The 66,421-nt window shown below is 36.5% G+C and overlaps 5 protein-coding genes across 5 annotated transcripts; 1 reads left to right on the plus strand and 4 right to left on the minus strand.

Moving 5' to 3' along the window:
• Positions 1 to 13,653: 13,653 nt before the first annotated feature.
• LOC116113980 (basic blue protein-like) lies at positions 13,654 to 14,388 on the minus strand. Its single transcript, XM_031400131.1, has 2 exons — positions 14,161 to 14,388; positions 13,654 to 14,027 (listed from the first exon to the last, which is right to left on the minus strand). The coding sequence occupies exons 1-2, from the start codon at positions 14,336 to 14,338 to the stop codon at positions 13,828 to 13,830; spliced, it is 378 nt and encodes a 125-aa protein (XP_031255991.1). The 5' UTR covers positions 14,339 to 14,388; the 3' UTR covers positions 13,654 to 13,827.
• Positions 14,389 to 36,570: 22,182 nt separating this feature from the next.
• LOC116113961 (DExH-box ATP-dependent RNA helicase DExH1-like) lies at positions 36,571 to 43,701 on the plus strand. Its single transcript, XM_031400112.1, has 11 exons — positions 36,571 to 36,594; positions 37,855 to 38,058; positions 38,213 to 38,368; positions 39,243 to 39,335; positions 39,701 to 39,915; positions 41,165 to 41,324; positions 41,447 to 41,720; positions 41,804 to 41,996; positions 42,125 to 42,311; positions 42,570 to 42,938; positions 43,281 to 43,701. The coding sequence occupies exons 1-11, from the start codon at positions 36,571 to 36,573 to the stop codon at positions 43,410 to 43,412; spliced, it is 2,007 nt and encodes a 668-aa protein (XP_031255972.1). The 3' UTR covers positions 43,413 to 43,701.
• Positions 43,702 to 43,998: 297 nt separating this feature from the next.
• Positions 43,999 to 45,411, minus strand: LOC116113964 (L-type lectin-domain containing receptor kinase IX.1-like). The gene has a single exon (XM_031400113.1). It carries the CDS (start codon positions 45,409 to 45,411, stop codon positions 43,999 to 44,001), a length of 1,413 nt encoding a protein of 470 aa, XP_031255973.1.
• Positions 45,412 to 45,432: 21 nt separating this feature from the next.
• Positions 45,433 to 45,882, minus strand: LOC116113965 (agglutinin-2-like). Its single transcript, XM_031400114.1, has one exon. The coding sequence runs from the start codon at positions 45,880 to 45,882 to the stop codon at positions 45,433 to 45,435; it is 450 nt and encodes a 149-aa protein (XP_031255974.1).
• Positions 45,883 to 57,074: 11,192 nt separating this feature from the next.
• Positions 57,075 to 60,065, minus strand: LOC116113972 (protein CHROMOSOME TRANSMISSION FIDELITY 7). The gene is made up of 6 exons (XM_031400120.1): positions 59,803 to 60,065; positions 58,898 to 59,183; positions 58,713 to 58,808; positions 58,515 to 58,583; positions 57,819 to 58,168; positions 57,075 to 57,408 (listed from the first exon to the last, which is right to left on the minus strand). Exons 1-6 carry the CDS (start codon positions 59,979 to 59,981, stop codon positions 57,267 to 57,269), a joined length of 1,122 nt encoding a protein of 373 aa, XP_031255980.1. The 5' UTR covers positions 59,982 to 60,065; the 3' UTR covers positions 57,075 to 57,266.
• Positions 60,066 to 66,421: the final 6,356 nt, after the last annotated feature.

Consider the following 66,421-nt stretch of genomic DNA (forward strand, 5'->3'; position numbering starts at 1 on the left):
CGATATATTGGGGGTCAAAATATCTTTTTGGCCTTTGTTTGTCTATAAAAAAGTGTTTCAAGTCTTATTGGAAAAAATAATTTTTTTGTTATTGTTTGTGTTGTGAAGTACTTCAAGTTGATGGTAAGCTTATATTTTTTAGTCAATGAGTTATTTTGAAGAGACTTTGTGCTTTATATATTTGTCTCTAAATCTGTTTAGTCCTATTGTGTTATATTTTGTTTAAAATTTTATTAAAACATTTAGATAAAAGAGAAGATCTCATCACCTTCCCGCAAAATTGCACAAATCATTCATCTTTCAACAAAAATCATTAAATTAATCAAGGAGTCTCCAATCCACTTATTTATTGACCACTATTAAAAATAAACAATCAATTAACCCTTTTTTTCTTCCTTATTCATTATTTATTAAAAAAATAATTATATAGTTGATTAGAACTTACTCAAGGCAATCCTAGTAATTTATCACTCTTATTTGTTAGAGTTGTTGACCACTTCAACAATAAGGGGCCATGTAGACGCAGTCAGGAGTCTCACAATAGGATTGGGCCTATTCCATGAAGAGCCACGGTAGGATTTCTCTAAGTAATTAATTATTTATTGGGTTTGGGCTTAAGAAAAGAGATCTTGCAATACTAGGTTTTAGTCCTTAAAACTAGTATATAAATTTAGTTTTATCTTGTATGAGTGTGATAACAAATCATAGGGTAAAAATCTGAGATTTTCTTAAAATATGTAGAGAAAACTGCTTCAATTGATTTTCTTTTTTACACTCGTTAAATCTAAGTTTGCAAACAGCCAAATGCAATGTTGTGGTTATCAATGAAACAAAACGTTAACCAGTAGAATAATATATCTCCTAGAACAAGACAACAATTCTATTGTGAATCATTAAAACTATATAATATATAAAAAAAAAAAAAATGAAAAAAAAGATCATGACACTGGCAACGAAATAGGACATGACCACACACCGAACAAACTTCGTCCCCTGTAGCTAGGATTTTTATTTCTTTAAGAGTTGTACAATTTTTATTTATTTATTTTTTTTTTTTTTTTAAATATTTTTTTTTTTTTTTTAATTTTAACAATAATTGTTGATAACAAATATTATGTGTATGATATTCTAATCTAATTTTATCTATGCAACATTAATTTAATTATCTTGCAAATGAAATCAGTTGGATTGAATTTCAACAATTCAAAGTATTTTATAAATTATGTTATTTTTAAATTATAACAAATAATAATAAAAATAATAAATAAATAAATGTAATTTTTATCATTTTATGAACTAGGAGGTGAGACAGTTTTGGAAACTTATAAATTGATGGAGAGGCCATTCATATTATAAAGGAATTCTAAATGTGTTGCTATTCATGTAGAAAGGGTGTGGAGAATCAGGTTCAACCATTGGTTTCACAAGCTTCTTTAAGTCAATCCAATGTAGTTAGTTAGTAGGATCATTTTCTAATAAGAGGTAAATAACTGGGTTATTATTCAAACAAATTTAAATATTTGTTTAAAGTCATATGAATATTTAAAATCATAGAAAAAAGAAATCATTGAATTGAAAAAATCAATCAAACAATTAACTTCATTTAATTTTTTTTTTCCCTAGTTTGTTTGTTCGTCTTATGTTGTATTATGAAAGATTTAAAAATATTAAATTCAAACAAAGATTATGAAATTTATTAGCCATCAATTTTGCATTGGTTGACATCAAGTCGAGAGGTGATATTCTTTAATTTTGGAGAGTAAAAGTGGATAAAAACATAAACCTACATTTATTGAAATAAAAGGAAATTTTTGGAATCAATGGGGTATATTTAGAAGTTAAATTAGTATTTAAATAATAAAAAATGGGGTCATATTAGATAATAAGTTGGGGGTTAATATCATTGCTCTTATATTTTTAACCTTTACTCAATACCAAAAATACCCACTAGGCTTAATTAGTTTTCTTTTTTTTCTTTACACTTTTTTTCCCAAGTTCTAATTTAGAACCGGAAGCATGAAGAACTGGTTTGGTTATCCTTCTAAAATTGGTTTAATTCAGTTTTTTAATTTAAATAAAAAAAAAAAAAAAACACGAAATTGATTGAGATCAATTCGGTGGGCTCAAGCCGATTCCAATTGATAGTTGCCCATCCCCATAATTTGGGATGCGAAATCGGAGATATATCTTGGGATGAGTTGCATTATTCCTCAAGTAATTTACTATTTATATTGAGCGAAGTTGTTCTTATTAACAAAAAAAAAAAAATTATGAATTATTTAATAGCTTTTAAAAATATAAAAATGATTTGAGAAGTGATTTTTAGCCCCACCTATTTTATTAGTATCCTTTGTTGCTAAATACACCTCTATATATATATAGAGAGAGAAGAATGGTAATATTCCATTGGTTTAGGGTAATGTCATCTTATCATTGTGTCAGTTTTATATACTTATCATCGTAATCTTTAGACATTGACTTCTAAAACTAAATGGGATTTTATTATAAAGTAAACTCTTATAGAGAAACAAACAAATAATTGCATTATTTATTACATCCGTGCAGGTTGAAGTATGATATTTATTAATTATATATTATATACAGATGTCTTGTTAATGTTTATAATATTGAAGATCAAACTGGTAATCAAATATAATTGTGATAAGACCAAATGTTATATACAATATTCTATAGTCAGCTTGTATATTTTTCTCAATAAGATCAATTCAATTGTTACATTTATAATGACACTGCAAAATTTCAAGAGGATTTTATCGATTAAATGGTAAACAAATAAAACAAAATGGATCTTGGAATTCGGAGAAGACTTTGAGCATAAGTTGACAAAATAAAGATAAAACAAAATTTATCTTACACAAAAACTATGTTTAATTGACTCCAAGAAATTTGAAGAGAAGGCTGCATTCGAATTAACAATGTTAACAAAGTCAGATGAAACCAGGTCACTATGAATCAAAAGAAGGGCAGAAAGAGGGATTTCCACCCAGTACGAATTTCTTCATCAACACAAATAACCTCTGTTAAATTCAGATCCATTATGACCTAATTATATGAACCTGTGGAGTTCTATAGTCTATAAATCTCATAATTGCTTAATTATATATTTTTTCTCAATTAAAACAATTAGATTGTCACTTCTATAATAACACTGTAAAATCAAAAGAACATCTTATGAATATGGAGAAGACTTTGAGCATATGTTGAGAAAACAGAGATGGAAACAGAATTTATGTTACATAAAATTATGTTGAATTGATTTCGAGAAATTTGAAGAGAAGGCTGCATGTCGAACATTTCAAACGCGTTTTCTTTTTCCACATTTACATATATGTAATCAGACAAACATGTCAAATGTGTTTTCATTTTTCACTTTTCCAAATCATTTATAACATTAAAAAAAAAAAAAAAAAAAGAGAGAGAGAAAAAGAAAAAGAAAATAGATACACAAAATTCATAAAATAATACACCCTAAGTTATTCTACCTAAAAGAGTGTTGTGACTAATTTCCTAACGATCAAATTTGCACCACGCATCCTCAAGTTGTGTCAAGGATTGATAGCCTGGATCCTCCCACTTGTCGTTTCATTAGCGATTGTCTTCTCTGAAGGTGATTACTGTCAAAAGTATGGGTTAAGCTGTCATTGGCATGGCCCATGTTGTCACAAACATTGAAATTACTGACTTAGATCCTAATTAAGGGGATTATGGATGCAAGCCACCCCATAACACCTACCCTTAACCACTGTCAGAGGGGTCAAGCATAAAAGAAGCCCACGACCTCCGTTCCAAGAGGATTTCAGTATTAGTAAAGTTCAAGAGAAAAATACACTACCTTGTTTTAGAGAGAGTTTAAGAGAGAGTAAGTCGCGAGAACTTAATGTCCTTCATCTCATGAACTCCCCTTTGTGACCTCATTCAACCCTGTAACACCCCTCGACAATAGCAAAACAGTGGATGTAGGTTTGGTTTCTATACCGCCGAACCACTATAAAATCTCTTTTGTTCTTTACTCTATTATGTCGTTTTGGCAACCTTGCTAGTTATCAGTAACCATGCATACATCTTACTTGGTCCCTTTTGAGGTCAGCAGGCTATCTCTATTTGATATGAATTATTGCATCAACATTTTGGCGCTAGAAGGAGAGGCCTCCCCCTTGAACATTCTGTGTAAAGGAAAGACATCTCCATAACCACTGGTTGCAAGCTCCACGCGAAAACAATATTGGTCCTCACCAGAACTTCCAAAAGCTAGGTCGTTGGCCATGAAGAGGTCGGTCATCAAGAAGTCTAGCAAAGAGTTCCATCCAGTCGCCCATTAGTGACCTTGCACTCACCAGTTCTCCAAACAGCAAAACCATTTGGAGCGGTTACTTCCAATCCAAATGACGCCCAAATGATGGACACGTTAAAGTCATTGACCACTGCAATACAAGCCCTATAGCGAAATGCACCTAGGGCATGAAACGCGCAGCTGAGAATTTGACCACTATTGAACACTCATAGCCAACCGACCCCAAGGTGGGAGCTCGAAACTATAGGTTTCGAGTTCACCTCGTTTAGGCCAAAAAGCGTATAGTACCTCCAAGCGCGACCCAAGAGCGAAATACGAGAGCGAGATGCTCGCGGGTGAAACTCCCCTGACAGACGGCCAGGGAAAGAGTCAGTGCCGAGATAAGCGGGCCACCATGAGGCTATACACCTAGACGACAACTGACTTAGATCCTAATTAAGGGGATTATGCATGCAAGCCACCCCATAACACCTACCCTCAGCCACTGTTAGAGAGGACAAGTATAAAAGGAGACCATGACCTCCATTCCAAGAGGATTCCAGTATTAGTAAAGTTCAAAAAAAAAATATACTAACTTGTTTTAGAGAGAGTTTAAGAGAGAGTAGGTCATGAGAACCGAATGTCCTTCATTTATCTCTTGAACTCCCCTTTATGACCTCATTCAACCTTGTAGCACCCCTTGATAATAGCATAACAGTGGATGTAGGTTTGGTTTCTATACCGTCGAACCACTATAAAATCTCTTTTGTTCTTTACTTTATTACGTTGTTTTGGCGACCTTGCTGGTTATCACTAACCACATGTACATCTTACTCGATCCCTTTCGAGGCCGACAAGCTATCTCTAGTTGGTATGAATTATCACATCAACATTTTGACGCTAGAAGGAGGGACTTCCCCCTTGAACATTCTGTGTAGAGGAAAGACCTCTCCATAACAACCAGTTGCAAGCTCCACGTGAAAACAATATTAGTCCTTACCAAAACTTCCAGAAGCTAGGCTGCTAGCCATGAAGAGGTCGGTCATCAAGAAGTCCAATAAGGAGTTTTGTCCAGTCGCCCGTCAGTGACCCTACACTTACTAGTTCTGCAGACAGCAAAACCATTTGGAACGGGTACTTCCAATCCAAATGACACCCAAATGATGGACACGCTAAAGTCATTTACCACCTAAATACGGGCCCTATAGTGAAACGGGCATGAAAGGTGCAACTAGGAATTTGACCACTATTGAACACTCAGAGCCAATTGACCCAAAGTTGGGAGCTTGAAACTGTGGGTTTCGAGTTCACCTCATCCAGGCCAGAAAGCGTGTAGCGGCCCAGGTACCCAGGAGGGAAACACGAGAGCGAGATGCTCACGGGCGAAACACCCCTAGTAGGCTGCTAGGGAAAGAGTCGATGTCAAGACAAGCGGGCTACCACGAGGCTATACACTTATATGACAACTAGCCCCTACAAGCAAGCTCAAACAAACGTTGTAGAATAACTAGCTAGGACAACAATAACACCTACTACCCTAGTAGCTACGATTTGACAACTTGAATAAGTGTGCATCGTAGGCTCATTTATCCGAACGTGAGGCAGGCGAATCATCAAGATCACTCGATCAAACCATCAAATCGTCAAGCACAAGTGTAAAACCCTCGAGTCAACAATCAGCTTGACCAAATGCAAAGAAGGCTTGATAATATGAGAAATTAGCGAGACAACTCATTGGAATAGTCGACTCCCCATTTTTCGAAGAAGTGTGAAATGCTCCTCTGCCTATGAACTTTAAAGTGCTAGACGTAAAGTTCGACGGTAAAGGTTACCCTCAAGATCATCTCGATGCTTTCAATGACCAGATAGAGCTACATTAGGTCTCAAAACACAAGAAATGTTATTGCTTTGTGGTCACTCTAGTCGATGATGTGAAAAAATGGTACAAATTAACGCTTACAGCGAACTCAATTCATTCGTGGCGACAATTTGCGGTGCTCTACCTCCAACAATTCTAGGCAATGAGATGGTTCATCATGCCTTTGAGTTATATGAGTAACATTCGACAAGAGAAAGGTGAAACCTTGACCTCATTTCTTACACAATTCCAAAACGAGCAAAGCAAGGTAGCGGACGCATCCGAAGAATCGATTCAGGCACTCTTAATTATCAACATAAGGCCTCAAACTGATCTCTAGAAAGACCTGCAAGCCGAAGATCATGTGACCTTGACATAATTTTTCCAAATGGCCGTCAAATACCAACGAGTAGAAAACTCTATAGCCATTTGAACTCTGGAGCACAAACCTACACCTCTCCTCGACAAGACAATGAAGAACCCAGAGACCGAATAAGGTTCAAACAAGAACACAGAAATAGATATGGACACAACTTTTCTAAAAGGCACCACCTTGAGCCCATAAGGAAGCGGGAAATATGCCTTCGCTTTGGCTGGTACATTCGCTTGGTAGCCCTGCTCGCATAAAAATTTGCAATATCAAGCAAAGCAAGGCGCCTGCCTAAACTTGAGAAATTGAAAGCGGACTTGAGAATGAGAAGAAACCCTCACAAGTATTGTTGCTTCCATAAAGATGTTGGCCACGACACGGATGAATGTCGAGCCTTGAAGGATGCTATCGAAGAACTCATCAGGCGAGGCCACTTAAAGGAGTATGTCAAAGAAAAGAAAACCAACCGTGAGGACTGGTGCGAACCATGACCACCGCCTCGCCTCCCTCCCGTAAGCTAAGTTCGATGTATCCACGGTGGACTAGAAGTAATAGGAGAATCGAACAACGCTCGAGCTTGATATGCCCGAGACACAATAACTAGATCCGTGCCATGAATCCTCAGCCTCGAGAACAAGCTCGTAAAGTGATCAAGGGTAGAAGATCAAATAATCGACTTCACAAGGAAGCAGCCGAGATAGATCAACACCCCTATTGCGATGCATTAGTCCTCAGAGCACGAACTGATAATAATGACGTTTTTCGAATAATGGTGGACAATTGAAGCGTGGTCAACCTCATCTACCTTGAGGCTTTCCACTAAATGGGATTTAGAGAGCGTGACTTAAGACCTTCATCAGCACCACTTTATGGATTTATTGGAGACCACATAATCCCAAGAGGGATAATAATGTTGCTTGTCGTCATGAGCAAAGAATAGCACGCCATGCAACTAATGGTAGACTTCTTGATAATCAATGGGTTGTTCGTATACAACGCGATATTAGGAAGACCGCTCTTTAAAGAGTTAAAAGTTGTCACCTTTGTTTCCTATCAAGCCGTCAAATTCCCTACCGCGACACGAATCAAGATTGTTCGAAGTTCCTAAGCCGACTCCAAAGAGTGCTACAATAAAACAATCACCGCAGCCTAGAAGAAGAGACAATCGTCGACCATGGCTATCATGAAGAATGAAACACAGCTAGGGGGCCCGGGATGTAATCGACCCTCGCATCCATAAGGAAGACCAACCAACAAGTTTTACAGAGGATTTGTCGAGATTGCCATCAATAAGCAGGACCTAACCCGGGTTCTCAAAATTAGAAAGAACCTCGGCAATGTATTGTCACAATAGTTGATTGCGTTCCTGAAAGGCAACCTGGACATCTTTGCATGGGTCCATGCTGACATGGTGGGCACCAATACCAAAGTTTTTTGCCACAAGCTAATCATCAACCCAGAAGCTCGACCAATCCGACAAAAGTAGATGTCAATGGATGTTGAGCAATCGTGAGCACTAAAGGAAGAAGTCGATAGACTCCTCAACAACAACTTCATCAAGGATCTAGGTAAAATAGGCTCGCTAACCTGATTCTCATGAAAAATCAAATGACAAATGGCGAACCTACGTTGATTTCACCAACCTCAATGGAGAATAATATTTAATATTTTAATTATTCCAATGAATTTTTAAATCCTTATAGGCTGTTTTAATTGAATATTTCTCTATTTTTCTGCCTAAACTCACAATTCAAAAAATTATTTAATCCATCAAACCTCTAAAAGTAAAGTCTACATATAAAACTACATTCAAACAAAACCCTAGCAAAACACAATTGTGACAAACGGCTTATTTTGCAACTACCTTTTACCTATTCCACTTTACTTCAATAAAAAAAATAAATTGGATTGCCTCTTAGCTAACTGTCTCCTCAATAATATTAAAAACTAGAGTCTAATTATTTATTCACAAACCCTAATTGTTTATGGGTTTTTTTTTTTTTTTTTTCCTTTTTCTAGTCCCAGTGTCCTCAAAATCACATTTGAAAATTCAAAATGATCAAATTGAGATTAGGGTGTGACATAAATGGAAGCTTCTAGGTCAATTTTGAGGCTTCATTAATAATTAATTGTTTTTGTATGATCTTTCTTGAAGAAACATGATCAAATTTACAAATAAATTATGTTCATGGAACTGTCAAAATATTGGTGAACAAAAGCATCCAAACAAATAATATTGATCACCTAAGACAATAATTTATAATTTATCTTAGATTATGAGGAAAGTTAGACTTTGTTGATCTCTTATATTTTTCTATAAAAAGATGCTTTTTAAGGGTTTATAATTGTCATATCTTTAAAATTTTAAAGTATCTAAAAAAGTTTTTTTTTTTTTTCACTAAGAAATTTTTTTTTTTTTTTTTAATCTTCAAAATAGAGGATATTGTCATTAAAAAGACATTAAACAAAATAATAATAATAATAAATTTTATTTCTGTCAATGAACACATAGAAAGTACCCATTAATTGATAAAAAAAGCTCAGCTGAAAATACATTTTGCGTCTTTTTTTTTTAAACAAAATTTTTATAAGTGTCGTCTAAAAGATAATACGATGTTGTATTTGGAGGAAAATATATATTTATCTAAAATTAGGTTGGGCTAAAAGATATGTAAAATCTCAATGGTTTTAATATTCTCAAAAAACACCGTTTGTTTTTTTTATTATTGCTTATACAGTAAATGTTTCTAATTATCATCTCATTGGCTAAGTTACAAATTAATAGTCATCTTTTTGTCTAATATTTTGTTTCCTATTTAAATGATAAGTAACAAATTAATTATAAATATTTTTCCTATTTATTCTATATGATATCTACTTGACCACTAGTCGGCAAAAACTTTTCTTAAATCTTCTAAAATATTTATAATTTTACTTTGTCGTGAACTTGACAACATGTTCTCCTCATGAGATTTGGTCAAATTGTTTGCATAAGCTTAGAGTTATATTTTTATTGTGTCAAAGATTAATTATGTGCTTATATGTATGGAAGCTTCTGTTGAAGTCAAACACACTGACAATAAGTTAATAAAATCTCAAACAAATATAATTTTTTATTATTAAAATTTAATTTTTAAATCTTATAGTAACTATTTAATTAAGATAATTGAAGTAAATAAATGCATTTTATAAAACTAAATTGGATTTTATTATAAAGTAAATTCTTATGGAGAAACAAACAAATAATCTACGGTGTTTAATCAACCTTTAACATGACATATCTATGTAACTTATCATTTTATACACAATACATAAGAGATATTTTCGCAATAGTAATTTTATTTCCATTTCTAATAGGGGTCTCGTCTTTCTATTACACTAATAGGATTCACGTCCTTATAATAATTATATTCCTTTTAAAATTAATTTTCTTCAAAATACACCCCTTTTTTGTTTCAGTCTCTCAAATCATTTTTCTGTTATCCTATTTGGATTTAAAAACAAAATGTGTTTGTTTACTTATTGAGATCATTATTTTGAAAATCAATCCGAATGAAATAAGATTATTTTTATTGAAAATGAAAAGTGTGTGAGACTTGTTTTCTATTATCCTATTCTAATATTTTTTTCAACTCTATTCAATTAAAAACAATTACATTTTACAATAAAAGTTTATAAATTAACCAAAACACCCCCATCCACTCAAGCCATTGTCGGTCACCGCTGCCACCGATGGCTACCATCGCCGAAACGACGCATGACCGGTCAGATCTGGCAGATCATGTGTTGATCTTGCTATTTCTAACCAGGTCCATCATGGATTTGGCTGGAGACGACCAGATCTATCTAGTCATTGACAACGACCAGAGTTTGACCGCTAACGACGGCCAGAGATCTGGCCATTAACGACGACCAACTTTTGGCCTTCAAATAAGTTGACGGCTTTATTATTTGGGGTGTTTTTGTTAATTTTTAAAGTTTTATTCTGGGGGATGTTTAGCTAAATTAATAAATGTAGGGGATTAAAAATAATCCAAATATTTTCAGAAAATGTTTTCAAAAAATGTATGAAACAATTATGTAACATTTTATCAAATTCTGATATAATTTTCAACTATTATACCAAACGTATTGTTAGAATTCTACTCAATTTCATTTAATCCCGTCATATCTTATTTAGATAGTTTTTTAAAATAACATTTTTTTAAATAATCTGCCAAACTGTATTCCCTATAATTTTACAACTGAACATCGAAGAAAATAAGCGGCAATATCTCAAGAAGCATAAGTTGACAAAATAAAGATCAAATAGAATATATCTTAAATAAAACTATGTTTAATTGACTCCAACAAATTTGAAGAGAAGGCTGCACTCGAAACCGGCCTATATTAATTAAATTCCTTTTGCTTCCATCATATCTTTCGATCATCGTTTACCAGTCCACATTTTTATCGTCTTTTTAAGGTCACATCCAACTCTTTTCAACGCAATTCTCGAAAATGAGTTTTTTCCCTGTTTTACAAGTGATGTTTCTACATTTTCTGATGGCTAGGTTGGCGATGGCTGCAGCACCCAACTTAACCACAGACCAAGCCGCACTTCTTCAACTCAAAGCTCACATAACTTTCGACCCAAACAGTTTCTTTCTACACAACTGGTCCTCCACTGAGTCCCCAATAAATATTTAAAATAAATAATGTATTAAAGTAAATAATTTTATAAAAAGAAACTTAAAAAAAATGGATGTTGGCGATGGCCGATGGCATGTTCACCGGCACGTAACGCTAATTTTGGCCGCATAAGGTGGAGATATATTCAACCTCATATGACGGATACCCGCATCAATTACCCGTGATTCCACGAATATCATATAGATTACCTTGTGTCGATCATTCTAACGTTGTCAATGCTGACAGACATACCACTAGCTTTGGTTCCAGGCAACCGCCACCAACTAAAGTCTGACCTCCACCGTTGTCCATTTTCCTTTTCCTTTTTTAAAATTTTTATTAAACTAATAATTTGATGAATTAATTTAAATTAATTTTATATATTTTATTGTTTATATGAATATATTTGTCCTTATATGTGTAAAATATTCAAACTGATTATCTTATAATGATTAGGTTATATCATATTCTCCTTGAAAATTAGTTTATCAAACGTTTTTGTTATGAAATGATTAAATTCTACGAGAACCCCAAACATGCACCAAGTTAAAACATGAAAATTAGATTAATATTTTCTATTTTTTTTTATGAGTTATTTTCTCTATATATAAGGTAAATTATGGGTACAACATATGGGCTTGGTTATTGGATAATACTACGTTAACAAACGAATCTTACAAACTTTCTCTTACAAACCCGACGTGACACTGAGTTGGCATTACCACATCAACTCACAGCTTTGACTATACATGAATAGTCGTTCCTTAAGGATAAATAGTCGTTCATCGTCTAAGGAACGATCATTCCTTAGGGATGAACGACCATTCATGATATAAGGAACGACAATTCCTTAGAGATGAATAGTCGTTCATCGTATAAGGAACGATCATTCTATGAAGAAGGAACTATTCCATAGGAAGGATGGCCATTCCATCATAAAATGGTCGTTCCTCCAGGTGGAATGGTCATTCCATAGGACAGAATGACCGTTCCTTGGAGTTGGAATGGCCATTCCATGAGGAATGGTCGTTTCTCATCCAAAAGCGACTATTCCTCATCCAAGGAACGGTCGTTCCATCCAAAAACAACTATTCATCATCCAAGGAACGATCATTCTTCCATTCATAATGGTTGTTCCCTATGAAGGAACGACTATTTCTTAGTTCTGCCAACTCAGGTATCACGCGGAGTTTGTGAGATAAAGTTTATGAGATGTGTTTGTTAGCCTATGATTATTCTTAGTTATTTTACTATGCTTGTATTTTTGTGGAGTTTGTGCACAGAATTTTAAGGGATTCTTGGCATGAAAGATTCTAATATCTAACTAAAGTTTCAGTGTTAAGTTCAACAAAATTTAATTTCTTTTTAGTTACTTATTAGCATAAACATTTTACCCTCCTTAATTATTAGACTTGATCTTGTTATTTTGTTAAACAATAAAATACCTTTTTAAACAAAAATATATTTTAAAAATTAACCTCTCCTACCAATCTGATTTATTGAGAGGGACACTTTTTTAAAATTTATCAAGATATTAAGATAAGGTTTGGAACATTTATTTACCAAGCAATAACCGTTAAAATAAATATTATTATGAAAAACATGTAGGCTTATTCATTTCATGATCCTTATGTTTAGTGTGGAAATGGTATCCTTACTGGGAATCCATGCTGAGTCTAATTAATTAACATATATCTTATTAATTTAGTCTAATCTTAGTATGTTAAGTTCTATCTAATCTTAATGGTTTAGAGTAAGTAATGTTTTATCCCTTTTTATTTAGATTTGATCTTGTTTAATTTGATATAATACTAAGTTTTCAAACAAAAATATAATAAATAATATTGAGATTAAAAAAGTTACTGGTTTCAACAAAGCATGACATATATTGAGTTATTGTCGTTTTTTTATTGGATAGGCATTGAAATATTATTTTTGTTTAATAAATTATATATTAAAAAAAAAACCTTGGTTATTTATGATTGTTATTATATAAGATTGTCAGTAATTTACGGAAATAAAAAGACTTAAATGCTTATTATTATTATTATTAATTATTTATATATTAATAAGCAACACCATTATAAGCAAAAGCGAGCTAATTCAAGCACAAGGGTGGCCGGGCGCCCTCACTGGGCTTTTAAAAAAATCTGGAAACTATTTTTAGGCCCTCAATGCTTTATATTATTTTAATTACCCCTCAAATAATTAAACCTAAAAACATATTAAATGAAATTTTATCCAATCCAATAATTAACTCCAAAAAACAACTAAGTAAAATTTTAGATTATAAATAAAACACATTTTATTCAAATTTATTAAATAAAAGTTTTAGGATAATAAATTGTGTACGTAACATTTTTCAAAGTTTTGATATTCTTTATTACCTTATTAATCATATTCCTCTGATTATAGGTGGTTTCAAGAATTAGAAATGTTTGGTGCGTGTATTACAAAATATCATTTACAATTCATAATGTATTTCTATTTTCTTCAAAGATTTTCAAGAGTTAATTTCCTCGAAACAAAATACAAAACCACATACATACATAAGCCATGCTTATAATAAGTCGCCATTTATTTAAGTACAATACAGATATAAAGCACACCACTCTTGTTTATTAACTCGACTAAAAACTAGCCAGCAGTAACCGCTATTTTCATTCCAGCCTCGCAGTGGCCTGGGAAATTGCAGATAAAATAGCTATTTCCTTGGGCAAGCGTGATCTGATCATTTCCTGTTTGATACACTTTGGCGTTTTTCGGGGTTGTGCAATTTTTGTAACCTCTCTTGTTTACCACCACCACGTTATGGAGGGCTGGATCATAGTTGAATACTGTCGAATCATCAACAAAATACAATTTCATTAAATTGTTAATCGAAATTTCAACTTCTAAAGTTAATTAGAGTTGATTAACATGAATGAATCTTAACAGTAAGAAAAATCTAATAATTTAAATATCACTCACCGAGAACATCACCGGCCTTAAAACTCTTTCCTTTAGGCCAGTTAGCGACGTTATATGTCCAACCATTAGAATCAGAATTGCCAACTGTGTAAGTTGTGGCTTCACTCAGCTCAGAATGGAGCAACAATAAACACGCCATCACAATCCCAAACGCTGCACTGCCACTTCCCTTCACCATTTTCTTGATTTTAAAGAGAGCGAAATTAATGTCTTAATTAATTAATAGTAAGTTGAAGGGTAACTGGCCCTTTTTATGGAGCCAGTTGTGGGGACCTATTAGTGTGAACACAACTACTAAAAGGCAGTGGTTTTGAATTTTTAGAAGCCACTAAAATGATGGATGGAGGTATAAATTTGAGTTGGCAGTTGGAACAATGAAGATGACTTAAGAGGAAACTGTGTAGTGGGTTGTATATAACACGTTATTTTTGTTGGATGAAGGGTTGATGTGTTAAATGAGGGCTAAGTCAAATCATAATACTTAAAGCAAATGTGAAACGACTATCGTCTCTCAGTTCTATGCAGTAGATCGATAATGATGAAAGAAAATTGTAGAACATTTAATTGAATTGCCAAATAAATGAAAAATGATCACACCAAGAAGAATTAGGTCTAGAATGTTACACATTTTGTCATAAGCTTTGCTACAATTGAGAAACACGAGATCATAGCAAAAAACAGTTCATGCAACTTATCAAGACCTTAAGTGAGAGACTTTACCCAATGAATATATTTAGATTCGACCCTTAGCTTGATTGATTGATTTAAACAGCTTAGACTAAATAATAAATTGGGTCTAACAATCTTAGAGAATTAATTAAATTATCATGAACTTAAAACAAGTTATCACGGGGAATTGATTGGTGGGATGCAATAGTGTGGTAACCTAGAGAATTTATTATGATGCCACGTTGGTGTCGAAATAAGACTTCTTTACTAGCGTCCTTTTCTGGTGTCGAAATAGATATCACTATGACAAGATAAATGTCATGTAGTGATTCTTAATTTCAATTCTTTATGATCACATATATTTTAATAATTAGATAATGTGATTAAGACAAGCTTTTATTTTCTATCATTTTCTATTAATTATAAATAGAACATTATATTTTACTCAAGATTAAATAAAGAGAATTTGTTTCAATTTCACTCTAGATATATGTTGGTTGGCAAGACCTAACGGTGTTCTTCTTATTGTGTAGCGAAAACACAAAACTCTAACGCTAGTTATTGAAATATAATAATAACAGTACCAGAGAAAAAATAAATGGTCACAATAAATACAAAAAAAAAAAAAAAAAAAGAACGCTAGGAATTTAATGAGGTTTGGTATTGTTACCTACGTCCTTAAGTGCTATAGAAAACTTTGGATCTGTTTGTTTAAATATTTTTAACTATCATATTCATACTATTTCCAAAATACGAGTTTGTTTCCCTATTATGAAAATACCATTATATTTTCTTCAATGTTTTAAAAATCGACCCGGGGTGCAACCCGGCAAAGTGATCGGGTCTCAGGTCGACCGGTTCAACCAGTTCAATCGACTAGTTCGACCGATGATGACATCAGCATGATGATATTAAAAAAAATTCCAGCAAAATCATCAAGAAAAAAAAGTTAAAAAAAAAGAAATCTAATTATTGATTTTAAAGAATAATTAAATAGGATATATACTGGGACTTGAAACAGGTTGTACCCATCCAAAATCATTTGAAAGTATAGGATAGATTAAGGTAAAAAATTAACAATAATGCTACGGACACCGAAAAAATTACACTGAAATCGTGTACCGGCCTACGTGTAACACGCCTCTCATTTTTTTTATAATTTTTTTCTAGTGAACGGCCGTCCATCAAATTTGGACAGCCATTCACTCACATGGACGCCCGTCCATATTATATGGACGGGCGTCCATATACAAGGGACGGGCGTCCCTATTTAAAGGACGCCCGTCCATAAATAAATTTTGAAAATAAAAAAAAAAAAAACTTTGGGGACGGCCGTCCATAAATTATGACGGCCGTCCCTTACATTTGGACGGGTGTCCATTCCTAATGGACGCCCGTCCATACTTAAAAAAAAAAAATGTTTGGACGGGCGTCCATTTCTAATGGACGCCCGTCCATTATTTTAGTTTCTACAAATTAAAGAAAAACTTTGGATGGGACGGGCGTCCGTAAGGAATGGACGCTCGTCCATTACTTACGTTTTTGTGAAATTTTTCCAGTGATAGCAATCTCATGCAGTATCTCCTGCACATCATCAGCCAACTTTTTGACGTCCTCCGGCCAGTATAGTACGTTTGCATCCTGGTTGAAGTTCTGTAGCTTATCCTTATTCTCTTCATCACTGCTGACTTCCCCGAAAATCTTAAACTTTTGCCTCCCCCAAAAAAACACAGTGAATGAAGACGAAGAAGTAGACGGGCGAAGTTCTGCACCTTCTTCACTTGCCTCCATGGAAACTTTATTGCATCCATTTTGATTTAACATGTTAGACTTTCAAACATATTGACTTAGACTTTCAAACACATTGCCAGTATAGTACAGTTCAACGAATATTCATGGAAAAAGAAGTGAAAACTTTCAAACACATTGCCAGTATAGTACAGTTCAACAAATATTCATGGAAAAAGTATGGACGGGCATCCATTAGGAATGGACGTCCGTCCATATGTAAGGGACGGCGTCCATAATTTATGGATGGCCGTCCCCAAAGTTTTTTTTTTATTTTTAAAATTTATTTATGGACAGGCGTCCTTTAAATGGGGACGTCCGTCCCTTGTATATGGACGCCCGTCCATATAATATGGACAAGCGTCCATGTGAGTGAATGGCCGTCCAAATTTGATGGACGGCCGTTCACTAGAAAAAAATTATAAAAAAAATGAGAGACATGTTACACGTAGGCCGGTACACGATTTCGGTGCAGTTTTTTCGGTGTCTGTAGCATTATTGAAAAATTAATGCCTTCTCTACACGCTTCCACCAAATAAAAATTAAAAGAGAAACAAAGAGAGAGAGAGGCGACAAGACATCTATCTGCCCCCTTCCTCTCTTTCTTCATCGCTCAAGTATGTCTTCTCCTTCTTTTTTTTCATGTTTTGTTATCTGGGTATTGCTCTTTTCCTTCTTCTTCTTCTTGTTCTTGTGTTTTTATTTTGATTTCGATGGGTGTTGTTTGTTTGACTTGAACAGTCATCTTCTATGGGAGAGAGAATCGCTTCTGCAAGTTACTTCCACTCTTCCAGTACCCTCCTTCTCTACTCCATGCTTCTCCTCATAACTCATAAGTAATCAATCGAAAATAGATTAAATGACAGTACATCCGATGGTGACTGGAACTGCTGCCGAAGATGAGAAAAAATGAAGATGAAACAAAAGCTTTCGCTGAAGTGGAAATGAAAGAGCTAAGAGATGAAACGAAAAAATCGACCAAGAAATGAAGAAATAGACAAATGGAAGAGTGCAAAATTGGGAAAACCGTTTAAAAAATCGCAATTAAGGAGGGGTTAGAGTTGACCCGGTTCTTTTCCAAAACCGGTTGGACCAACGGGTCAATACAGTAAACCGGTCTAACCGCGGGTTATTCCGGGTGAATTGGATCATCCAGGTTTTATGTTAAATCAGCCCGGTTTAGTGGTTGGGTCCCGATCGAACCGGTTCAACCGGCCGGGCCGGGTCGGGTTTTAAAACCTTGATTTTCTTTAACTACATTTTAAACCCCTTAAGTTTATTAATTTAACTAAACACCTTTAGAAATTAATAAAAACACTCCCACCCACCCACATTTGTCAAATTTCGATCACCATCACCAGAAGGTGGCCGGAATCTGGTATAATGGCGCACTATCGGCTGGATCTGGCCGGTAGTGCACCGGTCTATCATATTCTGGTCAGATTCACTGTGGATTTGGCCGAAAAAGGCTAGATCCACCGTGGATCTAGCTGAAAAAGGCTAAATATACTATGGATCTGGCTAGAAAAGGTCATCTAAGTGCATGACCGACTAGATCCAGCCGGTCGTGCGTCGATACGGCGACTCCGACCACCCTCTGGTGGTGGTGGCCGATTGCAAGAATTTAATTGGTGGGTGGGGGTGTTTTTGTAATTTTTAACGTTTTATTACATGGATGTTTAGTTATTTAACAAACCTAGGGGCTGTTTTTGTTAATTTTTAAATCCTACCTCGTTATTCCCATCCAACTCTAAAAATATCAAAAATACTATCCAAAATACTAAAACAAACACACCCTTCATTATTCTTGAAGAATATCATAACCTTTTGGGCAATACTGCAAATACCCAAAACAAAGGGAATATAGAAAAACTCCAAACTTTGGGTAAGAACCCATTACAATAGGAGTAGAAGGAAAACTAATTTTTGAGATGAACAACAATAGAACTTAGCCTCCTTTATATAGGCCCAAAATCCTAAACCCATATATACTTTACCACTTGATGTAGGATTGCAAATTATCTCATTCTTATTTCCACTAGGAGTGAGATTGACAAATTCCTATTCCTTATAGATTTCTAAACCCATTTATATTCACACTTGATGTAGGATAGTAAATTGTCTCATTCTTAATTCCACCACTGTCGAATCGTCGGCTACCACTATCAACTGTTTGCCACAACTTTCAGTCATCGGCCGCCATCGACAGTCTTCGGAATGGCCTACGATCGGTTGGATCTAGTTGGTTGTGTGTTGATCTGGCTGAAATGGTTGGAAATGGCTAGATGGCTATGGATCTGGCCGGAAACGACTAGATCTATGGTTATCAACGGCCAAATCCATGTCCACTGAAATAAATCTAGCCATTTTGGCTAGATCCACTACCATCTGGCAATTTTCGACAATTTATCTAGTCGAAAACGGCCAGATCAATGCATGGTTGGCTAAATCCGCTCGGTTGTGCGCCTTTTTGCGACTATCGTCGGCGGGCGACAATGGTGGCCAACGGCCGACAATGGCTTGGGTGGGTGGAGAAGATTTTGTTAAAATTTAAACTTTTATTATAGTTGAGGTGCTGTAGCAAGATCTCAAATGTGAGGGGTTAAAAAAATAGTTCAAATAATAATGATAATAATATTAAAAAAGAAGAACAATCAATCTCATCCAAACATAATAATATAACATACTCACCAATTTATTCCAATCAACCAAACAAATTTTTTCTAAACATTCTCAGTAATCTTCAAAATAATTTATCTTCTTATTAATATAACATTCCATGAACCAATCACACCCTTATTGTATGTTGTTAAGTTAACATTAGATGGCATTAGGGTTTTGAAAGGTGTTTAAATGTATCATCGTAAAAATAAGTTAGGGAAGGTTGATTTAAAACGCGCAATTTCCTACTCGCTTGTCAATTTTAGTGTATTTGATTTTCTCTATTTATTTAATGATTGAATATTTGAATTATCATGATAAAATAAAACTAATCATTCAATGTACTTAACTTGCGTCTTTATAAAATTCAATCACAACCATAAGCATGCATCTTTTAANTTAATTTCGCTCTTTCCTTTATGTAAATCTTGTATATAAACCCCTAAAACGATGAGGAGGGGGATACGAATTCTAGATAAAAAACTACATTGTAAGCTCTCACAACATATACAAAAAACACAGTGAACGTAGGTTGTTAACTTCGTCGAACCACTTTAAATGTTCTCTTTGTCATTTACTTTCTGGCGTTATCATTCACTCATTACTGATTACCCGTAATCACGCACATATCAGTTCCGATCCCGACAAGGTCGATCGGATCTTGCTAGTCAGTGCAGAATTCTGTATAACCATTTTGGCGCTAGAAAGAGGGCTTCTGCCATTATTTCAAAGATCCTGGCAAACATTCACCGCAATTTACCTGTCCCAAGACCAAAATGCTGTTCACCAGATCAAAAACTACTACTGAAAATCATGACAATGTGGAAACCGCCCACTAGGAGATGCAATAGGAGAACGCTGGACGTCGACCACCTGTGCCGCTAGCTTAACATGCCATAAACAATCAGGAGGCAAGGACATCACATCTCAAGAACAGCCAACTGATGGAGATGATCAGAACAATGGTTACACAGGCGATGCAATAGAATGCGGTTGAGATGAGGAACCAACAACTAGTCGCCAAGAACCCGATCAGTTGCGCTTCACCAACGTTACCCCAACAAGTATGAATTCTGTAGGTCAACAGTCCGTTTTGTTGCTGCTAGGAAGCGATCAACACCTCAAACCTCGCAAACAGCTCCTCATGCATGAGCGAGAGTCCCGCAGGCAAACAAATCCTGGGAGGCAGCCAGGGAAGCAGTTGTTGAGGAAAAGCGAAAGCGACGAACACCACCAAGAAGCTCAGTGGTATCCCTAGCATCAGCGTGCCGGTTTTAACCCACGCCCAAGACAAGATTGATCTTCGCAGGCTCATAAAGCATGCTATGTGCATTAATCTACTAATGACCGACCTTCTGGTTATGATTGATGTCACAAGCAACGCACCAACAAGCATGATAACACCTACCAACCCAACCATCATGACTCGACCTCGCGTATCAACGCGCACATCGAAGGAGCTTTGCAAGTGACAGACTTGCGAACCCACTTGCTTGAGGTACAACCTAACATAGCCAACCAGGGGAACCAAAATAAAGACCTGGATCGCATGCAAAGGATGCTCGATGATCTAAAAGCTCATAAGAACAACCTGGCGGAAGAAATAGTAAGTTTCCTCTTTACAAAGGAAGTTTGCCAAGCCCCGCTCCCACAAGGATTCAGGGCATCAGAAAGCAAGTTTGACGGGAGGGGGGAACCCTAGAGATCACCTCGACAACTTTAATGACCTCATGAAGCTACACCAGGTCAGTGACTTAGCAAAATGTCGGTGCTTCGCAGTCACATTAGTCGAAGATGCTAAGAGGTGGTACAAACAGCTCAAGGCAAACTCCATCAACTCTTGGCAATAATTTTTCGCGCTATATCTATAGCAGTTTTAGGCAAGGAGATTGTTTGCAATGCTGCTTAGTTACTTGAGCATCATTTACCAAAAGTGAGACGAATCGCTAACCTTGTATTTAACGAGGTTCTAGAATGAGCAGGCAAAGGTCGCTGATGCCCCTAAAGAATCCATTCGGACTTTCTTGATAGCAAGGATCAGACCTAACATGGAGCTGTGGAAAGGGCTCCAAAGCAAAGGCCATGTGAGTCTGGTCAAATTCTACCAGATGGCCATAAAATACCAATGAGTAGAGAGCTCGTTAGCGACACTAGCCAGGAGCTCAACGCGGGGGGCCCTGGATAAGAGACAAGATCGCCCGTCGGATAAGCGTGGGGGCCAAGATCGTAGCGACAAGATCGCAATAGATTCCCAAAGAAACAGAGAGTAGATAACCACGGAGATAGGCAACCTTTCCTATGGTATGCAGAGTACACCCCCTTACTTAAGACATCACCCAAATCTATCAGGTATCCCGAGAAGCGAAGAGGCTGCCCACTCCCGAAAGAATGAGGGGGGCTCCAAGAAGAAAAAATCTGCAAAAATATTGTCAGTATCATAAAGATGTCGGGCACAATACGAGTGACTACCAGGCTCTGAAGGACGTCATTGAGGACCTGATAAGAAGATGTCATTTGAAAGAATTTGTTAAGACAGAACTAGCTCGAGAGAATCTTGGCAAGCAAAGTAACCAGGTCCCAGGCTAGATACAGACCCCGGCTCAACAGACTCTGCCAAACCCTAACAAGGTTTTCATGAATATGATCTATAGGGGACCGGATATAGCAAGAAACTCGAGGTGAGCCTGTGAGCAATACGCTCGGAAGGCCAGAACAAACTCGGTCTCCCGAATAATGAATTACGAACAGAAGCCACCCAAGTGGCCCAAACAAGAAAGCGAGCTAGTGGGGTTCACAGTCGACGAGTGCAAAACATCTCCTTGTAATAATCATGACGCGATTGTAATCACAGCCAGGATTGACAATGCAGGAGTATTAAGGGTTATAGTCGACAATGGGAGCATGATAAATATTATTTTCTTGGGAGCCTTCCAAGGAATGCTATTCACAGAAAGGACCCTGCGAGCGTGCCCTTCGCCACTCTATGGGTTCACTAGGGATAGCCTGGTTCTCAAAGGTACTATTGACCTTCCCGTAACTTTGGGTACCAAACCGAAGGTCAGAATTGTGATGGCCGAATTCTTGGTGGTGGACTGCCCGACCACGTATAACATCATCCTTGGAAAGCCAATCCTGGATGATTTAAGCGTGATCAGGTCGATGCGATGCCAAGCAATGAGATTTCTAACTCCTCCCGGAGGAGTTGCGACAATTATGAGCTGCACCAAAGAATCACGAAAATGTTATAATGGAGCCATAAACGCCACACAGAAATGGCCGCACCGAAAGACCATGATCATCGTAGAATCCAAGCCAAACCCCAAACCGCTAGAAGACACCATAGATCCTCGTAGACACAAAGATGAGTCCGCTGCAAGACCAACCGAGGAGCTGACATGAGTAAGTGTTAGCGAGGAGGATTTAACTCGCGTACTAAAGATCAGTAGCAACTTGAGCAGAGTGATGGTGATAATCTAGTCGAGTTCCTGAAGAAGAACCTTGACGTATTCACATGCATGCACGCTGATATGGTTGGCATCAGCCCAAAAGTGATATGCCACAGGTTAAACCTCGACCTACAAGCTCGACCCATAAGACAGAAAAGAAGGGTCATGGATGCAGAGCACTCCCAAGTGCTCAAAGATGAAGTCAACAAACTCCTAGAAATCAACTTCATCAAGAAAGTCAGGTACCCGAATTAGCTTGCCAACCTAGTCCTAGTCAAGAAGCTGAATGACAAGTGGCGGACTTGCGTTGACTTCACAGATCTAAACAAATCTTGTCTGAAAAATAGCTTTCTGCTACCACGGATCAACTAGCTTGTAAATGCGACGGCGGCAAACGCATTACTTAGCTTTATGGACGTGTACTCAAGATATAACCAAATCCTGATGTACCAACCCGACGAAGAGCATACTTCTTTTATTACTGACTGTGGAATTTATTATTACAGGGTTATGCCGTTTGGCCTCAAGAACGCTGGCGCAACCTACCAGCACTTGGTGAATAAGATGTTCACCAATCAAATCGGCCATTCCATGGAAGTATACATCGACAATATGCTCATCAAATCAAAGGTTGCCGAAAGTCATATTGAGCACTTGGGGGAAATGTTCGACATCCTTAGAAAGTATTAAATGAAACTCAATCCATTGAAATGTGCTTTCGGAGTGAGCTCTGGGAAATTCCTAGGCTTCCTAGTAAACAAATAGGGTATAGAAGCTAACCAGGAGAAGATTCAGGCCTTGCTCGACATGAAAAGCCTGACTGGCATTAAATAGGTACATAGTCTAATTGGACGTGTGGCCGCGCTCAGCAGGTTCGTTTCCCAAGCCACGGATAGGTGTTTACTATTTTTTGAGACCTTTAAGGGGAAGAAAGGTTCAAGTGGACAAAGGAGTGTGCAAGAACCTTCCAGGAGCTGAAGAAACACCTCGGACAGTCTCCCCTATTGTTAAAGCCCATCCAAGTCGAGCTGCTACTACTATGTTTGTTAGTATCCAAATCCGCTATCAGCGTGGCATTGGTACACAAAGAGGGACGAATACAATGGCTCGTGTACTATGTGAGCAAGAGACTGCTCGACGCGGAGACAAGATACCTAGAGATGGAAAAGCTCACCTACACCCTTGTTATTACCGCCAGGAAGTCGTGACCTTATTTCTAGGCACACTCCATCCATGTGCTAATGAACTTCCCCTTGAAGAAAATAATACAGAAGCCCAATGCATCAGGTAGACTGATCCAGTAGACAATGGAGATGAGTCAGCAAGACATCAAGTACATCCCAAGGACATCGATCAAAGGCCAAGCCGTGGCAGATTTTATATCTGAGTTCTCTTATCAGAAAGATGTCGAGTCAAGCTCGCCAGAGGTAGATACCTTAGGAGAGCAACATAAACCAAATAGTGACGACTTATGGCTATGAACTCTGTATATAGATGGCTCCTCGAATGAGAAAAGAGCAGGAGCAGGCCTTTGCTCGAGAGTCTGGAAGGAGACCTAATCAGAGTCGAGGTAAGATTCAAGTTCAACACCTCCAATAACAAAGCTGAATATGAGGCATTGCTCGTAGGTATTAGTCTCGCCAAGGAAATGGGGGCAGAGTCCATCAAGATCTATGGTGACTCACAGCTCATGGTCTATCAAGTTACCGAAGAATACCAAGCAAAGGAAGACAGGATGGCATCCTACCTCCAGCAAGTAGAGACCGTGCTCAGACAGTTTAGATCCTTTACCATCCACCAAATCCTAAGGGAGAGAAACTTGCAGGCAGATGCACTAGCTCGCCTGGCCTCTACAATGAATAATGAGAAGGCCAATTCAATCCTGGTTAAATTCCTCCCGAAACCAAGCATCTCCGCTTCATAAGATCCAGTGTTAGCCACAAGTCAAAGGTATAGCTAGATGGATGCAATCATCACCTACTTGAAGGATGACACACTGCCAGAGGACAAAACTAAAGTTAGAACACTCCGCACAAAAGCAGCTCGGTACACGCTCGTCAACGATAGACTGTGCAAGCATGGCTTCAATGTACCATTAATGCGATGTATTGACCACGAAGATGTAAATTATGTTCTAAGAGAGATACATGAGGGCATTTGCGAAAACCATGTAGGGATCAGATCTCTAACTTACAAGGTGCTCCGCTAGGGACACTATTGGCCAACAGTTTATGATGATGCGGCAGACTACGTCCACAGATGTGACAGATGCCAGAGATTTGTAGACATTCTGCAAGCTTCGCCACAAGAATTGACCACTCTGACAAGCCCTTGGCCATTCGCGATTTGGGGCATCGATCTTATTGGCCCCTTGTCTCAGGGAAAAGGGGGCGTTAAGTTCGCGTTTGTTGCTGTAGATTACTTTACCAAGTGGGTGGAAATCGAGCCATTGGCAACGATAACGTCGAACAAGCTGAAAGATTTTGTCTATAAGAGCATAATTTGTCAGTTTAAAATTCCCCACACAATAATAATCGATAATGGGAAACAATTCTATAGCAAAGATTTCGAGATTTCGGAACCTTCTACAAGCAGCTCGGCATCAAAAGGAGTTTCACAACTGTCTACCGACCTCAAGCCAATGACAAGTTGAGACTGTGAACAAAGTAATCAAGCACAACATAAAGAGGAAGCTCAACAACCTTGAAGGGAGGTGGGTCGACGAGCTACCGGAAGCTCTATGGCCTTATAGAATGACAACCAAGAGCTCGACGGTGAGACCCTGTTTTCTTTGTCTTATGGATGTGAAGCAATGGTCCCGATCGAAGTAGGAATTAGTTCGTTCTGAAGAGAAATCTTTAAAGAAGAAGCCAACAAAGACCTACTCTGCTTAAGTTAGACTTGATCGAAGAACATCAGGCCAAATCTCAGTTAAGGCTTGCCTTTTATGAACAGCGGGCCAAGCGGTATTTCAATACTAAAGTCAGAAACAAAGACTTTGAAGTGGGCAATCTGGTTCTCAGGAAGGTCGTCCAGGGTACCCAAAACCTGAACTTGGGGACACTTAGACCCAGGTGGGAATGCCTCAACAGCGAAGCAATAATGCGAGCTTGGAACGCCGAGCACTTACAAAGGTATTACCAATAAATAGCGCGGGTTCTAATTTATTTCTATGAACTGCATTTCTTATAAGGATGTTTACGATCGAAACACTTGATCAATAAGAGAGGTATTATTCAGTACTTGCTTTGTTCATAATTTACATTTTTTAGTTTGTTGGCAATTAACTATTGATCAATAAATCGCTACCTAAGTGATGAAATTCCAAAAGAAAACTCAGAGTCAAGAGTCCAGGAAAGGCAGCTTACCTCGAAAAAGCCTCGCCAAAATCCAAGTCTTTGGGGATAAAACATCCTAAATCAACGAAGTTAAACTTGAGTTTTAAAATCAAGAAAAAAACACGTAAAAGGAAATCGACTCTAAGCCAGTGACCAAAGAACTCGAAAGGGACAATAAAGTCTAAAATCGAAGTTTATCGTTGCATTAGATTTCCTCACATAAATCAAGATTGAAAATCCCAGGTCGACGAAGTTAAACTTGGAAAAATACAAGAAAAAGCATGTTGAAAAAAATCAGCCTCAAGTCGGTGACGAAAGCCCGAAAAGGACGACGAGTCTGAAATCGATGCCAAACGTCGCATAAAGATTTTTTCACAAAAAACTCTGAAAAGCTCCTAAAGAAGCAAACTACGCATGACTTGGAGTAAAATTCGGGTCCCAAAGTCCGATTAAGACAAATTAAATGACTCCGCAGAAATGAAACAATCATTGCTCAAAAGAGAAACGTTGAAAAATGTTCTTTCATTAACTAAAAGTTTAATTACATTCGGACAATAAAAAAAAGACAAAAAAAAAAAAAAAAACTAAGATTTTTCAGGCTGATGTGGGAGCAGGGCGTTCGTCTTCGACCTCGTGTTCGAGAACCTCACTCAAAAGGACTGTGGTAAGAGGAACCAGGTTTTTGACCTCTAGCTTGGGCCTAGCCTCCTCGCCACCCTCCTCGACCTTTTCCTGGCCCTTATCGTCTTCCCTGGAGTCATTTGAGTACACGTAGGTCATCCCTTGAGCCTCGACCTGCATCCTTTCGACCTCTTTTTGATAAGCTCATGGAAGGAAAGAAAAGTCAATCAATGGATGAGCTTCCCATAATTTATATATGAGAAAGACCGACGTCTCCCAGGATCGGGTAGTGACGACCTCGTTCAGCTCCTCAATCATAAGCTTGAGTTGCTCGGCCTCAGCTTCGGCATTTTGCTGACCTACCGTTTCCTGGGTAAGGTCTAGTGAAGCCTGCTTGAATTTGGCCTCCCAGCTCGTTGCTGTTTTCTGGGTCGAGGAAAGCTCAGAGTTTAGCTTGTTATTGGCTCCTTGCTACTGAGCTAAACTTTGGTCGGCCTCCGCTGCCTTAGCTTCAGCCTTACCCCGAGCAACCTCGCTCGCCTTGAGTTTGTCAAGGAACTCCCTTTCCTTGACCCCAAAGGCCGCAACTTCCTCCTTAAGGCATTCAAGCTCAGCTTACCTAGCCTCCCTTTCTTTCTATACAGCTAAGGCATCCTCTTTTACCGTCTCTGCCAGCATCCATCCCTTGTGAGTTCCCTCCAAGGTTTCGCTGCATTCTTTGGCATTCTTTGTACAAGAGTTGGCTCGCCATGGAAACCTAAAAACGAAAAGGTGAGAAATGAGCAAGAAATGAAATCAGCATTCAAAAAAGGGAAGCTAGCTACTAGTACCTTAGCCGTGTAGCTGAAAGTTAAAGCCAATATCTGGAAGGGAGCTGAGTCCCTGACGGCTGCGAACGTTCGTGGGGTGATGCAATCCTTGGCCACCATGGCCCTAACACCGATATGGTTAGGGAGTTGGTCGATCAGAGCATCGATGTCAGCCTCAATCACTTTGCCCGTCTCCCCATCCATTGGCTTGGACGAGCTAGGTCTACTCCCCCCTGAAGCAGTTGTCACACCCGTAAGGGCAAGCTTCTTCCTGGCCAATTTTTGGCCGTGCTTTTTTTAAGGCTGCTAGCCTACGTGGCAGCCTCTTTGCTCGAGCGCCCTTGAGGCTCAGTCACCTTCTTCTTCCTTGAGCCATCATGCTGCTCGGGTGCTTTACCTTTTCTTGAGCCTTCAGTTGGCTCAGACATCTTCTTCACTGGCCCCTCAGAGGGCTCAGTGGCACTCTTCCTACCAACCGCCTTAGAGGCAGTCACAGATCCTTCAGGGTGATCGAGGATTGTGGCTCTTTTCATAGCCTGTGAGCTAGAGACGGCGGGGAATGAGCCAGTCGGATCGAAGCATGGTCGAACAAGCCCGTAGTGTCGTGGTTCGAGCTTTTGGCGACAAACTCTTTGGATATCTCGGGTGACACATCCCCTAGTGCTGTTGTAATACCCAAGATGTCAAAGGTATCTTCCTAACTCAAAATAATCCTTTAGATGTTAATTTTATGTTAAATAGCATAAAACATAACTAACGGCAAAATAGTCGATTCATTTGGAACGGTATGAATCAATTATCCATAGAAAGGCATTAGGGGCAACATGGTCATTTTGCCTATGTATAAGCATTGAAAAAGTCAAGGATGAGTAGGCTTCATTGCATTTAATGGCATTAATTAAGTAATAATTATGTCTAGTGTGAAATGACCAAAATGCCCTTATATGAAGAATTAAGGACTTATGAGTTATACAATTAAAATAATTGGGCCAATTGCATAATTTTGGAAAATAAATGAAATATTTTCCTATAAATGAGATGAAATTCGTTCAAGCCAAAGGAGAGAGCCTTTCTTCAACATTTCTTCCATTTTCTCTCAAATCTTCCATGAAACAAGCTTTCTTTCTCTAGGTTTTCAAGGAGTTTTGCATAATTTTTCAAGGAGAACAAGATAGGAGCCTTGGATCTTCAATTTGAAGGGTTTAAGGTAAGGATTAAAAACTTTAGTTTTGATGTGATTTGAAGATTTGAGGTAGATGTTGAGGTATAATGTTATATATGTAGGATTAAGGTGTAAAAGAAGTCAAAGGCAAAGGATTTGTTGGAGGAAGTCTTTAAAAAGGTAAGGAAGAACCTCCCATGACTTTAGGGTTTATGCTAGGGTTTGTAGATTTTTATGAAACCTTAAATTAAGGCTTTAAGGCATAGAATTAGTTGATGGCAAGTGTAGTTGAACTCATTTATTCTACTTATTGCCTTGAATTCATTATACATGAAGTTATTGCTCTTTATGTTTTATGAGTTGTTATGTTTGATTGAAGAAAATGAAGTGTGGATACTGATTGTGGCAAAAATTGTAGTATTGGAGGCCACATGGTGTTGAATGGTTGCTATTAGAAGTGTTGATGTGTTGTTTGCATTAGCTTACAATGTTNGTCCTCTGTTCTATACTTGGCCTCAAATTCTTGTCTGAACTCTTCCCAAGTCATCGTTGCCACATCATGAGTTTCTTCCATTAATTCCCATCAAATTCGAGCATCACCCTGAAATAAGAAACTTGCATACTGGATCTTCTCCCGGTCTGTCATGGGGAATAAGCCTGTGGTACGCTCTACGAATCTAAACCACTCTTCCACTATTACTGGATCCATAGTACCCTTAAACTCTGAGGGTTTATGTTGACTAGGAAGACCATAAATTGGTTCAACTCTATTCTGTATTGGGGGAGGTACCTGTTGTTCTGTTCCTACATTCGTAGTTGATGGTACCTGTACGGGGGTTACAACTCTCCGTTGGGTTTCAGCCATAACTTGTTGTACAATCCCCCGAACTCTAGCTTCATCCAAGGGAGGGGGCGTAGCTTCTGGTGGGTGAGAAGATTCTCCCTCATTCATCACATCTTTATCATGCTTTCGGGTACTACGCCTCATCTACAAAACAACCACATTTGATCAACTAAAATGAAACACGTATGGTAAGGAAAGAATTAACTCACACAGTTGGTTATTGGACGTCGTAGCGATGAGAATAGTACACCGTCAGATCCCAAAATCTTTGCTCTGATACCAAAAATGTAATGACTACTTTATACTAGGGTACTTATAGAAATATATAAAGTAGAACATATGTATAGTGGCAAAAGAAAATGGGCCCAAAATTTTCTTTTATTACATATAAACATCATTTATACAAAACAGAATATCCTTTACAAAATGATATTTAAACAGTGGACAGTGTGACAATTGCTCTTCACTTGTCGACACCCATCCAATCGCGTTTTCACCTAGATCCTGCAATCACAAAGAAAAACAACGAGGTGAGCACGAAATAATGCTCAGTAAGTAAATCCTCTACTCGACTGTCCCCGTAATTCACTCTAATTCTTTCCTTACACTCATCTTATTATTCCTCTTTCACCCAACTCTTTGTCTTAGCTTTTGCTATATGGCACGGCCTCATCTTATCGGAGGCACGACCGGGTGGATTTCACATGGCACCATCCCACTCTTCGTGACTTTCGGGTGGAGATCACAAAGCACCAACCCATTTTTCACAACTATCGGGTGGAGATCACAAAGCACCATCCCACTTGTCACCACTATCGGATGGAGATCACAAAGCACCATCCCGCTTTTCACAACTATCGGAAGGAGATCACAAAGCATCCACCCGTTGTTCACAACTATCGGGTGACGATCACAAAGCACCAACCCGTTTCTAATGCTCTTCTCATTCACTCTACTCTAGCACTTTTCATTCTCTCTACCCTTAGAGTAGTTGCATTCACAAAGTTCTCTACTCAAAGAGCAAGTGCACACACAAAGTTTTCCACTCTTTCTTAAGTCGCTTCTCAATGCACAATCATTGCATAAGGATGGTTCATCTCCACTAATGCACTTATGAAATGTCAACATGCAATGTTGCAAGAATTAAGGTTCACTACTCATACTCAAACCTCTATTAGGCATTTCATCAAACAACTCAAGTGCATAACAAGATTCTACTATAACAATAAGTCTATGTCTTTCTCTAACCATCCATAATGGGAGAAAACTCCCTCACATAGTCATAACTCCTGCCATAGGATCACACTTCCAAAAAGGATTTCTCAATATCCTTCAATTCATCTCAAACTACATTCCCAACCCACATCTCACTTCTCAAAATTGAAGTGCATGCACAACCACAAAGCAATAATTATCTCCATTTAACTCTTAATAATATAGCATATCACATGTAAATACATACTTACATAATTGCTATTAACTCTCTGTTTAAGAAAGTTCTCAAATCTCAACTTGGGTTAGGATTTACTTACCTTGTAATGGAGGGATCACACTTGCACTTTCCTTTCCTTTAAATGTTTGTCCTTTCTCTACAACTTTACACAATCAAATCATAAGCTTTCAAGGTACACATATATGTAAAACTTCACATTTAAGCAGAAATATTTACCGTAGGATGCCTTAGATCAATTCTCTACCAAGATCCAACTAAAAACAGCTCAAAAATCCTTGAAAGCTTGAAGGAAGAATTGAGAGGAAATGGAGAATGGAAGAGGCGGTGGAAGAAGGGTGAATGAAGGGTTTACTACACTTAACCCCTTTTTAGCTCAAATTATCTTCATTCATTCCCATTTTACCCTTGCCCTTCCTTAGGAATTTCATCCTTGTCTTTTAAATCATTTCACTCACACCCCCACACTAACCCATTCTCCATAAAATTTCCTTGCATTTTACTCCCCACTTTTCTTGCTAATTAGGGGTAGAATGGTCATTATGCCCCAAAGAAGAATTCTCTAGAAATTTAATAAACATTTTGTTACACCCTTCGCCGCGGCGAAGAATCTTTCTTTGCCCCGGCGAAAACCTCCAGAACCTACACCATAGGTTGCAGGACTTCATCGCCGTGGCGAAGAACAATACGTCGCCCCAGCGAAACACGGCAGAGCCTACCCGTGGGTGCAGCTCCTCATCGCCGCGGCGAAGCTCAAATTTCCAAACTTTACCAAATTTCAACCAAACCAAAGCAAACACCTAACCAATACAACATACCATTTTCATTAAAGGCTAACAAATTAACCACAACAACATACAAACTCAATTGAAGCTAAAACAGTGAATCCTCTAAGTATTACAGCAAATCGTAAGTACGCACCTCAAGTGGGGTGTTACAATTTATAAAATAAAAGGGGAAGTATCCCTAGATGTAAAAGATAAGTGATGTGTTACCAAATATGTTCAAATAAAGGTCAAATAACACATTTAGAATGAAATGGATCATTCCTTACTGAGCGATTAACGCTCACCCTTTTATTGTTGATTGCTTTACAGGTAGACCAGAAGCGAAGAATGCTAGAGACAGCGGGGCTACACGTGAGGGGAGATGATTTATTGTCATCTCGATGTTTTTATCTTGATGTAAATAATGTAAATGATAAATATTTGTGAAACACCTTTTGGAATATTCCCTATGAATATGTTTCGAATGTGTATTTTATGGATAAATTCTTAAAGTTTTGAAATTATATGTTTGGATCCTGCATGACATTTTATATGCCTGTATTGGATATTACTATTATTATCCTTACATAGATATTTTTTCTAAATACAACTCGTTTTCCAGACATGTATCCTTGAGATTCTCATTGAGGGATATTCAGAGAATACTTGACTGGAGGGGAGTTTTACAGCTGTCGAGCCAATCAGTGAATGGAACATTCGATCTATTGTGTGACTGCTAGTTGAGGACATGGTTGTAACTCAATTCTGGGTGCCTGAAAAAAGAAGTGAACATGTGTTAAAGCTTGAACAACTTGGTGACCATTCCACATTCGCTTCTACCTCAGGCGCCCAAAATAGCTCGCGTAACACAATGAAGTCATGCGACCTACCCAAGACACCGGTGGCCATTGGGATTAAACCCCTTTAAAACCCAAGACCGCTAGAAATGCACCCCAAAAACCCTACTAAAACCTTAAAACATCCAATGTGGCCACTACAATGGCCACCCTTTAGCACAAAAGTCAAAAAAATTAGTAAAGAAGAGAAAGAAGTCTTACACGAATAAAGAAGAGTGTTAAAAACTCATAAGAAAGACCACCACGATGACGTAAGAGCAACGGCAAAGAAAAACAAGTGGGTGGAAGAACTTTCAGAGTGGCTATTCTGACGATATTCGCCACCTTTTGTAGTATTTTTTGCATGGAAGACGAAAAGGCAGAGTTCAATCTCAACCATCGACTTACAACTGATCCTAGACCTTTGTTCGTTGAGCAATCTCAGCCTTTAGACATGGCCATGTGTCAACCATCCATGAGGTGTGACAAACCATCGGATTTATTACAATGATAACCGTCGTCGCACGACGCCTCAACTTCGCAGGTGAACAGCTGTTATCACCCACGCGCAATGAAACATAACTGACCACCTAACTTTTTGTATTCTAAGTTTTAACAAGTGGCACAGGTAATAATGTCCAAGTGTGAAGAACGTCAACCAGACGTAAGCTTTGTCGTGGAACCTAATCAAGCATGCACTCAGAGACTCATTATTGAAGTCGAGCTTGGTGTTAAATCAAGCGGTACTCTTCGAAGCCCGAAACGAACATCGAACACTAGCGGGCAAGTGTTGTGTGTGGTTTCTCTGCCCAGCTCAGGCTAACGTGAGAATATAGCTCGACCTAGAATGATCCCAACAACTATGATTGATCGACTCAGCATAAGCTCGTTGAATCGTAGCTCGACCCAGCGCAAGCTAGTCACGGATAGTCTGAGGAATTAATCAATCAACCCCAGATTACTTCAGATCTCAGATATCACGGGAACGACTGGATCAACAATTGTCGTTGCACGATTATAGCGCCCAATCTCAAGGATATCGGAATTATAATTCAAATCATTTGTAATCCCCTTAATTTCACTCTTTCCTTTATGTAAATCTTGTATATAAACCCCCTAAAATGATGAGGAGGGGGATACAAATTCTAGATAAAAACTACATTGTAAGCTCTCACAACATATACAAAAAACATAATGGACGTAGGTTGTTAACTTCGCCGAACCACTTTAAAAGCTCTCTTTGTCATTTACTTTCTGGCGTTATCATTCACTCATCGCTGATTACCCGTAATCACGCAACATCAGTTCCGATCCCGACAAAGTCGATCGGATCTTGCTGGTTGGTGCAGAATTCTGTATCAACAAAACTAAATTCAGAAATTATAGCTAATGCAATTTGCCCAAATCTAGGTAGTCTTCTAAGGACTATCCGTATTACTCTTTATCATCAGACAAAGAAAAAAACATACCTTGAACTTACGAAATCGGGAACTATAAGCCTATAAAGGAGAAAATGAAGCTTTTGAGAGAACCCACTTCAAAGAAGAAGCTAATAATCTTTGAAACTCCCTTTGTCTCTCTTTAAACAAATTATAACTTAAACTTCGAAAGAATGAAAAACAAGTTCACCAGTTGCAATCGAGTGTCGAGACCAGAGACGATGCTTAACTAGTCGAGCGTCGGAATGGGGAAATGTAGTTAAGGTGTGTTTGGTTAGGGCTTTGGAAAGATAACTCTCGTAATCTATCTTTAATTTTGGACATTCCCTTGCTTGCTTGTTAAGTAATAAAAGATTTCGATAATCTTTTAATACCAATAGTGAGTATTGTGGGTTAAATAAGGGGTAATCAGATTACCTCCTCAAGAGGTGGTATTTAAAGATTACCAGGATAATCTTAATTTTATACCCATTTTTCCTTTAATTAAATACCATTCTAGACACAATTTCCCTCAAATATCTACCAAAGAACAATCACACAGACCCCCTACATTTTAGAATTTACCTAAAACACCCTAGCCACAAAAAGTTTAAAAGTTAACAAAATACCCCTAGCCACCATCGCCCACCACCGGTAGCGATTGACGCACGACCAACGGGATTTGGCTAGTCGTGAGCCGATGTGGCTGTTTTCAGCCAAATTGAAGGCCGAAAAAGGCCAGATTGTCGTGGATCTGACCGAAAATGACCAAAATAGATCAGCCATTTGTGGCTGTTTCTTATTAGATCCACAACGATCTAGTTGTTTTCGGCCTTTGATCTAACCAAAAACAGCTAGATCATCGTGGATATGGCTGGAAACTGCCACTAATCTAACTAAACATATTGATATAACATTCCCCCGCAATCTTTAAGGTAGTCTATCTTGATGGTAATCTTACCTTTTCAGTAATAAAACATTCTCCGAATTAAACGCACCCTTAGGGTTGTGTCGTGTTTAGTTGTGTGTTGTGTGGGCAAAAAATGGGTTTATATATGAAGATAATTCTCTAATTATTTAAACATATCAAGGGTAGTTAGGTAATTTATTGGATTTGGAGAAATTTTGTAATTATTTAAATAAATCAAGAACAAAAAAATCTTTAACCACAAGTTATTTAAATAAATTTTAAATCAATGCTCTAACATTTTATCTATCAATACTATAACATATATGTAATTTAGGCGTAAGGCCTGCGCATTGTGCAAGTAGGTTTATTGCTTGCATTTTAAGTATTGTTGTCTGTATATAATATAATGTTGTTTATGAAAGTAGCTTTCATACCATGTTTGCTTGAAAATTTTGGATGTTTCAATTGGTTGATATCTATTGCCAAGTTATAGGCATTATGTTGGAAGAAAACGATCCATTGAATCTCCTAATTGTATCATTTACATATTGCGCAATATATGGACATAATTAAGAGATTATATAATATAAAGAGTATTTAAAACTAACAAAAATAATAGATTAGAAACTATATATTTGTGATAGTATTTTTGTGAATAAGAACGGTTTGTATTGAAGTTAATTTAATGTTGAATAAAGCAACAAATAATAAAGAAATTAAGAATAACAATTTGATATAAATATTACATGTGTGAAATATGTATGTGAATAATTACATAGGATTCAATGTATACCAATTTAATCCAAATAATGTCTCATTTGGATTGAGGGATTTTAAAATCCATGGATTTTTTACAATCCATGGATTCAATATATGTATTTGATAAATTTTATTGTTTGATTTGAATATAAAATCCATGGATTGTTGATTCAAATTGTCATGCACTCATGTTTAGTTAGATGAATACAAGCCATAGATTAGATAAATAATTTCCAACTTCACCCTCAATATCCAAAACCAACAAAAATTCAACTTTCATCTAATTGAATACAAGTTAAATTATATTTGATAGAGAAGTCGAATTGTAATAAATGATTTTTTGTGATTTGGTTTAAAAAAAAAAAAAAATTCCAAATTAATATAATATATCATCAACTATCTTCATTCATGATAACTTCAATAATTGAATAATTTCATATAAATCTCAAGCATGTATGGCACAAGAAAGCTCATAGACAAAATTGTAAGATAGAACCAGAGTTTGTCCCCAATCTATATATTGTGGGATCCGTTGCTTTGCAAAATGACCAATATATATATGACAAGCTTGAGGGCTATTTGCAATGGTGTTATTGATTCAATATTTCATGAAAAACAAAAAGTCACAACTAATAAGTTCTTACCTAGATAACAAAAGGAATCATCATGAGAAATTGAAATAATAAAAAAAAACTCTTTGCAAATAAGAAATTGAAAATAATTAATTAAAGGAATGGAAACTCACAGGTAAATTATTTCTTTGGTATGCTCTGAAGATGTTGATGATGTAAAGGTGAAGAGCTAAAAAGAGAGAACGACAAATATATTTCTTTTAATTAGGGTAAAAGATAATTACTAGGTTATTAAATTATTAACAATGATAGTATTGGAAAATTAAAATATTAACAAAATCCCTCATTTTATTAAAACTGATGGATTTGGCAAAATTCCACCTGGTAGGTGGGATCTTAAAACCCTAAAAAATGAAAGATTTTGGGGGGTGGTAGATTTTCCAAAATTCATGGATTTCGGCTTTTTTATTTTGTAAACCAAACGAAGGATTTTATCAAATCCATGAATTTAATGAAATCATTCATTTAGAATCCCCTAATCCAAACGAGGCCTAAGTAATATTAAATATATGATTAATATGATTTTGTAATTAACCTGTTTTGACTCACAGTTGGAACAATATTAGTGTGCCAAACCACCAGTGCAACCAGTTATGTGCGAAAATAGGGTTAACACTTTTCTAGGATTCTTTTTTTTTTTTTTCGTTTATTTTAATGCTCCCTAATTCTCTTCATCAATTTCTCACTCTCAAAATCCAAACCTGCATTACAAAAAGCCGTTAAAACCACCAAAAAACTATATAAATCCGGGGCAAAACCTGTTGTTTCCAATAAATGAGAAAGCTCAAGTACTAAATTTTTATCTCCTCGTTATGCATAAACAGCCATCATAGCATTCCACACAACGATATTAATTCACTCAAATTCTCATTAAAAACCCTTCTTACATCAAACACAAGCCCAACTTTTATGTATCCATCAATTAGAGCTATTGATATGAAATTCGCACCAACCTAAGAGAACCAATTGACCTTGACGGAATCGGAGCTAATGCATGCATGATTAAAGATAAACCAGCAATTGAATATAAAGAATGCAATAATGTAAAGAGCACAAAAGGGTTTTTAATGTGGTTTGGCAAGTTAGAACTTAAGCCTACGTCTATTGTTATCTTATTACTTTTGAGGGCTTACAAGAACAATGTAATATGCTTGAATAAATTTGCTAACCCTTTTCTCATCGTTTTAGAGGTTTTTATACAAGTTTGTAATTAATGGAGAGAGATAAGTTCGAGATTGCAATCAGAGTCGATTTGTAATCCCGTGATCTTCGTGATCGTGCGCTGCTAATGGAGTTGATCTTATCCCTTCCGAAATATCTGGGATTGGAGTTTATCTTTGATTTGTTGAGCAGCTGTTTGGATTGATCGTTGTGGCAAGCTTAACCTGGTTCGAGCTTACTTTGAGTCGAACTAATTCTGGGTCGAGCTTGTTCTAGGTNATAGGAAACAAAATTGTCTATTGTAAATTACCTCCCAGGTTCCCCTCCCCCCAAATTTCTGTTATTGTATTTGTGGAAATCCTTGCAGAACCTTTAACTTTTTGACATTTTGTATTCTTTCTATCCCAAATTTGATGTGAACAGGTTGAGGACCCAGATTTAAACCATGTGAGCCATTTGCTAGTTGATGAAATTCATGAAAGAGGAATGAATGAAGACTTTTTGTTAATAATTTTGTGTGACCTTCTTCCCCGGCGTCCAGATCTCCGTCTCATCCTGATTAGTGCTACCATTAATGCTGACTTGTTCTCCAAATATTTTGGAAATGCCCCAACTATACACATTCCGGTATAATAATCATTTCAATTTTATTGAAGCGGAACTTGTATTTATGAACTTTTTGAATGCATGTACCTTACTTGCATATCAAACTCATTATTATTGTCATTATAGTTATTGCTATATTTACTTTTTATTCATTTATATTTAAATGTATTGGCAGGGATTGACTTTTCCTGTGGCAGATTTATTTCTAGAAGATGTTTTGCAGAAAACCCATTACAACATAAAGTCAGAGTTTGACAGCTTCCAGGGAAACTCAAGAAGAAAAAGGAGAGAGCAAGATTCAAAGAAAGATCATTTAACTGCTTTATTTGAGGCATGTTTAGAACTATGAATCTAACCAACCTAATTTACATTTGCTTGAGTAAATTCTGAAAAGGTTTTATGATGATCGCCAGTTATCGAATTTTACTTCATGTCATTTTTTGTTGATATACTTTTCTGAACTAATCCTTACTAAATATAGCATATGCATATAGGGACAATTTTGAAGAAAACAGGGGTCCCTGATTCCTTCATCTGGATTGATCTTTAATTTAATTATTTTCAGCCAATAGGAGAGACAAAATGATCTCACTCTGCAGGAAATATTGAAACATATTATGTGCCTGCTAACCAATGGCTATTATTGAAAATGATGGTTAGTATTTTGTTGGGTTTCCTGCAGCTTCATGCTTAGCTGCTTGGTAGTTAGAAATGCAGATGTTTGCATGAATCTGGGTTTGACACATCTATATTTCTTCAGGAGTATAGGTTCAAATATCCATACACTTTCTCATGTAGCTGCGCTTTTTGTAGGTCAACTTTGATGTAAATAGAGTTTTGCTTATTTTAATTCACTGACTTAGGTCTGGAAACATGCAGAATTTTTTACAGAATTCATAATCTAAAATACTTTTGTACTTGTTTGGACCTTTCTTGTAAATGACATTCTGTAGTTTATGGCTTTTTGCTAATTTTAATTGTTGATACTGTGTAAGGATGGTTTCAAAGATCATGTGGCTTCCCTCTCAAATTTGTTGCTGAATCTTTATATTGATGCCTAGGTTTTTATCTTGTAGGTGCAGATGTAATGCTTTCTTAGTGAACAGACAAAATATGCATTTTTCCTCAACATTCGCTTTGCAGCTAAGAAGTCGTTCTCTGATTACATTAAATACTTATTTCAAACAACTGCTTTGTTTATGTAGGATGTTGATATTGATTCTACCTATAAAAATTACAGTGCATCTACTCGAGCATCTCTTGAAGCTTGGTCAGGTTCACAGCTTGATTTGGGTTTGGTATGTACTTTGATCTGAGAAATGTCTACTGTGGTAATTGACTTGCTTAATTGCCATTATGAAACTTTATGGTGTTGAGGAAATGTGCCTAGAATATGCAACTCTCTGATGATGTTTTAGTGGTTGCTTGCTTACTAAAGTATTTTGCTCCTTTTGATGGTTAATGTTGCAAGGCAGCATCTTATTCTGAAATATTGCAATTTATTTCCACTACTTTTTTTTTTTCACTGTGTCTTGTATTTATAAGAACAGGAATTTTCTTCTTACTTCCTGTATTGTTGATTACTATTGACTATTGTTTCCTGCACCTCCACTCAACTGAGAGTCTGTATAACCATATACCTTTTGTTGAACATTATTTTTAGGTGGAGTCAACAGTTGAATATATCTGTCGCCATGAAGGTGATGGAGCAATTCTTGTATTCCTCTCGGGTTGGGATGAGATTTGTAAGCTACTTGACAAGATTAAAGTAAACAGATTTCTTGGAGATCCGAGCAAGTTTCTAGTCCTTCCTGTACATGGTTCAATGCCAACCATCAATCAACGTGAAATATTTGACCGTCCGCCCCCTAACAAGAGGTTAATACCTTGATGTTAATTCTGTTACTCTAGTGGCATTTAATATATGTATATAGTCCTCTCCTCAACTCATGTATGCAGGAGTTAATTATCATATGTAAAGAGTTTATTTTTGTGTATGAGAGTTGATGGAAGTTCTAATAATTTTGACTTTTAGTGAGCTCAGTTGGCACAACATGACAGTTACCTGAAACTCTGATCAGTTCTTCCATAGAGTTAACTCATGCATGCATAAGTTTAAGTCCAGATTTCTAGTTTCCATTTTTTATTTGCACTTTGAGAATATGATTCTGCTGATAATCACATCCTGTTTTCAAAATTTTGAATGATTTCTTCTGCCCTGTGTGATATTTTGTTAGTACAGGACCGGGGTTGTTAATTTCTTAGTTATTAATGGTGTGCCAGTGAGAATATTCATATGTGGACTTTACAGACATATGATTGTGCCACTCACTGTTTGGAATTACTCACTTTAATAAATACCTGACTAACTTTGCTATCATAATTTAGATTTCATTGCACTTCCATATTGGTCAGTATAAATTCATACGAATTCCTTATTTTCTGCAACCCGACTTTGTGAAGAATGGGGTTTGTGATTTTTGAAAACTATTGGAATGGAAAATTCACATCGAGATAACCTTGTTCCCCATGCCAATATGGCCTTTGTGCTTACAATATTTTGCTATGCTATGATGTTGCCATTCTTTTTTTAATTAATGTGTACGAAACTGAGAAGATATATTAAAAAACCTATAAGAAGAATTTTATATAGAATTCCTTGAAGATTTAGGTCCATTCTTTTTGGTTCTTTAATATAATGTGTCATTGATCATCATGAACTTGCTGGAGAACACAAGCTTGTAGATGGGTTACCGCATTTACTTGTCAGTTGTTAACTCTTATTGGTTAAATAGGTTTCCTAGGGTGAGATCAGATTCTATTATCATGTTTGTTTTGCACTTTCTGTGCAATGAATATCATTAAATTGGAAAAGATTGTTTGTCTGTTACTTTGGCATAGCAGTCCAGCTGGATTTTACTAATCTATTGGCTATCAGCTTGTCACTTTTTGTGTTATTTGTTTGTTGAAAACATTTCTCTTTTTGTGCTCCTTTATCGTGAAATGTCAGTCAGATGTTGTAGGCCTCTCATAGTTATAATCATTTAAAGCACCTTTAATCTCGTCACCTTAATTTTTTGGTACTTTTTTGTTTTTTCTAATTTTTATTTTCTCTGTGTCTTTGTAGAAAAATTGTTCTGGCGACAAATATTGCAGAGAGTAGTATCACCATAGATGATGTTGTGTATGTTGTAGACTGTGGAAAGGCAAAGGAAACCAGCTATGATGCTCTAAACAAGTTGGCTTGCCTGTTGCCATCATGGATTTCAAAGGCTTCAGCACGTCAGGTATTTACTTGGTACCATGGCAGTGACATGGGAATTTAAGGTTCTCTCTTCATTTTAGCTGTTGTTGCTAAGTCTATCTCTTACTGAAAAGCTCTGTGTGTTTTTATGGTGAGAAATTTCAGAGAAGAGGTCGTGCTGGCCGTGTTCAACCTGGGGTTTGTTATAAATTGTATCCAAGAATAATCCACGATTCAATGCTTGAATATCAGCTGCCTGAAATTCTTCGTACACCTTTGCAAGAGCTGTGCCTCCATATCAAAAGCTTGCAGCTTGGAACTGTTGGGTCTTTTTTGGCAAAGGCACTTCAGCCTCCAGATGCCCTGTCTGTTCAAAATGCAATTGAACTTCTTAAAACAATTGGAGCTTTAGATGATATGGAAGACCTTACTCCACTTGGTATGTAGCATGATATTTGTCTTCTTTCTCTATTGTTAATTTGCCATAGTTGATTTACTGTAATCCTAATTAATGCCTTGTAGGACGCCATCTCTGCACACTGCCTGTGGATCCAAATATCGGAAAGATGCTTCTAATGGGAGCCATCTTTCAATGCCTCAATCCCGCTTTAACAATTGCGGCTGCCCTTGCACACCGTGATCCATTTGTCCTTCCAATAAATAGGAAAGAGGAAGCTGATGCAGCAAAAAGATCATTTGCCGGTGATTCTTGCAGGTGAGCTGTTGAGCTCAGCCATCCTACTCTTAGGCTTTTGCAGATTTTTCCCCCAAAATGGTTCATTTTGTTGGTGTATGGAAAATCTAAATATCTTTTTTTTCTTTTTTCTTTTTTTAATAATTCAGTGACCACATAGCACTTCTCAAAGCATTTGAAGGTTATAAGGATGCAAAATGCAATAGAAGGGAAAGAGATTTCTGTTGGGAAAATTATCTATCTCCAGTAACCTTGCAGATGATGGAGGATATGAGAAACCAGTTTCTGGATCTACTATCAGATATAGGCTTTGTGAACAAATCCAAGGGTGCTAATGTGAGCTCTCATTTTTTCAAGTTCAATAGCAAGCTTTCTTTTCTCTCTCCCTCTCATCTTTCCTTTTAGGAGGTGGTTAATTGACTGTTGTTTTATTAATATGCATGATTAATCTTTAGATTTTTGCTATTACATAGTGGTTGTATTTTTACCATGGTCTTCTATTCCCATCTTCTGAGGTTGTGTTACATGATTCATATGCATCTGAAGTTGATGTTGGAGGAGTACTAGACTCATATATGTGCATGTGTCATGTAGGCTTACAACCAGTATAGCCATGATTTGGAGATGGTATGTGCAATCTTGTGTGCTGGGCTCTACCCAAATGTTGTACAATGCAAAAGAAGAGGAAAGCGTACGGCATTCTACACAAAAGAAGTTGGGAAAGTGGACATCCATCCCGCTTCCGTTAATGCTGGGATTCATACTTTCCCTCTGCCTTACATGGTTTACAGTGAAAAGGTGAAGACAACTAGTATCTTTATCCGAGATTCGACAAACATATCAGAATATGCTTTGTTACTATTTGGTGGCAATCTCATTCCAAGCAAAACTGGGGAGGGTATTGAAATGCTTGGTGGTTACCTTCATTTCTCTGCATCAAAGAGTGTGTTAGAGTTGATACGGGTAATTGCTTCTTTAGTCTTTTTAATATGTATGTTCTTTTAGGAAATTGTGTATAGAAGTGTGTTTTTTTAATTAAAAAAAAACACCCTCATCTAAAGAATGCATGTATAATTTGGTCATCTTTTAATTGGTCGGACAAAAATACTCTTTTTTGTTAATAACACACTTTATCTCATGTTATTATGATGCTTAACAGCTGCATGATGAACTTCAAACTAATTTCTACTTATATTGGATTTTTCTTGACATGCTAAGATTTTAATGCAATGGGTTTTTAGTAAATCTTAGTTAAAACAACATTACAAAGAATTTTGCGGTTGATCATGTTAATGAATTTTGCAGAAATTGCGAGGGGAGCTTGACAAGCTTTTGAATAGGAAGATTGAGGAACCAGGGTTCGACCTTTCTGTGGAGGGAAAGGGAGTGGTTTCTGCTGTGGTTGAGTTACTGCATAGTCAAAATGTACACTACTAATCTTCTATGTTTTTTCGGGACCAACAACCAACAACCATAAGATAATAGGAATCTTGCTATTCTTTTTCCCCCAAATATAGTAATCTAAATTTTGAAGATTTGCTTATTATTTTTTCCCCTCTTTTGGTAGAAATCAATTTATAAGTTGGGTGAATGTATTATTAAATGACACTTCTAGATATCTCAGGGTTAGCAATGATATGGAAGAACTCGTTAGATTTTGCAACCTGTGAAGATTTTGTTTAGACAGTAAAGTAAAATTCTCGCCATCTTCTCTTTTTTGATAACATTGCTGTCTCTTTTTGTGCCATTTTCTTTATCTCATCTCATCTCTCTTCCGCATACATGCACTGCTTTGCTGGTGAAATAGATTTTTCTTGTGCTTAGATAATTTGTGCTTGTAATTATCATCTTATCCCCAGGGCGATGTTACTATACATGGTCTATTGTATTACGAATAATTTTTCTGTAATATAAATGTCGCACTTATAATAATTTGAACTTGTAACAGAATATTGTTCGTAGTATAATTTCTCAAAACACCACCTATTTTATCTGCTGCTAATACTAACATGACAGATTAGAATCATGCTTCTGATGAGTCATCTGAATCTGGAGACAGTGGCCTTGGAACAAATGCAGGATCATGCAACTCCTGAGGAAGCTCTGGCAGTGTTGCTTCAAAATTGAGAAGTTGAATTACTTGTCCTGCAGATGGCCTCTCCATGTCGACTGGGTGTGTGCACCATAATCCCACAATTAGTAAGCATTCCAATTCTCTGCTCTCAAACTTCATTTCTAGTCTCGTATCTGCTGCTTGGATAATGTTTCCTGCTTTATAGAGTTCCCAAACTGACTTTATCAATGGCTCCCTGTCTGCTCGCCTCCCGCATGCAATTTCTAAACTTACAATTCCAAAACTAAACATGTCTGATTCCTTAGTGGCGCGGCCATCTCTTAGATATTCAGGGGCCAAGTAGCCGACTGTCCCCACTACGTTGGTTGCTTGATTTTGTGACCAAGAATTCACAACCTTTGCCACCCCAAAGTCACCCAGCTTGGTACTGAAATCCGTGTTCAGTAATACATTTGCTGATTTTATATCCCTATGCAGAACATATGGCTCGGCCTCTTCATGGAGATATCGTAGGGCTGAAGGCAAGCCTAATGCTATTTTGTATCTGATACTCCATGGCAGAGGTTTTTGATTACCAAATGGATGATAATCAAGGCTGCCATTTTGCATATACTCATACACAAGTAGAAGCTCATCTTTTTCATGACACCACCCCATTAATTGCACCAGATTTCGGTGTTTTAATCGACTGATAATCTTCACTTCATTGACAAAAAGTGACTCATACAGTTCGGATTCAGCCAGTATTCTCTTTACAGCAACTAGGCCGCCTAACCTGCTCATGTTTCCCCTGTAGACTTGTCCAGAACTACCTTGACCCAACTGCTTGGTAATTGAGAAATTATCAGTGGCTGTTACGAGTTCTTGGTAACAAAATCTTTTCGGAAAGGCATCTTTTTCGAGATCTTCAATTATAGATATTCTTGATTCAATTTTGTCCACCTTTTGCTTTCTTTTCTCAATTGCAAATATCCCACCAATGAAAATCCCAACTGTCAAGAAGCAGAAGCAACATGCAGCAACGAGAATCCAAAATTTACCCCCTGTTTTCGCTCTCTCTTCCAGAGATGAGGAAAATTCCCATGAATTGATGGTATGTCGCTCGATATGCCCACCTGTGGATGCTGAAAACCCGATTACGACTCTCTCGGGGACAGCTTTCCTAAGATCAATCTGGTAAGAGAGAGAAGAGTTTGCATCAGAAGTTGGTTCTTCATCATATGACCAGAACACATTAAGTTTCTTAGAAGTGGCACTGTATGTAACCAAAACATTGGTTTTGTTCCCAATGTGTGAGAGATTATCCCATTCAGTATAGTTTGATGAAGATATTGAGTTGTTATTGATGCCAACATGCATCATATTCGGATCCCACTGGTTTACTTAGGAATCGAATTCAACTGTGACAAGTGTATATTGTGAGTAAGTTCTTGTTCCGTTATTGCTATATAATCCAAAACATCCTCCGGCAGAGTTGGGGGGAAGCGGATAATTAACAGAAGCAAGGAAGAAGGCAAGTCCACTGCCAGGACTGTGATGAAGAACCCGGTTGATGGTGAAGGAGAAGCGGGTTGTGAAGTTTGTGAGTAAACCTGTTGAAGATTCCCAGATAGGCACTGGGTACGCGTAAGAGGCACGACCAACACAACTCTGACGATCTACTTCATTGAGTTCAATGACTCCGCTTATAGGTTTTGCATCACCCTCATAGACAATGTTGCTGGCTCCAGGATCAAAGCTAGTGAAATTGAAGGAAATAGTATTTGCAGATGGAGCACGAAAAAGGAATAGAATGAACATGATATATAGAAAGTGAAAATGGCGTGATGCCATTAACGACATTCACAAAGTAATCTTGCGAACAAAGTTACACAAGTTTATGCAAGAATACTTAGAAGAGGTTATAGATTGTTCGAAAAGCAAAATGAAGAGAATTCAACGAGGAAAGGATGAATGATAATTAGCCTGATATGTTTAGCAGTAGTATATAGCACTTGCCAATGAGTAAGAAAAATTGTCCATATCAGTGATGGCTAAAAGGATGGAAAAGCATATAGAAATGGCTTGTAGCTGAGATTGGCGACTTCTACAAGACGAAGGACAAGCAATATGTCAAATAATAGATGGGTATATTTTTATATGATCTTCCTAAGATTCATCAACATCAAGTTGGTTCATTGGGAGTGTGAAAGTTGGAACATATACAGTCAATAACTTTGTTCTAAGTTCTATGCATAGATATTTAAAACACAATCCAGCGGGGCCGGATTTTGGCTTTTTGTTTGTTTTTGTTTCTCTGGCTCTTCAAATCTTGATTTTCTCACTTGCAGTTTACAATTTTGGAGTATTGTTACTGTTACTGTTATTTTACCTTTCTCGTGGATTTTAGAGTTGCGTTAGTAGTCTGGGTACTCATTCATCAACTCTTGCATATTCAGAGTTTGATATTTAATGGTAGTGGCCGCAATCCAAAATCATTCTTGGCTTCTTGCCTCGGAGAAGCTTTAAAATGGTGCTTCAAGCTTTGAAAAACTAAACTACTTGTCATGAGGAAGGCCTCCTATTGTCAACTAGGGAGTCTCTGCCTACCTGGCCATTCAGCACAACTTTGAGACTAGACCCATGTTAATTGGAAAATATATCACAGATTATCTCTGCAGTTTACGAAATTATTAATCGGCTGATAATATTTGCATTTTTTTATTAAATGGACTCAGATTTTATTGTAACTCTCGTTGTGTTGATATTGTTAGAGTATTTATTTTAGAGACCATATTTTATATAAATAAAGAATATTTTTATTAATTTTTAATTATTAAAAATAAATTTTTTATTTAAATCTAATAGATTCTTTAAATTTTAGAAAAGAAAATATGTTTTTTAATAAAAAAACTTAATAGAAGAGATAAATAACAAATAAAATATATAAAAATCAATGTTTTAAAAACCGACTTCATCAGTGATCCGAACAAATAATCAAGTTTCAGGTTGACTGATTGAATCGATTCAACCGACGAGTCACACCTATGACATCATTTTCTTGATCCCATCACCCCATCAATGTTTTATGTCTACTTCTCCTTCTTTATCTCATTAGCTCATGAATCTCTCACCTAAAGTGTCCACCAACAAACAACTTTTTATTGTTTTTTTCATTAAATGCAATACAGTACACTCTTCATCTTTTTCAGGGACATTTAATATTTGTTTTTATTTTCAATGAAAGCTTATTAAATGCAATATAAGTACACCTTCTTCATTTATTAAATTAAATTATTTATTTTCAAACTCTTTTACCTTAAGGTTGCAGGAACGAACAAGAGTAGAGAGAGAAAGCTTAAACTTCTTTCTCCAACTCTCTTTGTTGTTCTTTTCTCTTTCATTTCTTATGTTCTAATTATTAAAGCTCTTCCGGATTCTTCAGCTTTCCTCTAATCAAAAGGTGCATGCCTTCTACACCAAAACACACAAACACATTCACTCTTTCTTTTTGACAAAATCCTCATTTTCTTCTCTTTTATTAGCTGTGTGCCGCCACTATTATATACACCTCCACCATTCTCCACCACCGCAGCAGCAACGGCCTAGGGTTTCAACTCCTCTCACTTGTTTTTTCTCCCATTCTTCGAGTTGGATTCTCTCTTCTTCTAGTGGCTTCATTGATTAGTGTTGGAAATAACATAGAATAACATATATCCTAAAGTAATCCCAAGATCATAGTCACCCATTGCAATCATATTTGTATATAAACGAACTACAATGAATTTACACAGCATAAATACCTCTTCTCGTTATCTCTGAAGCCAAAAATTGAATCTAGAAGAAAACCACGAAGAGTATTTTTCTTTTCCAATTTTAGAGAGAGAGAGCGTATTTTTCCTTTTGCGTATTTTTGAGTAACAGTGAGTAACCCTTACTAAAAGGAAAAACTTTCTTTTTATATGGGAGCGGTTCGTGAGAAACTACCTTTGGCAGTTTCCACTTCTCACGCCCCTTCATCAGGGGTGTACTTATCCAATATCTCCCACTCACACATGACGGGACTATCTCTCTCTGTGCTTCTTTAAGGTTTATACTTTAGTAAATATGCCGTGTGACCATGTATACTTCTAGAGCACGTTAATCATATATCTGTTAGGAATATATAACTTCTCGAATTATGAAACTCAGGTTGTATGTTGTATGCAATACCCTAGATTACTTATCACATTTTTCTAACAATCTCATTTATAATAAATATCCGTTGTATTCATAATTATGTTTTATCTTTACATAAAAGTAAAACATAATTGGTCGACCAATGAATACACGTGATTATAGCGTGATAATTCAAAATCGTAATATTCATTTTTTCTCGATTCTTGCAACTTTCATTTAACTTGCTTTTCTAGAAATGTCCCAGCAGATTGAATTTATCTTAATCCTTTGGGTAACACCTAAGATAGCAATCATCAAATAAGTTTTCAAGAAACCGAATAGAGTAATAAGGGTATTCTATGAGATTTTATTCTTAAAAAAACTCAGGGTCTCACACATGTTAAAGTTGAGATTTTGACTTTCATTCCCCTTGGTCAATGTTTTGCCCATTGGGATGAAATCACATGCTACACATTTCCTCATTTCCCATGGATTGCATGTCTCTTTTCTTGTAAATGCTGTACAGATTTCAGTTCAGACATACCTAATGTCTAACTTGAGTTCACTTTACATACTTTTAATTCATCAGAACTCAATCTGGCAATTAGACAGTAAAGTGATCATTTATCACTTATGGTCACATTTCATTATGACATTATTTTAATTCTATTTTTAGGCGACGTTAAATTTTTAAGTTTGGCTCTCTATCTCACCTAGATAATAAGCTTAAAATCGTCTCATCTCCATTCCTACGAAGTAATGGAGGCGATTACTTGTGTGAGAAGTCAATCTTTTAACTGTCTGACATGCTTTTCAAATAGACATATATATAATATTTACATAACTAATATGTATATATTATTATATATATATATCCACTTCTTCATGTATGTTCTATAATAATCTAAATTGAGCATTGACAATATTGTTATTTATATTGATAAACAAATGTAACAATTTTGGGAAATCAGAAAGTATGAGTATATTCAACACCTACTTAAGCCTGAGGATCTAACATGTCTATTGAAAGTATCTCTTGGTATAGGCTTGTGAATGGATCCGCAACCATGTCATGCGTAGATATGTACTTCATGTTCACCTCCTTTGTGCCACCAAGTCTCGCACAAAATTATATTTGATATCTATGTGTTTCGTTTTACCATGATATTTGATCCTTAGTGTTGCTATTGCTGCTTGACTATCACAGTTTATTCTTCTGGTTCAATAGCAGCATTAATTATTCCCAGATGATTCATGAACCGTCTCAACTAAACGGCTTCTTGCATTGCAGCTGAAAATGCTACAACTCAGCCTCACATTGTAGATAAGGCTATACATGATTGTTTCTTACTACTCCAGATAGGGCCCCACCATTTAGTGAGAAAACATATCTGGAAGTAGATTTCCTTTCATCTAAATGTCCTCCCCAATCAGCATCGGTGTAGCTTCTCATGTGTAAATCATTTCCTTGGTAACATAATGAGTAATCAATTGTCCCTTTTAGATATCTTAAGATTCTCTTCACTGTTTTCTAATGTCTTGTCCTGGGTTGGACTAGAATCTACTACCAATCAATGGCATAACAGATGTCAGCTCTAGTGCACATCATGGCGTACTGAGACTTCCACAACACTTGTATAAAGAACATTCTTCATTTGTTCCTTTTCTTGTGGAGTCTTCGGACACATTTTACGACTTAAAGTCTCGCCTTTCGCGATAAGTTGTCTATGGGTTTACAATCTTGCATATGAAATCGTTCAAGAATTTTCTTAATGTATGGTTCTTGTGAAGAGATACTAATTTTCTTGACGATCTCTTGAAATCTTGACTTCAAGAATATATGCAGCTTCACCTATAATCTTGATCCTCATTTGATTTCATTGACAAATCCCTTATTATTTTCAACTTAGTAATATCATCAACATATAATGATACATAACAAATTTTTTATTGGATCTCTTTTTATATACATAGTGATATTCATCTATCATTTTGAAATCATACACATTATCCATTATGAAATCGAATATACCACTGTCTAGAGGACTACTTGAGGCCATAAATTGACTTTAAAGTCTACACACTTTATGTTCTTGACCTCTCTAATATAACCTATTGTTGTGGTCCATATAGATTTCTTCTTGTAATTCCTATTGAGAAAAGTAGTCTTTACATCCATTTGATGCAATTCAAGATCCATGCTAGCAACTATAGCTAGAATAGTCGAACTGAGGTAAACCGCACAATAGGTGAAAAAGTTTCTTCATAATCTATTCCTTCTTGTTGTGTATACCCCTTCGCGACTAAGCGAGCTTTGTATCTTTCAATACTGCCATCAGATTTACGCTTGATTTTGAGAACTCACTTGTTCCCAATGGCTTTGCGTCCTTTTGGTAAATCAACCAATTCCCATACTTGTTTGATTTCATAGACTCTAATTCTTCTTCCATTACTTTCATCCATTTTTCTTAGAAGGCAATTGAAAGCCTCATTTACATTCCTTGGCTCTTCGTCATCTATATGAGTAACAGAAATTTCCCCCTCAATCTCAAATTGTCGACGTGGAACTTGTTTCCTGTTTGATCGACGTTTGGAGATTGATTGGTTTTACTCCCACTTGGACCCACTAGCATATTGGATCGCCAGTAGGGAATGATGAGGATTTGAAACTGATTCATCAACTTCCATTGCTCCCACTGGGATGTAGTATACCAACCGATTGTCGGCAACAGAATTGCCTTAGTCTTGTGTTTCATATAAACAAGTTTTACCTATCTCGCCCTCTTAGGAAAATCGGTTTCTAAGAATGTGACATCTCGTGATTCAAACTCAGTGATGCTACCACTTTCTTGTTCTCCTATGAAGACGTATCCCTTTGAATGTTTTGAGTATCTTATAAAGATACATTTCTTCCCCCTTGGACCTAATTTTCCATATTTATGGGAAGGATCATCAACATAGGTAGCACATCCCCATGGCTTTAGGAGACTCAAATCGGGTTTTGGATTTGTCCATAACTCATGTGGTGTAGTAGTAATAGATTTGGATGGTACTCGATTGAGGATATATTGGCAGTCAATAAGGCATCACCCCAAAAAGTGATGGGCAAGTTTGCTGTGCCATCATAGACCTCACCATCTCAATAGGGTTCTGTTTCTTCTTCTCAAACACCATTTTTTTGCAGAGTTCGGGGATAGTTTAATTGATGTTCTATTCCCATTTCATCACAAAAATTTCTGAACTGATTAGATAAATATTCACTTCCTCGTATGGTTTGTAGAACTTTATCTTTTTATCTAATTGATTCTCAACTAAGTTTTTAAACTTCTGAAAGCATTATAAAGCTTTTGATTTTTGAGAAATCAAGAAACATACCATATCGAGTGAATCATCTATAATGTGATGAAAAAACACCCCATGTCTAGCCCTCACATCATTGGTGACATATGTCAGAATGAATTAGTTGCAATGGAACTTCAGCTCTTATCGCTTTTCCAAATGGTTTTCTTGCTGTTTTTCCAACTAGGAAATGTTCACAAGTAGTCAAGTCTACTTTTGTTAAGGATCCTAACAAGCCTTCTCTTGTGAGTATATTCATTCTTTGTTGCCAAATGGCCAAGCCGTGCATGCTATATATTCACATCATCATTATTAGAAGATGTATAAAGGAAAAACAAAATTACTATAATTATAAGCAACGTCAAGTACTAAAAACCATCCGAAATATATCACAACCATAGTATGTTGTGTCCAAAAATAAATGGACACAGTACTGGAAAAGTTTAAATTAAAACCAATTTAACAATTCTAATACGAAAATCAAATTTCGACGAATATCGGGTGCATATAACACGTCATGTAGGTATAGGATTCGACCTCCACGCATGATCAATTTGCATGTGCCGATCCCTTTAACATCCACTTTTGAATTGTTACCTACATATATCCATTTTGTTTCCCGTAGTATTCGTCGAAATTCCACAAAAGCACTCATGTCTTTCGCTATGCGGTCTGTTGTTGCTGAATCTACCGTCCACAAAGGATGAGATTCAGTTAGAAAAACAGAACTGGAAACATTATATAACTTACTTGTGCAAACAAGTAATTTACCTTCTTCGGCTCACTACAATCGCAAGCAAAATGTCCCTTGTTACCACAGTTATAGCATTTCACCTTTGCCATATTTCTCTTCTTGGCAGGATGCTTTCCTTTCCTGTATTTAAAAATTTTTCTCTTCTTCCCTAGAGCCTTATCAGTATTGCCTTTTCTTTGGGATCCACCTTGGAATTTACGTTTAAATCCATTCCCACCATGTGAACTGGAACCAGCCATATACACATCAGTATTTGCCTTACTCGCATTAAGGCGATCTTCTTCCAGTTCCAAATAGTGTATGGCATCTTCTAAATTTCTGATGCCCTCATTGTGGGTAAGGTGTATTTTCATATGTTCCCAATTTTGAGACAATGATCTTATGATAGCTTGAACCTGTTGTTCATCAGTTAGGACATGACCTGTATCTCTTAACTCACTTATCATGTTTGACAAATGCTGTAAATGTACTCTCATAGTATGTTCAAGCTTCTTTTTATATGTGTCAAACTTGATAGTGAGTAACCGGAGTTTGGTAATGGACGTACCGCCAAACTTTGTAACAAGGGCGGACCACATGTCCTTTGCTAACTCGTAATCCCTGTACTTTTTCATGAGATCATTGTCCATGCTGCTCAACAAAGTGATGCGAGCAGTGGAATTCTTCTTCTTCTTCCATATGTCATAAGTTGCACGGTCTCGTCTATGTTGAGTCGTGACTCCTTCTTCAGACTCTTCCATGGTTGTAGTAAAAGCTTCAAGAACCTCTTGTTCTTCCAAAACATATTGGATTTTCATGCTCCATATCTCATAATTGTCACCGTTAATTTTTTCTCCTTTATTAAGTTCGGCGACAATGTTCTTAGATGCATATGCCATTTCTAAAAAAAATTACACGTGGATAATGCATGTTATTTAATACTAGGAACATACATATACATTTAATTAATTATATCAATAATAATTGTATATTAGATTTGGAATCAAAAGTTAACAATGTCACAATCATCATCCAAAATTCCAATTTCCAATTATCATAGATATAATTAATTGCAATTATAAAATTATATTTAGACACAATCATATAAATATAATTCAACATAAATTCACATAAAATTTTAATAAAATAAATAAATAAATAAATAAAACTAATTCCATTATGTAAATAGAATTCAACATGTAATGAAATTAAACAAACAATGTCCCAAAAAAAAATTAAGTGTATTTACACATTCTTAAAACTGGGAAGGATCTGATAATCCTTATCCTAAGGTCTTTATCTAACTTGTAATTAACCCTAGGCAAGGGAACTCCCAGTTTCTTGTGATGTCCTTTACGAGTGGAGACTCCTATAGATGCACCAACTGTCTTTTTGGCACCTCAATCTATGTACTCCTTGATGTAGTTGTTGACTAAACGTCTATAATTTTTATTGTCATCTTTAAATTTTTGAATTTTCAGCTTGTTCCAAACCATATCAAGGAGACCAACTACATTAGGGTAACCAAGAGTCTCTCTTAGGACTTTGTATTTTGACTCATCTTCCTTTAATCCCCCTATCCAGATAATTTCCTAAATCTTTTCATTCACATGAATGAAATGATTTACGAGTTGCACCAACTTATCCTTTGTGTCTCTTAATATCAATGTGTGAGTTTGTAGAGTTCTAATCATGTTCATAACCCTTTCCTTTTGAGCGGGTGTTCTAGCAACCATTGCACATTTATAACGTAACATTTTTCTGTAACAAATACAAAAAAAAAAAAAACTATTTATTTATCAAATAAAGGTTGACTATATTTGATAAATAATATATATACGTGTTTATGGCTTAATAACAAAAATTAGACTCATAACAATATACCAAGTGTGCATTTTATTCTTTACAGCAAAACAAAAAAAATTTAGAATACTTCACGCGCCCCCACGTGCCGCCCAGAGAAGCCACGCGCCCTCACGCCCTGGCGGGAGCTCCCACGGCCTCCCACAGATTCGGGTCAGGTCAACTCGTTTCACATTTAACCGGGTCAATCTTGACCCGATTTTGACCTGTTGACTTGTTTGACTTCACTGGTCAGGTGTTGACTGGGTTTGACTAACCCGTTTAGTCTTATGGGTCAGGCGTTGACTGGGTTTGACTGACCCGTCTGACCTTATGTGTCGGGTTTGACTAACCCGTTTGGTCATATGGGTCGGGTCTGTGGGTCCACTTGACCCATTTTTATTTTGGTTAGTGGGTTGGGCTGGAAAGGAATATATTGGGTTTGTCAGTATATTTAACACAAAACAAAAATAGCCCAATGGTTAGGGAATTGGGCTTTTATCCTTGGAGATTTGGGTTTAAGTCTCACCAACCACGCCTGTTTGCATGATTTTTTATTAAAATGAAATAAAATAAAACGACTTGCCATTTATAAGGTTGGATTCAAAACGACATGTCGGTCCTTGTCGTCTTCAACCTCTGTCTAGGTCTGCAACTGAATACCCGACCTGGAAATCAACCCATACGAAACACGAAACTTTAAAGAGGCATATCTAAGTCATTTTAACTCCATTTTTTATGATTCGAAAGCCATTTTCTTCATAATTTCATAAGGAATCTAATAGTGTAATTATTATAACCGAAACGACAACTTTTTACGCACAAAAATTCAAAATTCAGAACTGCATTATTCAACAAACAACATGCTTTAATAGTACGAATTTTAAAACAATATATAAACCAAATGCTGTGATATCAATGTTGGAAATAACACAGAATAACATATATCCTAAGGTAATCCCAAGATCATAGTCACCCATTGCAATCACATTTGTATATAAACGAACTACAATAAATTTACACAGCATAAATACGCCTTCTCCTTATCTTTGAAGCAAAAAATTGAATCTGGAAGAAAACCACGAAGAGTATTTTTCTTTTCCAATTTTAGAGAGAGAGAGAGAGAGTGTGTGTATTTTTCCTTTTGCGCATTTTTGAGTAACAGTGAGTAACCCTTACTAAAAGGAAAAACTTTTTTTTTTTTATATGGGAGCGGTTCGTGAGAAACTGCCTTTGGCAGTTTCCACTTCTCACGCCCCTTCATCATGAGTGTACTTATCCAATAATTAGTATTATTTTTTTGGGTTGATTAGCCTCATGTCTTTAATTGAAAACTGTAAAAGGGATTTGAATCTCAGAACTTAGGAATTTGAGTTAACAAATCCGGTTGGACTGATGGGTCGCTACAGTAAAACCGGGGTCAAAACGGGTTAATTCTCATTCTTGGTTTTCTACCTTGACCAGCCCGGTTAAGCCACCGACTCCCAGTCGAACCGGTTAAACTGGCCGGGTCGATCCAGATTTTAAAACCTTGATAGAAACATGTAATTTATTATTTAAAATTAGGATAGAGTGCAATTTGACTCTCCATATGTGGAGAGTTAAATTCACTCTTAATTTATATTTAAAGAATAAAGAGTTTATTGGACTTTTTTTTTTTTATAGATAAACTCTTTATAATAAAGAGTTTAAGTCATATAAAGAGTTCTTTAGAGATGCAGGGATAAAATGATAACTTTGGTTTTATAAGAAGTTTTATGAATTTTGTTTTCTTTTAAAAAAGAAAGGGTTTTTCAGTAAATCGTTTGTTTTAGTTTTTTGTGGTAAACACCCACTAGTTTAAGAAATGCTATCCTAACCCTCTTGTGATTTGTTTTTTTTTTTTTTTTTTTTTTTTTTTTTTTTTTTTTTTTTTTTAGTGACCACTCTTTGGTTTTGGAAATGTGGCCCTAAACCCTCGTGTGGTTAGTCTTTTTTTGTAGTGAGCACATGTTGGTTTTGGAAAGATCATCAATTCAACCTTCAAATTTATCAACAATTTCATCAATTTAGCTTTAAAAATATATATTAACCTCTTAACATTGTTTATAGGTTTTGAATGTTAGATTGATTAAACTTGGATGAATAATAAAAACGTCTCTTCCTCACAAACTTAAACATAATAACCTAACGATACGTAAAAAATGGAAGTTAGAATCGCATTTCTGAAATCAGTGGGTGCCACTACAAAAAAGGCCAAACTCATGTGTGTTAAAGTTGTATTTTTGAAACTAGTGGGTGTTAACTATAAAAAAGAACAAACACACTAGGGTTAAGGTTGTATTTATGAAACTAGTAGATGCTTACTACAGAAAAGGCGAAACACACGAGAGTTAAGGTTGCAATTCTGAAACCAATAAGTGCTCACTACGAAAAGGCCAAACACATAATAAGGGTTAAGATTGCATTTCTAAAACCAGCAAATGCTCACTACAATAAAAGGTAAACACATGGGGTTTTACTATTAAAAAAAAAAAACTCATAAAAGAAATAGTGTATAAATTTTGAAACTCAACCTTTCAATGAGAAGGATGTATATTTCAAAATCATTTTTAAGAGAGGTAATAAGATGATTTACTCATTTAATCCTAACAATAAAGTTAAAGAGTTAATGGCAAAGGGTCTCAATGATAGAGTTTTCAAACTTAGAGAATGCGGTTAATACTTAATAAGGCAAAGAGGTATTAGTAATACGGTTTCAAACTTTGAAGGTCTGTCTAAGACGGTAGTCCAGTGTTCTCCTTTCTACTCGACAAACTATAAGAAGGTAAAGCCAATGAAATAAGAGACTAGTCTGGTGACTTTAACGGCTCTGGTAAGATTACCGGGACAGGTAAACCATTGAATTGTTGGTCAACTCTCATTTTGACCATCAATCCAAATGCCCCTAAACAGAAGCTAACAAACGCAAACTAAATGCAACAATAGCCATGCTAACAAAATTGTCTATTTCAGCCAGTGAATTCAAAATCTTTTACTCAATCTCATACAGCAGGCTAATGCGACAGTAAATGAAATACAGACCATTGTTTATCAATTTTATAAACCAGACAGAATCAGCACCCACAAAAAAAAAAAAAAAATGACACTGGATAATACATCTGTTAAAAAAGTGAGGTTGTAGTATCTAACATCCTGATTCTTCAGCCTTGTATACCAAGAAAGTTTCAGTATCGAAATAATTTGACGCCAACGCCGTCCCGGATACACTAGGTTGAGAGAATGCTAACTTAGATTTTTCAAGAATAAATCCCGTGCAAAAACTTCTCCTGCATTTATAAGAAAGAAATAAGATAATATCCAAAGTAAACCAAATTGATTATTGCATAAGAAAAAGCAACCAAATCAAGCTTTTCATTCAACCACAAAGTATAGGCATCAAGTGCACTCTTGATGCAAGAAATTCTGAGGTCTTTTATAAAGTTCACCAATCAAATTTATTTAATACTATGTTACTAGGTTGCTAAATATTCTGGCTTTATTTGCGTTAAGTGGTATCATTAAAATTTTCAACTTTGAGGTGGCAAGATTGACCTTCGTATATGGATGACAATAAGGGCTTTATATAAATATTCATAAATATCAATCAGCCTTAGTAGGAGAAGAGTTCCCCAAATATCCAAAGAGATATATCAAGAACAAAGGAGATAATGATTGACAAAAGAATGTTTGGATTTACCTGACAGCATCCAGCAATTGAGTAGCAATGCCTTTTCTTCTGTTAGAAGGAGTGACCCATATGGCTCTGATGCCACAAACAGCAGGTATGGCTTCCTTTTCACAGACAATTGCTCCATTGTGATTTCCATTTAGTAGATCAGGACAATTAACAGAAGGGGTTCTTTTCATGACTTCCCTTTGTAATAAAATTTTCCCAAATTTGAGGGTGGTTGAGTTTGATCTCGTTTCTCTTGTGTTAGTGTCATCAGTTCTTTCGCCGACTAAGCATGATAGAACTTTGAATGCTTCTCTTATTGGTTCGGCAATTAGACAACCGGCAACCCTCTGAGAGGAAATAAACAGATACACCTGCAAAGAAAATTTATCAGAATGGTGTCAAAAAATCAATTTAACCCAAGCAACAGAACTGAAACTCCAGAAGTTATCAACTCTTAAAACTGAAGAATTTGGATTATATAGTAGCACTTTTACTTGAAAGCCAATAACAGCAACAAAATTTAGAAAAAGAATAGTGTCAGTCAGTTAATAAGGAATTAATAAGGAATGCTATTGGAAACAAACTTTGTGGAGACCAAAAGCCTATATTATATAGTATTCAAATATTATAAAGAACCATTTACAAAATTTTGGAGAAACTTTGGGTTATGGATAACTAGTTCATAAAATATTTCAACTGTGAATATAATCAGGATACCTTGCAGAGCTTATGAAAGATCCATCCTTCACCTAGTTCAATCTCCATCATCTTCACAACCTCCTGAACCTGCCAATCCAGTGGAATCACCATTAACATCCCCAACCAATATCAGCTGTACCACTTGTAAATCAATAAGAGCAGCTCCACCCATTAACCATGAATTAAAAATATTAAAATCAAAATGAAAAACTTAACCTTATTCCTCTGAGCAGGAGAGTCACAATCTAGCACCAAAACGATGTGCCCCCTTTCAACACTAGGCATATGAACTACCCGTTCGTTGCGCCAACCCTGATAAAATTACAACAACAATTTGATCAAACAGACATTAAAACAAATGAAACAAACAGAAGTGAGCACAAAGGATTCTAAAAATGAACCTTGAATTGAACCCCATGTGTGTAATTCTTGTGAAATGTCTTGTGATCCTTTTCATCTTCTTCATCACCAGCAGCATACTGGATTCCACATGTGGAACATATGTGAAGAAAAAAATCAGATTGGCCTAATTCTAGATGGAACTGTGCATAGCTTCTCTTCTTGTTTAGTGTTCTTCCACAAGCTGTCAACTGCGGTTTCAAACTCAAATCCAGTGATTCAGGCTGCTTCAATGTATCAAAATTTGAACTTTCATTTACCTCACTTCTTCCACCCTCAAATGGAGCCCTAAAATGAAAACCCCCGAAAAAGTAAGTAATCCCAAAGTCTTATAGTAATATAAACAGTAAATCTCTAGAGCCGAGAACAATCCAAAACCGGAAAGTATTGATTCTAAAACATCATATTTGACATTTCAATATTACAAGGTTTATGTTCTATATTAAAATTTATGTTGTTTCAAGTTTCACATTTAACGCTATCAAACATGCCCACTCTATATAAATTTCACTTCTTTTTTATTTTTTTTCTTTCAAAAAAAAAATTCAGAATCAATCCAAACTCATGTCAACAAATCAGAATTGACTCCATTAATTGAAGTTAAAAGGAGAAAACCACTAAACAAATATAGAATATCATTATTTAGAATTTAGATCATACAAACAATTGAAATTGCCACTCAAGTGAGCCAAATATAATTTATTGAGCACAATTAAAACCAAAAGCAACATAAAAAAAATTATAATGACAACATTAAATTTCTTTATTTAACTAAAATAAAGTATAATTCCAGTTCTTCAATTTTCCTCAATTTTCTAAGAAACCAAACAAAACCCAACTCACACCTACCAAACCAAGACAAAAACCCACAAGTAAACTACCGTAAAAAGTAAAATAAAATCCATACCCATCAAACTTTTTAGCTCTACGCTTGTAAGTATTGACAAATACATGCTGTTTCTTCTCCCAAATCGCCAATTCATCGTCTTCTTCCTCCGGAATCGGAGTTGGGTCTTGAGATTTTGGCTCAGGCAAACTAGAAGAAGAAGAAGAGGGCTTGAAGAAGGAATTGATTTTGGGTTGCATCAATGCTATGGTTTCGAGATTGATTCCTCGATTTTTTTTTTTTTTTGATTTTCGAATTTTTAGGGTTTTAAGTGTTTTGTTTTTACTTTCTTGGCGCCAATTATATTAAAAATAATAAAGTTTAAATAGTTTTCCCGCTAAATCTTACATTGAAACCCGGTAATTTTAGTTGAACCGGACTGGTTTTTTGGACCGGTCTGTTTAAAGCTCATCCCAGTAATATATTATAGTTTTGGGTGCCTTTGGATCAGGGTTGTAGAAGTTCTTGATGACGATAGTAAGAGTTTTTAAACTTTAGATTTATCTTACTTTTATCTGTTTAAATAAAGGGATAATCCTGGACCTAAGAGCATCAAGATATCCTAATAAAGTCTATATAACTAGACTGCTGTAACCTATGCTAAAGTAGAATATAATAACAAAAATTATCAGGTGTTTTCATCATGATTTCATGGTATCAGAGCCAGGTTCCTCTGGCTATACTAATGGTGAAAACTGCCATGACTGGTGAGAGAAAAGGCAAAAGCCAAAGTCCACTTGTTCGAGATTCATCCTCCAATCCTTCATCCCATGAAATTCCAGCCTCCTCAAATATGAGATCTGGACAACCAGAAATCCTATTTTCTTTAGGTAATAATGATAATAATTCAATCCAGATTAGTGTTCACAAACTGAATGGAAAGAATTATGTATCATGGTCTCAAGCGGTGAAGTTGATGGTTCGAGGAAGAGGTAAACTAGGCTACTTGACTGGCACGATTAAAGCCCCACAAGAAGATGATCTAACATACCAAAAATGGGATGTTGAGAATAGTACATTGATGGGATGGTTAATCAATTCCATGGAAGAGGAGATTGGTCAATTGTACCTGTTTGTTCCCATTGCAAAGGATATTTGGAAAGTTGCAAAGGAAACATACTCTGATGTGGGGAACTCAACACAGATATTTGAGTTGAAGTCTCGATTGAGAGAGACCAAACAAAGGAACATGACTGTAACTCAATACTATAGTGTTTTGGCTAAATTGTGGCAAGAGCTAGACTTGTTCTTTGAAGCAAATTAGAGTTGTTTTTTGGATACTGCCAAATACACAAAAATGTTAGAAAAAAAGAAGGTGTTTTAGTTCCTTGTAGGTTTGAATAAGGAACTAGATGAAGCAAGGGGTAAGGTCTTCGGAAAAGAATCTCAACCTTCTATAAGGGAAGTATTTGCAGAGGTTAGAAGAGAAGAAAGTAGGAGGAAAGTGAAGATGGGTGAATTAGTAGGATCCAACAGTTTAAGCACACCATCAAAGTCTTCAGCTTTGGTTTCAAAGGGTTGGGATAATCATACCAGGTCTAATGGAGAGTAGAGGATGCAAAAAAGAGGAGAAAAAGATAAAATTTGGTGTAAGTATTGTCATCGGCCAAAGCATACCAAGGCTACCTGCTGGAAACTACATGGCAGGCCAACCAATTGGAAGATTAATAAAGCTGGAGGCAAGGGATTTCATGTTGGGATAGAGGAATCTAGAGATTATCCAAGGTCTGTACCATTCAGCAAAGAACAGTTGGAACACTTATAGGAAATATTCAATCAGTCCAATTCTAGTTCTTCTAATCACTCCTATTCATTTGCTGAGACTGGTAATTCCCTCACAACTTTGCATACCAGTGAAGGAACAACCAGTTCTTGGGTTATAGATTCAAGGGCCTCGAATTATATGTCAGGTAACTCAAGTATGTTCATAACCTATAGCCCATGTTATGGTAATCTAAGGGTTAGAACAGCTAATGGTTCTTTATCAAAACTAGATGGTAAAGGGATTGTCAAACTATCTGAAAATCTTTGTCTACAATCTGTACTTCATGTGCCTAATCTGGCTTGTAATATCCTCTCTATTAGCAAATTGACTAAGGACTTAAACTGTGTAGTTAATTTTTCTTCTTCTCACTGTGAATTTCAGGACTCTCTCTTGGGCAAGATGATTGGCAATGCTAGAGAAAAAGGAGGATTCTACCATTTTGATGCCAAGGATTCTGAGAATAATCAAGCTATAATATCTAGGTGTAATTCTATCTCTATGTCCTGTAATTTAGAAATAATGTTGTGGCATCACCGATTTGGTCACCCTAGTTTCCCTTATTTATAAAGATTGTTTCCTGTGTATTCAGAAATAAAAATCCAGTATTATTTGAGTGTGAAATCTGCCAAATTGCAAGACATACTAGATCAATGATTCCAGCTAAACAATACAAGAGTTCTAGGGCTTTTTCTATAATTTATAGTGATATTTGGGGACCATCTAGAGTTAAAAATATTGTTGAATCAAAATGGTTTATTACTTTCACTGATGATCACACTAGACTATGTTAGGTTTACCTTATGAAAGAAAAATTGAAATAGGTAGAGTCTTCCAGAATATCCATTCCATGGTTAAGAATTAGTTTCACACACATATTCAAGTCCTAAGAACAGATAATGGTAGGAAGTACTTCCATTCTAGCCTGGGAAACTATTTGCTCAGTCATGAAATAATACACCAAAGTTCTTGTGTAGATAGCCCACAACAGAGTGGTACTGCAGAAAGGAAAAGAAGGCACCTTTTAGAGGTTGCCCAAGCACTTATGTTCACCATGAACATGCCTAATTATTTGTGGGGGGAAGGCAGTCCTGATAGCAACTTATTTGATAAATCGATTGTCTACTAAGATTTTAAAGTTCCGTACTCCTCTCTCCATGTTTCTTTAGACATTTCCTGATTTTAGAGCCTTAAACTCTCTACCTTTGAAAGTCTTTAGGTGTACTACCTTTGTTCATGTTCACTCTCATAATAGAGGCAAGTTAGATCGTAGGGCCATTAAGTGTGTGTTTGTAGGGTACTCTCCCAATCAACAAGGATATAAGTGTTATTGCCCTATAAGGAAGAAATTGTTTGTCTCTAAAGATGTGACCTTTTTTTTAGTCACAACCTTATTTTCCCAAACCCTCTCTTTAGGGGGAGAAATCACGGATTGATAATGAAGATAGTGTTTGGGAAATAACATTTCCCACAAGTTAGACTCCTACATCTACTTAGAATCCTACATCCACTCCAAGACCTCTGAATCAAAACTCACCTTTAACTCAAATTCAGCCTCTTACCAGTCCTAATTCCATCAGAATAGAAAATACTAGTCCTAATTCCATGAGAACATAAAATCTTGAAAACTCTACAGTAGAAGAGAATTTTGACACTTTGACTCAGGAACATATGAAAACAAGGGGAGGTTTGACTTGGCTAAATCAACCAGACCTCAAAGTTTATTCTCACAGTGAGAATCCTTCTGACGATCTACATGGCAAGTCATCCTAACCAAAAGAAGTCAATGAATCACAGCCTTAAGGTAAGAAAATTTTGCCTCCTAGTGAGTCTAAGTCGAATACTGATCTTCCTATAACTTTTAGGAAAGGGGTTAGGTCTTGTATTCTACATCCTATTCCTCATTTTGTGTCCTATGACAATTTATTTTCTAATTTTTGAGTATTTGCTACTAATCTCTCAACCATAGAGGTTCCTAAGTCAATACAGGAAGTATTTGTAACAACTACTGTAAACTAGTACAATGCATGCATAAAAACAATAGAAAATGGGCCCAAAACTTTTCTTTTTGTTATATGTAATAAGTCTTTTATACACAAAGAGCATCATTTACAAAAAGCCATTTAAAAAGACAAAAACAGGGGAAACAGTGTAGCTATTGCTCCTCGCTTGTCGACGTCCCTTCGACTGCATCATCACCTAGATCTTGCATCCACAAAGGAAAATAACGGGGTGAGCACAAAATAATGCTCAGTAAGTAAACTCTCTAACTGTTTATCCCCGTATGTATTTCTCTTAATTCTTTCCTCACACTTTCTGTTGTTTCCTACTAAACGTCATGGCCTTATCTTACCGGAGGTACGACCGAATTGTTAGTAAACGGTCCCGTATACGCAGCGGAAACAAAAATATTATAACAGGATCGTTTACATGAGCCAAGATCAAGGGTATGATTTTACAATTTATATTAAAATCTGCATAAATATTCAACATGAGTTAAGAGAAACAAACGCACGTTGAAGGCTCCTCCAAATTTGAAAATTTTTCGACGAACGTTTTCTACCGATCCAAGTGTAGGATCAAATCTGCGTAGTCCACACGAAGACAATCTCAAGACCAAAGAAGGATTTGCTAGATCCTCTTTGGCTTCAAGATTAGAAAAAACAAAATCATTGAATTGATTTTTAGGCTCAAAAGTTACTGCCGTGGGATGTTGATCAAGAGAGGGCTGCTGTGTGTTGTTTTCAAAGAGAAAAAAAAACCCTTAATTAAAAATCACACACTTTTCCTTTTATCTTAAAAAACAATTTGCCCTAATCCCATACGGAATAGGCTTGGGCTCCAACCCAAACGCCCCATGTTGCCAAACACTCCCAATTTGGTTTATTTTATTTTCCATCTTATCTCAATTAAAATCAATTAATATATATTTAAATATATATTAACATTAACATAATGATAATATATTAAATATGTGCGAACACATATTTAAACGTAATTTCACTTATTTAATTTTTTCTAACAAATTAAATAAAGGCTACGACCTCAGCAAATTTAATTGCACTGTGAAATATCAAAAAATACCCTTTCGCCTTAAAAGACGAAAACGCCCTTCTTCTCTTGCATCTTAAATTGTCTTCTATGTGTGTGACCCTTAGGCTCCTCATCATATCGGCAGTGTATAGTATTGCGATTAACACCAATTAATCGTCTCACTAATACACAGACCAGATTGGCCCCTAGCAAGGCATCATGGCCACCCGATAGATTCGGATTCAGCAAAGTAGCTACCTTCAACGATATGGTTACCGTGCAATTCGATCCTTTCATCATACGTTATCTCGATGAGACGAAGGCATAGAAATAGTGTCAACCTTCGGTTACTCTCGATATTATTATTCAGTTTCTGGACGAATGACCCGTATTATAAACTGGATAAGCAACAACTCATCCCACTTGGCCACAGTTTTAGTGTCATTGCCATATACTGAATTGTGCCGTGAGATAACTTTCTCCCGTACCCGGGAGTGATGAATCCTCGTCAATCCACCATAGTCTTGATACACTCCTTGATGCAGCCAATCACCACCGTTTGACAGCTTTAAAAAGAACTGCGTTAGGCTAGTGTCAAACTACACCAATCGGTGCACAAGGCACTTCGGTGATCTCAAGTCTAAGGATCACATGCACCACCATTCTTTAGAGGATTTTTCCTAGACACTGGGGTTACCATCCATATGGAATCCTCTGGTGGGTCAGTCCAGTGAACTTGCTGTGGTGTAATGCCGCTACAACAAACACCCACTGTGTGCACCAGGTTGTCACCAAACAACCTTGACAAGTGAGATCATTCACTGCCTTTCGACAGGGTCGTTCAACACTATGATAGCCTTACCGTATTATCTGTGCCCTTAGTTCAGAATAATACTGGGGCTACGGACGTTTCTAGAATGGCCATCAATGTGCTCATAGGTTCTCACTATCAAGATTTGAAACACTTGATACCCTTGTCACGGCTCTACCATTCTAAGGACATATATCAATACATATTGCAATAATAATGATTTCCGCGAATATAGATAAAATGCCTTTTATTGATTAATGAACATTATACAAAGAGTCAATTCTACAATAATTATTGGCTCTAGGGCATCTACTCTAACACAAGGCGTTCACACAACACCATCTCACTCTCTGACGTCGGGTGGAGTTCACACAGCACCACCTGTTCTTAGCGAATACCGAGTGGGGATCACAAAGTACCTACCCGTTTTCGTAACATCGGATGGAGACCACAGCACCTACCCGGTTTTCGTAACTATCGGATAGAGACCACAAAGCACCTCCCGTTCCTCATGACTTTCGGGTGACGATCACAAGCATCAACCCGTTTCTAATAACTAATCGGGTGATGATCACAAAGCATCAACCCGATTCTAATAACTAATCGGGTGATGATCACAAAGCATCAACCGATTCTCATAACTGTCAGGTGATGATCACAAAGCATCAACCATTTCTAATACTTTTCTCATTCACTCTACTCTAGCGCTTCTCATTCTCTCTACTCTAGCACTTCTCATTCTCTACTACCTTAGAGTGGTTGCAACCACAAAGTTCTCTACTCTTAGAGCAAGTGCATACACAAGTTTCCTACTCTTTCTTAAGTCACATCTCAATGCACATTAATGCCTATGGATGGTTCATCCCACTAATGTACTTATGAAATGCCAACATGCAATGTTGCAAGAATTAAGGTTCACTACTCATACTCAAACCTCTATTAGGCATTTCATCAAAACACTCAAGTGCATAACAAAACTCTACTATAACAATAATTCTATGTCTCTCTAACCATCTAAAATGGGGAAAAACTCC

This window comes from Pistacia vera, unplaced genomic scaffold (genome assembly GCF_008641045.1).
Source record: "Pistacia vera cultivar Batoury unplaced genomic scaffold, PisVer_v2 Contig693, whole genome shotgun sequence".
Lineage (NCBI taxonomy): Eukaryota > Viridiplantae > Streptophyta > Magnoliopsida > Sapindales > Anacardiaceae > Pistacia > Pistacia vera.

Bases quoted from the DNA above. Each gene is read 5' to 3' on its own strand.
- LOC116113980 (XM_031400131.1), bottom strand. From the start codon at position 14,338: ATGGTGAAGGGAAGTGGCAGTGCAGCGTTTGGGATTGTGATGGCGTGT. The intron at 14,028-14,160 runs GTGAGTGATATT...ATGATTCGACAG, and splicing joins TAAGGCCGGTGATGTTCTCG to TATTCAACTATGATCCAGCC.
- LOC116113961 (XM_031400112.1), top strand. From the start codon at position 36,571: ATGGATTTGGCAAAATTCCACCTG. The intron at 39,336-39,700 runs GTATGTACTTTG...CATTATTTTTAG, and splicing joins CACAGCTTGATTTGGGTTTG to GTGGAGTCAACAGTTGAATA. The intron at 42,312-42,569 runs GTGAGCTCTCAT...TGTGTCATGTAG, and splicing joins ACAAATCCAAGGGTGCTAAT to GCTTACAACCAGTATAGCCA.
- LOC116113964 (XM_031400113.1), bottom strand. From the start codon at position 45,411: ATGATGCATGTTGGCATCAATAACAACTCAATATCTTCATCAAACTAT.
- LOC116113965 (XM_031400114.1), bottom strand. From the start codon at position 45,882: ATGGCATCACGCCATTTTCACTTTCTATATATCATGTTCATTCTATTC.
- LOC116113972 (XM_031400120.1), bottom strand. From the start codon at position 59,981: ATGCAACCCAAAATCAATTCCTTCTTCAAGCCCTCTTCTTCTTCTTCT. The intron at 58,169-58,514 runs GTATCCTGATTA...TTTTCTTTGCAG, and splicing joins TCTTTCATAAGCTCTGCAAG to GTGTATCTGTTTATTTCCTC. The intron at 57,409-57,818 runs GTAAATCCAAAC...TTATAAATGCAG, and splicing joins CAATTGCTGGATGCTGTCAG to GAGAAGTTTTTGCACGGGAT.